Raw genomic sequence first — 72,089 nt, forward strand, 5'->3', positions numbered from 1 at the left:
AAGAAATTGGCAGTTGATGAATTTTAGAGGAGACTAGTAAGGTCTAAGGAATTATGGTCTAGTCACATATAGTTTGCCATGAATTAAATCTTGTATGATTAAAATAAATTAACAAGAAAAGTCAATCCAGAAAATATATAACTCTGAAGTCTTAACTGTTTTCTCCCATATTTTATTTTCAACTTAATTACTTGCGTGCCTGCCTTCTGATATTTTGAAGTCACTTTTTAAACATTTTGAACATCTTAAAATCATTTTCTGCTTGCCTAACTAAGTAAATCATTTAACTATTGTTGCTTAGTCCATTAATCCTCGTGGGATCGACCCTCACTCACTTGAGGTATTACTTGGTACGACCCGGTGCACTTGCCGGTTAGTTTGTGGTTATATAAATTACTGCATCACCTACTTATACGGATGATTAAATCGTGATATCTATATGAAAGTCTCTGAAGGAATAAAAATATCTAAACCATCCAATGAATATTCGCAAGGGTTATACTCATTCAAAAGCAATCTGGACGAATGTGGTATAATCGTCTTATTGAGTATCTGGCCAAAAACAGATTCAAGAATTATGATATTTGTCTATGTGTTTTCATAAAAAAATTTACATCTGGATTCATTATAATTGCTGTGTATGTTGAAGATTTAAATATCATTAGAACTCCTGAAAAAATTCCAACAACTATAAAAGATCTAAAAGAAGAGTTTGAGATGAAAGATCTTGGAAAGACTAAATTTTATCTCGACCTGCAGATTGAGCATACAAAAAAGGGGTCTTTATTCAATCAAACAACATACACAGAAAAGATTTTGAAGAGATTTTAGATACACAAGTCACATCCATTAAGTACCCCAATGATCGTAACGTCTTTGGATGTGAAAAAATATCAATTCTGTCCTAAAGAAGAAAATGAAGATATTCTTGGTCCTGAAGTACCATATCTTAGTGGCATTGGAGCGCTAATGTATCTTGCTAATAATACACGACCCGATATATCATTTGTTGTGAATTTACTAGCAAGGTATAATTCCTCTCCAACCAGAAGACATTGGAATGGAATCAAACAAATCTTTCGATATCTTCATGAAATGGTTGATATGGGATTGTTTTATCCTTATTGATCCAAGTCACAACTAGTTGGGTATGCAGATACAGGATACTTGTTTGATCCACAAAAAGGAAAATTTCAAATAGAATACCTGTTCACATATGGTGGTACAGCTATATCATGAAGGTCCACAAAACAGACGATTGTAGCAACATCCTCTAATCATGTTGAAATACTAGCGATACATGAACCAAGTCGTGAGTTTTTTTGGCTCAAGAGTCTGATCCAATATATTATGTCATCATGTGGACTGATTGATCAGAAGATAGCTCCAACTGTTCTGTTTGAAGATAATTAAGCATGCATTGCTCAACTTAAGGGTGGATACATCAAAGGTGATAGAACAAAGCATATTTCTCCTAAATTCTTCTTCACTCATAATTTTCAAAATCAAGGGTTCTTCTTCACTCATGATCTTCAAAATCAAGGGACAATTGATGTCCAACAGATCCGCTCAAGTGATAATCTGGCAGATTTATTCAAAGTCACTCCCAAAATCCTATTTTAAAAGATTAGTACATCAGATTGGAATGCACCGATTTCAAGATATTAAATAATGTCGACAAGAGGGGGAGACTGTACTCTTTTTTCTTTGGTCAGATTTTTCATTGGATTTTTCTTTACAAGGTTTTTAATGAGGTAGTTCCCATCACAAAAGATTTTGTACTCTTTTTCCTTAACTAAAGTTTTTTTCCATTGGATTTTTCTTTAATAAGATTTTAATGAGACATAATCCTAAGTGGTTATCCAAGAGGGAGTGTTGTGATAAAGATATGGATGACTACTTATAACTTGGGGCTGCTAACTTTCTCAATATTGAAGGAATCACTTTTCAAGATAAATTCAAATAAATGAAATTTGAAAATGAAAGCTTGTTATGTGTATAAGTAGGAGAAGCCACGCTTGAAACAATACACAACAATAAAAACAATTCTCCCTCTTTTTTTATGTTGCAACTATTATGAATATTCCTCTCTCTCACTCTTTATATATAATATTAGTAAATATATTAATCATTTCTATTATATTGAGATAGTAATTATTGTGAATATTATTATCTAATTATACTTTTTATTTTATATTTATTACATTTTTATTTATCTTACAACAGTTAGGAACTTTTTTGGAGTAATTAATTTGCCCAACTTGAATTGACTTGGCCAAAAAAAGATAGTCATCCAACGTTACTAAATCAATTAATAAAATACCCGTCCAAAAAAAATCAATTAATAAAATTAAACTTGATTAATAATAAATAACCATAATATTAATAAAAAGCTCATATGAGAAGCATTCAATTAGATTGAGACCCATAAAACTTTTCTTCAAATGGCTCTAAAATATATCCTCCAGTGACTATATAGTATATACATTGTCTAGTTTTGTCCCACTAGGTTATCAACTACTAGGGTTTAGTGGAATTCTGTTTGCTTATTGAAATCTGAAAATTGGGTGGTGTTCTTCCAAGAAGTCAACTCCAAAGGAATTAGTCCTTCATCAGAGGAAAGCACAGCATGTGCCATCAAATTACCTAGCCACCCATGGTACAACAACCCCCTTGCACCTAACCCTCCAAAAAGCCAATACTTGCAAGTTTGATTTCCTTCCATGATATCATTGATACAACCCAAAAGTGGAAGCGACCCGAGGGAAGTGAGTGGTGGCATTGCCCTAAGACCAGCTCTTGCTCCGGTGAAATCCCAATTCATTATTCTGGGATAAATGACAGAGGCCTTTGGCAGAAGCTCCGAAAGAGCACTTGATGCTTCATCCGGTGAAACACTGGGTGAGGAGTTGCTTGATTTCCACTCCCACGTTGAACCGACATGCAGTTCACGAGGACTCTTAACGGCAATCCATGCATCTGATAGTATCGAGGGTCCACGCTCAGGATAACCTTCGCTGAAATAGAGGGCAAAGACAATTCTTGAATAAATGGAACATGACATTGAAGCAAATTACATAGCTACTTGGGTGTGCTTCGCAAAAGGAAATTTTTCCAACACAGAATACTTCACCTTATATCATCGGGCAATTCCAGGTGCGCAATAACACCTCTACATGTCCTCAAAGGAAGCCTACCAGAGAACTCAGGAAGCATGTTCACTTTGGCCCCTAAGCATATGATGACTGCATCATATTCTCCTGAGACGAAAAAAGGTGTTTTGAATAATGAAAAAGTCTGCTCATTATTACAAGTTATTACCAAATAAACAAGCCAAGAAACAGCTTATAGTTCACAGCCTCTTAGTGTGATGAGCGTGATAACACTACAAAGTAAGAAGTAGACATCGACCGTAAAGACAAACAGATACTTCATCTCACTAGTGTGTTTGGTTGCCTAACTATTACTATAATGATGGGAAAACTGAGCATAAAACATGTATGCTAGGAGAGTTGAGTTAAAGTAAAGTGGCTGAATGACACCGTGTTAGGTAAGGTGAAATAGGGGTTGCTTAGAGAAGCATGTAATTAATAAGAGAAAGGATTGGAGAGATCAAATTCTGATTCTACCGTGGGATATTGGGATGTCTCAGTTAGTGACATGAGAGGATGAGGCATTTGCTAGCTTAGGCTTGGGAGGGTGCTAAACCCCTACGCTACACTTTTTTCTTCATATTTTCTGTTTCCCTAATACTTCTAGATCAGTCCTCATTGGAGTGACTCTATCATAAAGCAATATACAAGCATTTTATTCCTGAACTTTAGTTCTTTGGACTTCTCATATAATGAATAGATAAATATAAACAAGAGAAGTAGCATAGGAATAAGCTATCTTATGATGCCATAATCTCCAGTGTAAGGGAAGATGGGCACTGCACTGAGCTGTTAATTTAAAAGATATCTGCAAGACTACGATATTATCTAAAATCCATTTTGTATAAATTTCTTTAGCTACTTTTCTCATGTTATAGCCATATCCTTGTAATAAACGAAATATGCATAATAACGATTATCTCTATGTAAGTAACAATTTGACACCGTTAGATGCTTCTTTCCTTATTTTTGGTATGTTGATGGGTCAAATTACCAACTCATGCAGTTATCCACTCAGACTGTTAAGAGGTTTAGAAAGAATTTTGAAGATGTTCGAAAGTCAAGGTTGTACAATTATATGATGTTTTATTTAGCTACAATTTTGTTGCATTAGAACTAAATCTGAAGCATAACATTCACTTAATTTTAGGAAAAGCAAGAGGAAAGACACTGAGTTGTACTAAAAAGGGCCAAAGATATAACAATGCATATTACCATCAAACTCGGAAAGTCTATTGACAGGTCGTCTGTGCAACTGGAGCAATTTCTTTCCAGAGTCAAAAGTAGAGGATTCTGTCACCAAATTCTCACATGACCAGAAAAGTGCCTATTAAATTATTGAAATAAGTAAACCTCAAAAATAATAATGGCCATATAAGGGCGTTAAAGGGTATTTTTAAAACAAACAAAAACAAAAGGCATAGCATCACTCATTCAAACCTGAAGATAGTTTTGAGATTGGATATTAAGTGCTTCAGGCATATAGAAAGCTGTGTCAAATGGTACACATATCCCAGGTACGAGCTCCTGAGCTGCTTCTTTACTAAGGGTATCTACTCTGCAGCTTGGAAGCGAAGTTTTGACATTCTGATCACATAAAGGAAGGTTGAGTGAAATAATTACTAGCCAGTCTATCTAGAATCTACTAGTTCAAGGAGATTACAGCATTCAATTTGGTCATATTCTTCAGATTCGTTGCCAGTCTTAAGATCCCCCTGAAGTCATCTGATTTCATCAGCAACATAGAGGAATGCTAAGACTCCAATGGAAAGCATGAAAGGCTAGAACAAAGTGTTAGTTTCAATAAAATTTAGTAGTTTCAAGTATCTTCCAATTCATTTCATAAAGTCTACAAGTTTGAGTATATAAAGAACCTTTGAAGTAAAAGATGTATTGCATTATATCATGTTACCCTTATAACACCAAAAAAACAAAAAAAGAAGAAAGAGAGAAAACAACATCAAGAGCTGATAATATATATTCTCAGCACAATTATAATATCATTTGTGAACACGAGACCAAGTCACATCAGGACATTCAGAAGCAATGTAAAGAGTAAAGGGTTACATGCAGAGTTAAAAATTCTTTAAAAAATAAAATAACAAAATTAAAATTTTAAGAACAAGATATAATTAAACCTTTTCTGATAAGCAAAAGCTTTCAAATTTTCATCAGATTGTCCAATTTTGCAGTCCCTGGAAACACTAGCTTCTTCAGCTACTTTCAAAAGCTTTATGCTATCTTTCCAACACTGAGCACCCTCCCAGAGAAGGTTTACTACATTAGCATTAATCCATCAGCAAGGGATCCACTTGAAAATCAAAACCTAGCACAGAAGTGGGATTTATATCACAAGAAAAACGAGCTACCTTTTGGCGAATAAGGGTGAAGAAGACCCCCAGAAATCCCAGAGGCACCCCCACCGATGCCCACTTCATCATATATGTCAATTCTTAGGTCCAACTCCTTCGGACTGTGCTGCAATATTATTTATGACAAAACACAGAAAACATATAAAAAAAAAGTGATCAAAATAAAAATCAAATCAGACTCTTGACAGACAATTTTGCACTAAAAGAATATGAGGGTATATTACTACTCCGTTCAATTTACAATATCTGTCACTTTGAAGAACTTTTCTTGTTTCAATATACCTGTCATTCTCATGTTCCAATATAACATTCATTGAGCATTTTCTACTTTTACCTTACATATAAAGCACAATTAACATTACATTATAGATTAGCTATTAAATAGAGATATTTTTTTTCCATGGTATTCCCGACTCAGCAGATCAAAGACTAATATGACATGGATCGGAGTTCCATTTAAAGGGTTGCCACTAGCAAATAGGTTGCTACGTTTGAAAACCCCGGGACTTACTTAAGCGGGTGAGTGAACTAACTACTCGACCAATTTAAGTTGGTAAAAATAGATATTTTACTGAACAATTTTATAATCAATTCTTGATTTTCGTCCCAAATGACTAAAGTGACCGAAATTGTAAACGCCAGATAGTAACTGCTTAACGGCAACATTAGCTAAAGGAAACAAATTTGGAAGAGACTAATCAGACTACAACAGTACCTTCAACAAATGCCAAACAACGGAGAGCCCAGCGAATCCAGCACCAAGCACCGCGCACCTAAAACGAAGAACCACCACGTGTCAGTTTTTTGTTAATCAAATATACTGAATACGGATTCCATGAATGTTATAATCAAAGAAGACAAGACCTGAGAGAACGTTGACTTAGAGAACAATGGAACCGAACAACTGGGGAAGGTGGGCGAGAAACACGATTGACAGCGTTAAGTTTGGAAGATGATGAACGGCGTAAAATGCAAGAATTAGGGTTCGGCCATAGATTGAGACCCTTCATTCCCACCTTTACGCCTTCTCAGCCTGCCTGCTTACTCTATCTCTATGTAATGGAGGCAATGAGTGCCTCTTTTAAGACGAAGCAGCAAATAGATGCTATCTGATACCTACCTATAGTCGAATTTGGTTACTCAGTTTTATGATCATATCACTCATCAGCCTATCACCGCTGAATATGTGTTTTCAACTCGGTTTTCAGTTTTCTAAGTCACGTAGTGGCTAATTATTTTTATCTTAAAAAAATTGTTAGGTCAATGTTTTGGTTCCCAACAAAAAAAAATAAGAGAAAAGACGATGGGTTTTGACTTTTTGTATTGCGAATATTTTTGTCCTTAACTATTGAAAAATATTTTTAAATTTTTGACCTTCACATAATTTGGACGGATCAGTTCTTCCGTCCAAAACCTAATGGAAAAATCTGACGTGGTTCCCGTAATGCTTGTCACGCGTAAATTACTAAAACAAACATATCAAGGCATCGAATAGGAGAAAAATAAATTAAATTTAGCAATTTAATAGCCTAAAAAACATGTTTTCAATTATTAAGCACAGTTAGGAGAAATTTACAAAACCATGTTATTTTAGTAAATAAATGTGAAAAAAGTTGATAAAATCCACCAAATTCAATACAATATAAACCATAAAATTATGGTTCATCAACTTTCCCACACTTAAACATTAGCATGTCCTCATGTTAAACTCTTGTGGTTCATCAACTAATATGCAAAATGCGTCTACCTACTTGGTTAAAATGAATCAATCTCCAAAAACATATATGAACAAGTAGGGCTAAGATAGTATGATGATTTATGAATTTCACTATTTCAAATCTCAAAATGAAGTATAAATATACTTGCAAGAAGAAAGCTCGTGAAAGCAAGGAACAAGGGATTGAGTATCGAATCCTCGCCGGAAGTGTTTGCATTCTAATCTCTTTAGTCTTTGAGGGTTGATTCTCTCAATTCTTTACTAATCTTGCTTTCTAAGACATGCTCTTTTTCTACCAATCAACATATATTCAATGCATGGATACACATATCAAGAGGTCTTTTCAAGGGTTGTAATGGGGTTAGGTCTTTTTCTACCATTTGATGCCTTTCAGGGGCGGAGCTAGATAAAATATTAGAGGGGGGTCAAAAATATTTATCCAATAAACTAAGACTAAAATAAAATTTTAAGGGGGAGCTAAACTAAAATTTACATATAATTTACATGTAAAAAATTAAAATTAGGGGGGGCCATCGCCCCCCTTTCCCACCACCTAGCTTCGCCCTGATGCCTTTGATATGTTTGTTTGAGTGATTTAAAGTTTTGAAGGCAAGAATGGCTTGAAAGAAATGGAAAAAAAAAACATGCAAAGTGGAGAATTCATGAAGAAATGAAGATTTGTTGAATTCATGGCGACGCGTACGCGTGACAAGCATTACGAGAGCCACGTCAGACTTTTCCGTTAGGTCTGATGGAGGCATTTGGATGGAAGGACTGGTCCATCCAAGTTTTGTGAAGGTCAGGGATTTAAAAGTATTTTTCAATGATTAGGAACGAAAATGTCTGTGGGACAAAAAGTTAGGGACCTATTTATCCTTTTCTCAAAAAAAATTATATAATTGGTTTCCAAAGTTTTTTGGTATTAGATAAATTGCTTTTTTTTTACATTGTTCTGTTAAACAATAATGGAATAATCTGACGTATCATGTTAAGTTAGTGACTCAACCATTAACTACCACGTGTTAAATTAGGATAAATTAATCTCCTTAAAAACATTATTTTTCTAAAAAATAGGTCCCCAAAAAATTATATATTTGACGGATAAATTCTTAAAGAAATCTTATATCAGGCAAATAAGTTCCTAATCATTTTATTTAACAATCAACTAAATTATTTCATTTTTCCCGAAACTATATTTTATACACCTAATTTTAATACTACTTCATAATCGCTTGCCTTATATAAACATAGTAACAGGTATGTAATTATCCTCACAAGACTACAGTTATAATCACAGCAATACAAATATAATCACAATAATATAAACATAAACAATGTAAATATAATCACAGTAAGTACAAAATATAATCACAATAATACAAATATATTTAGGTCATATTAGAATTCTCTAGTACAAGTATGTTTAGGCTCATAGGTATTAATGTAAAGAGAATTTTTTCTATTAGATCTTGACCTAATGAATTATTTGAGTTAATACTCAAAATGGTTCCTGAAATTTGGGGACAGACTCAATTTGACCCCTAAAATTTTTATTGACTCAATTTCAACCTTTGATTTTTAATAAGTGACCCACGTTAGTCTTTCTATTAATCTCCATTAACGACACGCTTACCTGAAACGTTAAGTGACACGTGGACCCATTACGTGACCTAATAAAACTTTGCTGACATGGAAAAAAAATTTTTAAACTTAATTTAGTCCCTTTTAATGAATATAAAATCCAAACAAATGCCAAATTCCTAAATTGATATCGTTATTTGGGTGTTGAAAAAGATGATGAAAAATATCAACCAAAATTTCAAAAACTGCAATAGATCTCATTCATATGGAAGTTTGTTCCCTTTTTCTAACATAAGTACTTCCTGCATTTAAATTTTTTGTACATAGAACAACAACGCTAATATTATTATTATGTGTTATCGTATTTCTGAGTGATATGTTTGTTCATATTTCCTCAAGTTTAGACATATTTAAATAAATATTAGCTAAAAATTAATAAAATTATTAAATTATATTTAGACTTATTATTTCGGCCCGATCCGTCAACGATCCAGATCCGAGCCTGAGCGGTCGACCCGACGGTCACGCCACCCGAACCAGGAGGGAACACGCCTTTTCCTCCTCACCACGTGGAGCCTGGACAGCTAGCAGAAGCTTCTAGGAAGGTGGGCCTGACCACAAAAGACCCACCCGAGTACGGACTATAAAAGGAGAGGGACCTACCCTTCCCCAGAAGTACATCACCTATCCTAACTCTAAAAGCTGCCTCTTGTACGGACACTGACTTGGAAGTTGGAGTCTTTGCAGGTGGCCCCACCGCTTCCTCAACTCGGCGACCCGGAGAAGCTCCCATACCAGAATCCATCCAGGACCAGTCTCCCACAACCTCTCTATCCCAGTGAACTCTGTATCCGACCCTTTTGGGCTACGAACAATCGAACATTAGCGCTGTCTATAGGGACTGGTAATAATAGATTTCCTGTTGGGCCTGCTGGAAGAGCAGGAGGAGGAGGAGGTACGTGAGGAGGAGGGAACCCGCTTGATGAGTAGATTAGCCTCCGCGGCTTCCTCTCGTGAGTGCACAGGAACCTGTTCCCGTAGAGATGACCCACCCTCAAGCTCTCATGAGAGACGCCCGTTCAGGGGCAAAGGTGATGACAATGCTAAAATCATGCAGGAGTTGCGCCATCGAGTGCAGAACCTCGAAAGAGAGTTGGCAGTGAAGGACCGCTACCATCCTAGCCCAAGTCTCTCTCGCACCCGATCTCCTACTAGAAGGTCGGAAGCTCGGGGCAGAAGCCCTCGAAGAAGTGACGGCATCGAACCGACGCTTGGTCTCACACGACCCAAGACGGGTCAGAAGTACACGGGCAGACCCACCGAGAGAGACCGAGAAGACAACGAGAACCCATCATCATGGGAGCAACCCCTTTTCACTCCTCCATCCTCAAAGTCCGGCTGCCGAAACACTTCAACAAGCCAACAAACATGAGTTATGATGGGACTCAAGATCCCCAGGAACACTGATGAGCGGATAATTTATACGCTTTTTGGCATTGTTTTTAGTATATTTTAGTTAGTTTTTATTATATTTTTATTAGTTTTTAGTTAAAATTCACTTTTCTGGACTTTACTATGAGTTTGTGTGTTTTTCTGTGATTTCAGGTATTTTCTGGTTGAAATTGAGGGTCCTGAGCAAAAATCTGATTCAGAGGCTGAAAAGGACTGCAGATGCTGTTGGATTCTGACCTCCCTGCACTCGAAGTGGATTTTCTGGAGCTACAGAAGCCCAATTGGCCCGCTCTCAACGGCATTGGAAAGTAGACATCCTGAGCTTTCTAGCAATGTATAATAGTTCTTACTTTGCCCGAGATTTGATGGCCCAAACTGGCGTTGCAAATCAGCTTCAGAATTCCCGGCGTTTAACGCCGGAACTGGCATAAAAATTGGAGTTAAACGCCCAAACTGGCATAAAAGCTGGCGTTTAACTCCAGAAAAAGCCTCTACACATGAAAGCTTCAATGCTCAGCCCAAGCACACACTAAGTGGACCCCGGAAGTGGATTTTTACGTCATTTACTCATTTATGTATACCCTAGGTTACTAGTTCACTATTAATAGGATCTTTTGACATTGTATCGAGACCTCATGACACTTTACACGTTTCTCATTGTATCTTCTACAGCATGAGTCTCTAAACCACATGGTTGGGGGTGAGGATCTCTGCTGTGTCTTGATGGATTAATGCAATTACTACTATTTTTCATTCAATCATGCTTGCTTCCGTTCTAAGATATCACTTGTTCTTAAACCTGATGAATGTGATGATCCGTGACACTCATCATCATTCTCAACTATGAACGTGTGCCTGACAACCACCTCCGTTCTATCTTAGATTGAGTAGATATCTCTTGGATTCCTTAATCAGAATCTTCGTGGTATAAGCTAGAATTGATAGCGGCATTCAAGAGAATCCGGAAGGTCTAAACCTTGTCTGTGGTATTCTGAGTAGGATTCAAGGATTGAATGACTGTGACGAGCTTCAAACTCCTGAGGGCTGGGCGTTAGTGACAGACGCAAAAGAATCACTGGATTCTATTCCAACCCGATTGAGAACCGACAGATGATTAGCCGTGCTATGACAGAGCGCGTTGAACATTTTCACTGAGAGGATGGGAGGTAGCCATTGACAACGGTGAAACCCTACATACAGCTTGCCATGGAAGGAGCCTTGCGTGTTTGAAGAAGAAGACAGTAGGAAAGCAGAGGTTCAGAAGACAGAGCATCTCCAAAACCTCAACCTGTTTCCCATTACTGCAAAACAAGTACTTATTTCACGTTCTTTTGCTTTTTACAATCAACCTGATAATTATGATATCCTGACTAAGAGTTACAGGATAACCATAGCTTGCTTCAAGCCGACAATCTCCGTGGGATCGACCCTTACTCACGTAAGGTATTACTTGGACGACCCAGTGCACTTGCTGGTTAGTTGTGCGGGATTGCAAAAGTGTGATTGCAATTCGTGCACCAAGTTTTGGCGCCGTTGCCGGGGATGTTCAGTTGGACAACTGACGGTCTATCTTGTTGCTTAGATTAGGACTGTTTTGTTTTTGTCAGTTTAGAGTCTTTTATTGAGTTTAGTTTAATTTTAAGTTTGGTGTCAATTGCATGCTTTTGTTTTCTTTTAATTTTTCGAATTTGCATGTTCTTAGTCCTTTCTTGTTCTTTAAAATTCTAAGTTTGGTGTCCTCTTTGTGTTTTTTTTTAATTTTTGAAATTTTATTTATTTTCCATTTATTTTATTTTATTTTTTTGGTCACTTTTAGTTAAAAAAATATTTTACTTTACTTGTAAATTCATATCATATTCACTTTCTCTATCATGGACTTAAGTGAAATTGAACAGTCCAGAAGAACTCTGGGGTCATATGCTAACCCCATTACAGCTGCATATGGGAGTAGCGTCTGTATACCTCCCATTAAAGCAAGCAGCTTTGAGCTAAATTATCATGGTGCAGCAAAATTGCCAGTATTCCGGTCTTCCACAGGAAGAACCTACTGAGTTTCTGGCACAATTCCTACAACTTGCTGACACAGTACGTGATAAAGAGATGATCAGGATGTCTACAGATTATTACTGTTTTCATTTGCTGTAAAAGATCAAGCTAAGAGGTGGTTGAATAACCAACCTACAGCAAGCATAAAGACATGGAAACAGTTATCAGACAAATTCCTGAATCAATTTTACCCTCCAAAAAGGATGACACAGCTAAGGCTGGACATCCAAGGCTTTAAACAAGAGGATAATGAATCCTTTTATAATTCTTGGGAGAGGTATAGAGGTATGCTAAGAAAATGCCCCTCTGAAATATTTTCAGAGTGGGTATAGTTAGACATCTTCTACTATGGGCTTACAGAAAAAGCTCAGATGTCTCTAGACCACTCAGCAGGTGGATCTATACACATGAGGAAGACGATTGAGGAGGCTCAAGAGCTTATAGATACTGTTGCTAGAAATCAACATTTGTACTCTAGCAATGAGTTCTCCACAAAAGAAGAAGTTATGGCAGTAGCCACTGATCCTAATCCTCAAGAACAGATGATTGAGCTTAATCAGCAATTACACCTGATGACAAAACAGTTAGCAGAATTTAAAGAGATGCTCCAAGAAACTAAAATTGCTAACAAGAACATAGAATCACAGTTGAATCAGGCAAAACAGCAGCTATCTAAACAGATAACAGAAGAATGCCAAGCAGTTCAACTGAGGAGTGGGAAGACATTGAATAACACTGCTCAAAGTAGCAAAAAGCCAATAAAGGAACAATTGACAGAGGATAGCCAAACCACTATCCAAAATCCCTCTGAGGACAATAAGAGCCCAGAGAGGAATACTCTCTTGGCGTTCAAACGCCAGAAAAGGGGGGAAAGCTGGCGTTAAACGCCCATTCCCTGCCCAGTTTTGGCGTTCAAACGCCAGAAAAGGGGGAAAAGTTGGCGTTAAACGCCCATTTTTCACCCAATCCTGGTGTTCAAACGCCAATGGGGAATCAGACACCTGAGAGTGCTGATAGTAACCCCTCTAAAAAGACTTCTCCAACTACTTCTGTAAGGAATAAACCTGCAGCAACTAAGGTTGAAGAATATAAAGCCAAGATGCCTTATCCTCAGAAACTCCGCCAAGCGGAGCAGGATAAGCAATTTGCCCACTTTGCAGACTATCTAAGGACTCTTGAAATAAAGATCCCGTTTGCAGAGGCACTTGAGTAAATACCTTCTTATGCTAAGTTCATGAAAGAGATCTTAAGTCATAAGAAGGATTGGAGAGAAACTGAAAAAGTATTTCTCACTGAAGAGTGCAGTGCAGTCATTCTGAAAAGCTTACCAGAAAAGTTTCAAGATCCAGGAAGCTTTATGATACCATGCACACTAGAAGGTGCCTGCACCAAGACAACCCTGTGTGACCTTGGAGCAAGCATCAATCTAATACCTGCATCCACTATCAGAAAGCTTGGGTTGACTGAAGAAGTCAAACCAACCCGGATATGCCTCCAACTTGCTGATGGCTCCATTAAATATCCATTAGGCATAATTGAGGACATGATTGTCAAGGTTGGGCCATTCGCCTTTCCAACTGACTTTGTAGTGCTGGAAATGGAGGAGCACAAGAGTGCAACTCTCATTCTAGGAAGACCTTTCTAGCAACTGGAACGAACTCTCATTGATGTACAAAAGGGAAGTAACCCTGAGAGTCAATGAGGATGAGTTCAAGTTGAATGCTGAAAAGCTATGCAGCATCCAATCAGAGCTAGAGGATATCTTTAAAGATGTTCAGCCTGATTTGGAGGAATCAGAGAGAATAATAGAACCTCTGAAAATCCCTCAGGAAGAGGAGAAACCTCCTAAACTCGAGCTCAAACCATTACCACCATCCCTGAAATATGCATTTCTGGGAAGAGGTGATACCTTTCCTGTAATCATAAGCTCTGCTCTAAATCCACAGGAAGAGGAAGCACTGATTCAAGTGCTAAGGACACACAAGACAACTCTTGGGTGGTCCATAAGTGATCTTAAGGGCATTAGCCCAGCAAGATGCATGCACAAGATCCTATTGGAGGATAATGCCAAACCAGTGGTCCAACCACAAAGGCGGCTAAATCCAGCCATGAAGGAGGTGGTGCAGAAAAAGGTCACTAAATTACTAGAGGCTGGGATTATTTATCCTATTTCTGACAGCCCCTGGGTGAGCCCTGTCCAAGTTGTCCCCAAGAAGGGAGGCATGACAGTAGTTCATAATGAAAAAAATGAACTGGTTCCTACAAGAACAGTCACAGGGTGGCGTATGTGTAGTGACTACAGAAGGCTCAATACAGCCACCAGAAAGGATCATTTTCCTTTACTATTCATAGACCAAATGCTAGAAAGACTAGCTGGTCATGATTTATTACTGCTTTTTGGATGGCTATTCAGGTTACAACCAAATTGCAGTAGATCCTCAAGACCAAGAGAAAACAGCATTTACTTGCCCTTCTGGCGTGTTTGCCTACTAGAGGATGCCTTTTGGTCTGTGTAATGCTCCTGCAACCTTTCAGAGATGCATGCTATCCATCTTCTCTGATATGGTGGAGAAATTCCTGGAAGTCTTCATGGATGACTTCTCAGTATATGGAGACTCATTCAACTCCTGTCTTAACCACCTAGCACTTGTCCTGAAAAGGTGCCAAGAGACTAAGCTGGTTTTAAACTGGGAGAAATGTCACTTTATGGTGACTGAAGGAATTGTCCTTGGACACAAAATTTCAAGCAAAGGAATAGAGGTGGATAAGGCAAAAGTAGAGGTAATTGAAAAATTACCACCACCTGCCAATGTTAAGGCAATCAGAAGCTTTCTGGGGCATGCAGGATTCTACAGAAGGTTTATAAAGGATTTTTCGAAAATTGCAAAACCTCTGAGCAACCTGCTAGCTGCTGACACACCATTTGTGTTTGACACACAGTGTCTGCAGGCATTTGAGACCCTGAAAGCTAAGCTGGTCACAGCACCAGTCATCTCTGCACCAGACTAGACATTGCCATTCGAACTAATGTGTGATGCCAGTGACCATGCCATTGGTGCAGTGTTGAGACAGAGGCATAACAAGCTTCTGCATATCATTTATTATGCCAGCCGTGTTCTAAATGATGCACAGAAGAATTACACAACCACAGAAAAAGAGTTACTTGCAGTGGTCTATGCCATTGACAAGTTTAGATCCTATCTAGTAGGATCAAAAGTGATTGTGTACACTGACCATGCTGCTCTTAAGTACTTACTCACAAAGCAGGATTCAAAACCCAGGCTCATAAGATGGGTGTTGCTTCTGCAAGAGTTTGATATAGAAATAAGAGACAGAAAAGGAACAGAGAACCAAGTAGCTGATCATCTGTCCCGAATAGAACCAGTAGCTGGGGCGTCCCTCCCTTCTACTGAGATCTCTGAGACTTTCCCAGATGAGCAACTCTTTGCCATTCAGGAAGCTCCATGGTTTGCAGATATTGCAAATTATAAAGCTGTGAGGTTCATACCACAGGAGCACAGCAGGGTGCAAAGAAAGAAATTAATTTCAGATGCCAAGTACTACCTATGGATGAGCCATATTCTAAGAGATGTGCAGACGGAATGATCCGCAGATGTGTACCCAGAGAAGAAGCACAAAGGATCCTGTGGCATTGCCATGGATCACAGTATGGGGGACATTTCAGAAGTGAGCGAACAGCCACTAAGGTCCTCCAATGTGGCTTCTACTGGCCTACTCTCTATAGAGATGCCCGGGAGTTTGTGCGTAACTGTGACAGTTGCCAAAGAGCTGGTAACCTGCCTCATGGATACGCCATGCCTCAACAAGGGATCCTAGAGATTGAATTGTTTGATGTATGGGAAATTGACTTTATGGGTCCATTCCCACCATCATACTCAACACTTACATTCTGGTGGCAGTGGACTATGTATCTAAATGGGTAGAAGCAATTGCTACACCCACTAATGATACTAAGATCGTGCTGAAATTCCTCCAGAAATACATCTTCAGCAGGTTTGGTGTTCCCAGAGTACTAATCAGTGATGGGGGTACTCATTTCTGCAATAAACAGCTGTACTCTGCTATGGTCCGATATGGAATTAGCCACAAAGTGGCAACCCCGTATCATCCACAGACAAATGGGCAAGCTGAAGTCTCTAACAGAGAGTTAAAAAGAATCCTAGAACGGACTGTAATTGCCCGTAGAAAGGATTGGGCAAAGAGCTTGGATGATACTCTGTGGGCATACAGAACAGCATTCAAGACTCCAATAGGAACCTCCCCATACCAACTTGTGTATGGCAAGGCCTGTCATCTGCCCGTAGAACTGGAACATAAAGCCTACTGGGCAACCAGATTCCTAAACCTGGATGCTAAGTTAGCTGGTGAAAAAAGATTGCTCCAGCTAAATGAGCTAGATGAATTTAGACTCAGTGCCTTTGAAAATACTAAAATTTATAAGGAAAAGGCAAAGAAGTGGCATGACAAGAAGTTGTCATCCAGAGTCTTTGAGCCAGGACAAAAAGTTCTGCTCTTCAACTCTAGGCTCAGATTGTTCCCAGGAAAACTTAAATCCCGCTGGAGGGGTCCGTATGTGATTACAGGAGTATCACCATATGGATATGTTGAGCTTCAGGATACTGATTCTGACAAGAAGTTCATTGTTAATGGACAGAGGATCAAGCATTATCTTGAAAGCAATTTTGAGCAAGAATGCTCAAAACTGAGACTTGAGTGATTCTCAGTGAAGGTCCAGCTAAAGATAATAAAGAAGCGCTTGCTGGGAGGCAACCCAGTCATCAGCAGGTTATCTGTTTTGTTTAATCAAGGTTCAATCCATATTCTCAAAAGGCAAATATCAAAATTGAAGGAATTCACAGAGTTACAGAAGGATTCAGTGCAAAAAGCAGAGAAAAAGAGCTTGCTGGCGAAAAAACGCCAGTAAAGGGTACTTTGGGCATTAAACGCCAGAATGGGCACCATTCTGGGCGTTTAACGCCAGTAAAGGTGCCATTTTGGGCGTTAAACGCCAGAATGGGCACCATTCTGGGCGTTTAACGCCAGGTGTGCAGCACCCTGGGCGTTTAGCAAAACACCCAGTGATGAAGGGAATTCTGGCGTTTAACGCCCAGCCAGGTACCATGGCCAACAATTGGGCGTTAAACGCCAGAATGGATGCCTTTCTGGGCGTTTAACGCCAGAAAGGTGGGGGACAGAGATTTTGCTTTCTGCTTAAAATTTTTTCAAACTTTCCTTTTTTGATCCATAATTTTCTACATAAACACATTTCAAACTTTCATCATTTACCTTTAAATTTTCAAAAATTAAAATCATTCTTCAAATCTCTCTCAAATCCTTCCCAAATCTTCTTCAAAAACTCAAATATTTCTCAAATCTCCTTCAAAATTTTTGAAATCTCTCCCCCTCCCTTATAAATACATGTTCGGCCACCCCTTTCTCCCCACCATTCGAATTTGCTCTCCTCCTCTCTCCCCTCTTTCCTTTCTTTTGCTCGAGGGCAAGCAAACCTCTAAGCTTGGTGTGCTTTTCCGTGATTACTAAGCCAAGATTCATCAAGATCATGGCTCCTAAGGAAAAACAAACCAATTTAAGAGGCAAGAAAGAGAATAATCCAAAGAGTCTTTGGAATCAAGAGAAGTTCTTAACCAAAGAACATGAAGACCATTATCACAAAATAATGGGTCTGAGGTCAGTGATCCCGGAAGTCAAATTTGATCTAAAAGAAGATGAATATCCGGGGATCCAAGAGCAAATTCGAAACAGAGGATGGGAAGTTCTAACCAATCCTGAGATAAAGGTTGGAAGAAATATGGTTCAGGAATTCTACTCAAATCTGTGGCTGACAGATAAGCAGAGAATGATTGGAACTGCTTTCCATACTTACAGAACCATGGTCAGAGGGAAAGTTATTTACTTCCATCTGGACAAAATAAGAGAGGTCTTCAAATTGCCTCAACTGCAAGATGATCCTGAATCCTTTAATAGGAGAATGGTGAGAGCAGATAAGGGGTTGGATCAAGTTCTAGAGGACATTTGCCTCCCTGGAACTAAGTGGATAACCAATTCAAAAGGTGTCCCAAACCAACTCAAGAGGGGAGACCTCAAACCAATTTCAAGAGGCTGGCTAGACTTTATTGGGCGTTCCATATTGCCCACTAGCAACTGTTCTGAGGTCACTATCAAGAGAGCAGTGATGATTCATTGCATTGTGCTTGGAAAAGAAGTGGAGGTTCATCATCTGATTGCTTGTGAGATCTACACAATTGCAAATAAGAATTTCACTGAAGCCAAACTGGCTTACCCAAGCTTGATCTCCTTGCTCTGTAAAGACGCTAGGGTGAAGATGGGAGTAGATGAATTCATACCCATTGAACATCCAATCACCAAGAAGTTAATGGAAGGAAAAATGCAAGACAACTCTATCAAAAAGAGGGCGCAGGAGTTCCTCCCTGAATTTCCTGAAATTGACTACTGGGCCAGCCTAGAAGCATCTATCACCAAGTTGCAAGAAACTATGGAGCAACTTAAGGAAGAACAGCAGAATCAGAACTGCATGCTCTACAAATTGCTGAAGGAACAAGAGAAGCAGGGGCATGAACTTCAAGAGTTGAAACGCCAAAAGCTCTCCCTTCAAGTTGAGGGAGCATCCACTTCTCAAAATCAAGGTTGTTGAGTCCTAACTCTGTGATAACCTCTATCATTAGGAGCCTATTTATATTTTTGTTTTCTATTACTATTAGTCTTATCTTATATCTATTTTTGAGTCTTGTTCTTAATTCATGATTAATAAAATTTAAGATTCATGTCTTAAAGCTATGAATGTCCTATGAATCCATCACCTCTCTTAAATGAAAAATGCTTTAATCACAAAAGAACAAGAAGTACAGGATTTCGAATTCATCTTTGAAACTAGTTGAATTAGTTTGATGTGGTGACAATACTTTTTGTTTTCTGAATGAATGCTTGAACAGTGCATATGTCTTTTGAATTTGTTATTTTAAGAATGTTAAAATTGTTGGCTCTTGAAAGAATGATGGAAGAGAAATGTTATTGAGGATCTGAAAAATCATCAAATTGATTCTTGAAGCAAGAAAAAGCAGTGAATACAAAAAAATAATAAAGTTGTGATCCAAGGCAAAAAGAATGTGCTTAAGAACCCTGGACACCTCTCTAATTGGGGACTTTAGCAAAGTTGAGTCACAATCTGAAAAGGTTCACCCAAGTATGTGTCTGTGGCATGAATGTATCCGGTGGTAATACTGGAAAACAGAGTGCTTTGGGCCACAGCCAAGACTCATAAAGTAGCTATGTTCAAGAATCATCATACTTCACTAGGAGAATCAATAACACTATCTGAGTTCTGAGTTCCTATAGATGCCAATCATTCTAAACTTCAAAGGATAAAGTGAGATGCCAAAACTGTTCAGAAGCAAAAAGCTACTAGTCCCGCTCATCTAATTGGAGCTAAGTTTCTTTGATATTTTGGAGTCTATAGTATATTCTCTTCTTTTTATTCTATTTTAATTTTCAGTTGCTTGGGGACAAGCAACAATTTAAGTTTGGTGTTGTGATGAGCGGATAATTTATACGCTTTTTGGCATTATTTTTAGTATATTTTTAGTATATTTTAGTTAGTTTTTATTATATTTTTATTAGTTTTTAGTTAAAATTCACTTTTCTGGACTTTACTATGAGTTTGTGTGTTTTTCTGTGATTTCAGGTATTTTCTGGCTGAAATTGAGGGTCCTGAGCAAAAATCTGATTCAGAGGCTGAAAAGGACTGCAGATGCTGTTGGATTCTGATCTCCCTGCACTCGAAGTGGATTTTCTGGAGATACAGAAGCCCAATTGGCGCGCTCTCAACGGCGTTGGAAAGTAGACATCCTGGGCTTTCCAGAAATGTATAATAGTCCATACTTTGTCCGAGATTTGATGGCCCAAACCGGCGTTGCAAATCAGCTTCAGAATTCCCGGCGTTTAACGCCGGAACTGGCATAAAAATTGGAGTTAAACGCCCAAACTGGCATAAAAGCTGGCGTTTAACTCCAAAAAAAGTCTCTACACATGAAAGCTTCAATGCTCAGCCCAAGCACACACTAAGTGGACCCCAGAAGTGGATTTTTACGTCATTTACTCATTTATGTATACCCTAGGTTACTAGTTCACTATTAATAGGATCTTTTGACATTGTATCGAGACCTCATGACACTTTACACGTTTCTCATTGTATCTTCTACAGCATGAGTCTCTAAACCACATGGTTGGGGGTGAGGAGCTCTGCTGTGTCTTGATGGATTAATGCAATTACTACTATTTTTCATTCAATCATGCTTGCTTCCGTTCTAAGATATCACTTGTTCTTAAACCTGATGAATGTGATGATCCGTGACACTCATCATCATTCTCAACTATGAACGTGTGCCTGACAACCACCTCCGTTCTACCTTAGATTGAGTAGATATCTCTTGGATTCCTTAATCAGAATCTTCGTGGTATAAGCTAGAATTGATGGCGGCATTCAAGAGAATCCGAAAGGTCTAAACCTTGTCTGTGGTATTTTGAGTAGGATTCAAGGATTGAATGACTGTGACGAGCTTCAAACTCCTGAGGGCTGGGCGTTAGTGACAGACGCAAAAGAATCACTGGATTCTATTCCAACTCGATTGAGAACCGACAGATGATTAGCCGTGCTGTGACAGAGCGCGTTGAACATTTTCACTGAGAGAATGGGAGGTAGCCATTGACAACGATGAAACCCTACATACAGCTTGCCATGGAAGGAGCCTTGCGTGTTTGAAGAAGAAGACAGTAGGAAAGCAGAGGTTCAGAAGACAGAGCATCTCCAAAACCTCAACCTGTTTCCCATTACTGCAAAACAAGTACTTATTTCATGTTCTTTTGCTTTTTACAATCAACCCTGATAATTATTGATATCCTGACTAAGAGTTATAAGATAACCATAGCTTGCTTCAAGCCGACAATCTCTGTGGGATCGACCCTTACTCACGTAAGGTATTACTTGGACGACCCAGTGCACTTGCTGGTTAGTTGTGCGGGATTGCAAAAGTGTGATTGTAATTTCCTGCACCAAACACCTGACGGCCTTTGAAGCCAAGATGAACCTGGAAGGCGTGGGCGACGCAGTGAGGTGTCGAACCTTCCCGGTAACGTTAACAGGCCTCGCGATCCGGTGGTTCAATGCACTTCCGCAGGAGTCCATCATGGCCTTCTCGGATATAACTCATAGCTTTTTAGCGCAGTTCACCACGTGCATCGCTAAGGCTAAGCATCCAATTAACCTCCTGGGAGTCACCCAGAAAGCCAGGGAGCCAACCACAAAATTCCAAGACAGATTCAACGACAAATATCTATAAATTCATGGCCTGACAGACTCAGTGACCAGCCTATGTTTGACCAATGACTTATTAAACGAAGATTTTAAGAAGCATCTTACTACCAAGCCCGTATGGACCATGCAGAAAATCCAGAACATGGCAAGAGAATACATCAATGATGAGGAAGTTAGCCAGGTGATGACAGATAACAAACGGCAGCCAACCAACCCTCCTCCACGCCTGCATGGGTATCTTGAGAAAACTAGAGAGCCCCCCAAGGATGGGGCTTTGGGAAAATAGTTCAACCGGTTCTACCGGGTGGGGAAATTCACGAACTATACCCCCTCACGGCCCCTATTGTAGAAGTTTACTAACAGATTGCGGATAAGGGCATCCTACTGAAGCCTCGACAGTTGAAGGACAGGACAAGCGGAAACAAGAGCTTGTACTGTTGGGTTTGTTGACAACAAATACAAGTCTTTGGATGAGATCCTGTAGGAGGAGACATTGATGGAATTCTTAACAATATGTTGATCCCAATGAACTGGAATCAAGACTCAATGGCCTTGATATTTAGGAAGATTTTTAGGACATAGTCATCCATCTTTTATATTAAATTGATTTGTAGTCATGATCTATTGTAATTTAGATTTCTGAATTCCATATTTCTATGTCTCATAAATTTTATAGCTTACCAGTTATATGCATATGTTTGGCAAGACAAGAAATGGTATTAGCTTTATAATCTTTTGGACTCAATTAATTTTTTTTGTGGCTGTTCATTATCTTTGGTTGGTTAATCTATTCTCTTCATTTTATATTAATATAATATTAATAGATATTAATGGATAGGAAATACCTAAAATACATAACCATGGTTTGAGCTTTTAAGGCCATGTAATAAAAATAATTTTTCAAAGTATGCTAGGCATTTCCTTTATGATGACTAATATGTCTGAGGTTGTTTTGGTGTTATTCATTTTCATAGCAAAGAAATTGATTTTGTTAGGGGTGTAGATCAAATAGTCATAGTTTTTTTCACATATTTTTGGGGTGGAGAAGCACTATTAATGTTAAATATTAAATAATTTGAGTAATTTTTTAAGAGTATTTTTTTAAATTAACTTACTTTTCACAAATATTTATAAAAAAAATTTAAGAGTATTTTTCTTTCCTATTTTCTTTAGGATGTTGTATTATGTTATTTTAAGGGTACTTTAAGATAAATATAAATTACATATAAATAAAAATAAAAATATAAAATACTATTTTTTGGATTCTTTTTCTCTAAAATGAAAATTTACTTATTTCAGAAATTTAAAAAGACGATTCTAAAAAGAGTACGTACTCTTTTTCCTTAAATTTTATATAATTGGTACATGTATATAATTTATTATATGGATATAATTTATTATATTTTATATTTTACTTATTAACGTGAAATCTTGGTGACTTTCTTTGCAGTCTATTTATTGTGGGTCTTTTGTCTACCTTATAATTTGTTACTATATATGAAACTACTTCTTCCCTTAGATCCAATCGATTCTATATTCAAACACAAATTAAATTTCTTTTCTTTTACAAATATCTTCCATTACTTGTTCTTATATTCCGTTTCTATGTATTCTTCTCTTTCTTTGTAATGAAGCCATGTCCAACAAATTTTCCGCATATCTCTAGTCGTAACACAGTCAATAATTTGGTGGTCTATACAAGTCATTCTAGCAACTTCGATGATAATTTATCTGTTCTGCCGGATGAATTGATTTTGAAAATATTTCTGATGGGAAATGGAAAACTATTGGCAAGGGTCGGTGTTTGTCCCGAGACTGGTATAACATACTGGCTCAGACCAGAACATGCGCGCATGTTGTATTGAAGGGTGGTCCGGGTGTGCTCATGCACCTTGATAACCCTCTGAAAGATGGTGACCGTGGTCAACCTGCAATGTTTGATCTCGAAACTAAGAGTGAAATTCGTCTCGTGGAGCCTATTTCTTGGAAGTGGTTTATGTTTGTAGGGTCAAGATCTGGCCTGTTATGCACAAGGTATAGTGTAGATGGTTTAACTAGCTCAGTTATCATGTGGAATCCATTTACAATGTATATGTTGTGTTTGTTTGATCCAGGCTTAGTGAAATATCACTTTAACCACCTTTCGGGTTAGTTGGCATATTCCTTTGTGGATATGCTCGTTATTTTGGAGTTTCTTATAATATCTCTGTGTAAACCAATAGTGAACAGTATTGGTTATAACATGTCTGTCTTCAATTCTTCCACCGATTGTTAGACAAATGCTGTTCACACACCAAACATTGTTGATACACTATCGGATACTCACACAATAAAGGATGGGGCAGTATTCTGGGACAATAGGTTGGTCAGTATGAAAAGAAACCATTCTCAATTCTAAGGTATGTGATGAGCGGATAATTTGTACGCTTTTTGGCATTGTTTTTAGTATGTTTTTGATATCTTTTAGTTAGTTTTTAGTATATTTTTATTAGTTTTTAGTTATAATTCACTTTTCTGGACTTTACTATGAGTTTGTGTGTTTTTCTGTGATTTCAGGTATTTTCTGGCTGAAATTGAGGGACCTGAGCAAAAATCTGATTCAGAGACTGAAAAGGACTGCAGATGCTGTTGGATTCTGACCTCCCTGCACTCGAAGTGGATTTTCTGGAGCTACAGAAGCCCAATTGGCGCGCTCTCAACGGCGTTGGAAAGTAGACATCCTGGGCTTTCCAGCAATATATGATAGTCCATACTTTGCCCAAGATTTGATGGCCCAAACCGGCGTTCAAAGTCACCTCAAGAAATTCCAGCGTTAAACGCCGGAACTGGCACCTAATTGGGAGTTAAACGCCCAAACTGGCACTAAAGCTGGCGTTTAACTCCAAGAAGAGTCTCTACACGAAATTGCTTCATTGCTCAGCCCAAGCACACACCAAGTGGGCCCGGAAGTAGATTTTTATGTCATTTACTCATCTTTGTACACCTTAGGCTACTAGTTATCTATAAGTAGGACCTTTTACTATTGTATTAGGATTTTGGTAGCTATCTTCGTTTTATGCTATCTTAGATCATTGGGAGGCTGGCCATTCGGCCATGCCTAGACCTTATGCTTATGTATTTTCAACGGTGGAGTTTCTACACACCATAGATTAAGGTGTGGAGCTCTGCTGTACCTCGAGTATTAATGCAATTACTATTGTTCTTCTATTCAATTCCGCTTGTTCTTTGTCCAAGATATCACTTGTTCTTCAACTTGATGAAGGTGATGATCCGTGACACTCATCACCTTTCTCACCTATGAACAAGGTGACTGACAACCATTCTTGTTCTACAAGCATCTGAGGCTTAGTGAATATCTCTTGGATTCCTTAACCGGAATCTTCGTGGTATAGGCGAGAACTGATGGCGGCATTCAAGAGAATCCGGAAGGTCTAACCTTGTCTGTGGTATTCTGAGTAGGATTCAATGACTGAATGACTGTGACGTGCTTCAAACTCCTAGCAGGCGGGGCGTTAGTGACAGACGCAAAAGTATCGATGGATATTATTCCGGCCTGACCGAGAACCGACAGCTGAATTCCGCTATGCTGTGACAGAGCATATGCAATCGCTTTCACTGAGAGGATGGGAGGTAGCCATTGACAACGGTGAAACCCTACACGAGCTTGCCATGGAAAGGAGTAAGAAGGATTGGATGAAGACAGTAGGAAAGCAGAGAGACGGAAGGGAAGGCATCTTCATGCACTTATCTGAAGTTCCTACCAATGAATTACATAAGTATCACTATCTTTATCTTTTATGTTATTTTCGTTCATCACCATATACATTTGAGTTTGCCTGACTAAGATTTGCAAGATGACCATAGCTTGCTTCAATACTAACAATCTCCGTGGGATCGACCCTTACTCACGTAAGGTATTACTTGGACGACCCAGTGCACTTGCTGGTTAGTTGTGCGAAGTTGTGTAATGCCATGGAATTGAACTACCAAGTTTTTGGAGTTCATGACCGGGGATTATGAGAGTTGTGAAAAGAATTGTTCACAATTTCGCGCACCAAGTTTTTGGTAACAATGCCGGGGATTGTTCTAGTTTGGACAACTGACGGTTCATCTTGTTGCTTAGATTAGGTATTTATTTTTTTTCGAAATTCTTGAAGATGAATTCTAGAGTTTCATGATGATTTGTTGAAATCTGGCTGGCTGAGAAGCCATGTCTAATCTGATTGGACCGAGGTTTCAACTTATCACCACAAGAGCTTGTTGATTTTCATCAAATTTTGCTTTTGGAGCAGTGATCTGCTAAGGCTTGGCTGACCTTTGGTCATGTCTAGTGTTTTGGACCGAAGCTTTCTTTGAAAGCTTGGCTGGCTGTGAAGCCATGTCTAATTCCTGGACCGGAGTCTTAGACTAGCATTGCACTGATTCCTGGAATTCTCATTAAGAATTTTGATACTTTTTTTTTTTACTCAATTTTCGAAAAACACAAAAAAAAAATTACAAAATCATAAAATTCAAAAATATTTCTTGTTCGAGTCTAGTGTCTCATCTTAAGTTTGGTGTCAATTGCATGCATTCATTCATGTGTCTTAAAGATCTTCAAGTAATTCTTGATGATTTACTTGTTCTGATCTTTGAATTCTATTGACTTGAGTGTCTTGTGTGTCTCATGAGCATTTTCATTTTGTTAGTGTCAGTAGTATACAAACTGCTAAGTTTGGTGTCTTGCATGCATTGTTATTTGATTCTTGTTACATTTTGATTATTAAAAATCCAAAAATATTTTAATTTGTGTCTTTTCAAGTCAATGATACAAAGAATTGAAGATTCAGAACATACTGCAGAGGAATTATACAGAAAAAGCTGAACATTCAAAAATGCCCAGTGAAGAAGACAGACTGGCGTTTAAACGCCAGCCAGGGTACCTGGTTGGGCGTTTAACGCCCAAAGAGGTAGCATTTTGGGCGTTAAACGCCAGAATGTATACCATTCTGGGCGTTTAACGCCAGGATGGTGCTAGGAGGAAGATTTTGTTTTCAAAATCAATTTTTTTTCAAGTTTTCAAAGTTTTTCAAAATCAAATCTTTTTCAAATCATATCTTTTCAATCAAATGTTTTCAAAATCAATTTCTTTCCTTTTTCAAAGATACTTCCTAACAATTAATGATTTGATTGAACATCTCAAATTTGTTACCTTTTCTGTTGAGAAAGGTTTAATGTTTGAATCATATCTTTTCTTGTTAGGCAAGTCACTAATTTTCAAAATCAAATCTTTTAAAATAATTTTCAAAACATATCTTTTAAAATTGTTTCCAAATCATATCTTCTCAATCACATCTTTTTAAAACTAATCATATCTTCTTAACCTCATCTTTTCCAAAATAGTTTTCAATCAAATCTTTTTGATTACTAACTTCAAATCCTTTTTCAAAAATCACTTGATTTCTTTCTTACTTTTATTTTCGAAAATCAATTAAGTGTTTTTCAAAATGTTTTCAAAATCTTTTTCATTGAATTTTCGAAAATCCTCTTCCCTCCTTTCCACATCCTTCTATTTATGGAGTACTACTCCTTCTCAATGCACAATTCGAACCTTATCTAATTAAAGTTCGAATTCTTCTACCTTCTCTTCTTCTATTTTTCTTTTCCTCTGACACTTCAAGGAGTCTCTATACTGTGACATAGAGGATTCCATATTTCCTTGTTCTCTTCTCTTTCATATGAGCAGGAGCAGAGACAAAGGCATTCTTGTTGAAGCTGATCCTGAACCTGAAAGGACCTTGAAGAGAAAGCTAAGAGAAGCCAAAGCACAACTCTCTTTAGAGGACCTGACCGAATTCTTCAAAGAAGAAGACATGGCAGCCGAAAACAACAACAATGCCAACAATGCAAGGAAGGTGCTAGGTGACTTCACTGCACCTACTCCTGATTTCTATGGGAGAAGCATCTCTATCCCTGCCATTGGAGCAAACAACTTTGAGCTTAAGCCTCAACTAGTTTCTCTAATGCAACAGAATTGCAAGTTCCATGGACTTCCAATGGAAGATCCTCATCAGTTTTTAGCTGAGTTCTTGCAAATCTGTGACACAGTCAAGACTAATGGGGTTGACCCTGAGGTCTATAGACTGATGCTATTCCCTTTTGCAGTAAGAGACAGAGCTAGAATATGGTTGGACTCACAACCTAAGGATAGCCTGGACTCTTGGGAAAAGCTAGTCAATGCCTTCTTGGCAAAGTTCTTTCCACCTCAAAGATGGAGTAAGCTTAGAGTGGAAGTCCAAACCTTCAGACAGAAGGATGGAGAATCCCTCTATGAAGCTTGGGAAAGATACAAACAATTAATCAGAAGATGTCCCTCAGACATGCTTTCTGAATGGAGCATCATAGGTATTTTCTATGATGGTCTCTCTGAACTATCCAAGATGTCTTTGGATAGCTCTGCTGGAGGATCTCTTCATTTGAAGAAGCCGCCTACAGAGGCTCAAGAGCTAATTGAAATGGTTGCAAATAACCAATTCATGTACACTTCTGAAAGGAATCCTATGAACAATGGGACTAGTCAGAAGAAAGGAGTTCTTGAGATTGACACTCTGAATGCCATACTGGCTCAGAACAAGATATTGACTCAACAAGTCAATTTGATTTCTCAAAGTCTGTCTGGAATGCAAAATGCACCTGGCAGTACTAAGGAAGCTTCATCTGAGGAAGAAGCTTATGATCCTGAGAACCCTTCAATGGAAGAGGTGAATTACCTAGGAGAACCCTATGGAAACACCTATAATTCTTCATGGAGAAATCACCCAAATTTCTCATGGAAGAATCAAGAGAGACCTCAACAAGGTTTCAATAATAATAATGGTGGAAGAAACAGAAGTGGCAATAACAAGCCTTTTCCATCATCTTCTCAGCAACAGACAGAGAGTTCTAAGCAGAATACTTCTGACTTAGCAACAATGGTCTCTGATCTAATCAAAACCACTCAAAGTTTCATGAATGAAACAAGGTCTTCCATCAGAAATTTGGAAGGACAAGTGGGTCAGCTGAGCAAGAAAATTACTGAACTCCCTCCTAGTACTCTCCCAAGCAACACAGAAGAAAATCCAAAAGGAGAGTGCAAAGCCATAACCATGGCCGAATATAGAGGGGAAAGAAAGGAGGTGGACGTCACTGAGGAAGACCTCAATGGGCGTGCACCAACCTCCTCTAAGTTCCCCAATGAGGAACCATGGAAATCTGAGGCTCAAAGTGAGACCATAGAGATTCCATTGGACTTACTTCTGCCTTTCATGAGCTCTGATGAGTATTCCTCCTCTGAAGAGGATGAGTATGTCACTGAAGAGCAAGTTTCTAAATACCTTGGAGCAATCATGAAGTTAAATGACAAGTTATTTGGAAATGAGACTTGGGAGAATGAACCTCCTTTGCTCACCAAAGAACTGGATGACTTGTCTAGGCAGAAATTACCTCAAAAGAGACAAGATCCTGGGAAGTTTTCAATACCTTGTACCATAGGCACCATAACCTTCAAGAAGGCTCTGTGTGACTTAGGGTCAAGTGTAAACCTCATGCCTCTCTCTGTAATGGAGAAGCTAGGGATCTTTGAGGTGCAAGCTGCAAGAATCTCACTGGAGATGGCAGACAACTCAAGAAAACAAGCTCATGGACTTGTAGAGAATGTTTTGGTAAAAGTTGAAGACCATTACATTCCTACTGATTTCATAGTCCTAGAGACTGGGAAGTGCATGGATGAATCCATCATCCTTGGCAGACCCTTCCTAGCCACAGCAAAGGCTGTGATTGATGTTGATAGAGGAGAGTTGATCATTCAAGTGAATAAAAAATCCTTTGTGTTTAAGGCTCAAGGATATCCCTCTGTCATCATGGAGAGGAAGCATGAAGAGCTTCTCTCAAAACAGAGCCAAGCAGAGCCCCCACAGTCAAACTCTAAGTTTGGTGTTGGGAGGCCACAACCAAACTCTAAGTTTGGTGTTGAACCCCCACATTCAAACTCTAAGTTTGGTGTTGGGAGGTTCCAACACGGTTCTGAGTATTTCTGAGGCTCCATGAGAGTCCTCTGTCAAGCTAATGACATTAAAGAAGCGCTTGTTGGGAGGCAACCCAATGTTTTATAGTTAACTATTTTCTTTTGTTATTTTATGTTTTTTGTAGATTGATGATCATAAGAAGTTACAAAATCAATGAAAAAAGCAAAAACAAAATGAAAAACAGGAAGAAAAACAGCACACCCTGGAGGAAGATGTTGCTGGCGTTCAAACGCCAGTAAGCCTAGCAGTTGGGCGTTTAACGCCCAGTCTGGCACCATTATGGGCGTTTAACGCCAGAAAGGGGCACCAGACTGGCGTTAAATGCCAGAAAAGGGCAAGAACCTGGCGTTAAATGCCAGGAATGGGCACCAGCCCGGCGTTTAACGCCAGAAATGGCTCAAAACGTGAATTTTGATGCCATTTGGTGCAGGGATGACTTTTCCTTGACACCACAGGATCTGTGGACCCCACAGGACCCCGCCACCACTCTCTCTCTTCTTCCCCCATTCACCAATCACCTCAACACCTCTTCCCCAAAAACCCTTCACCTATCAAATCCCATCTTTCTCTTCACCACTCACATCCATCCTTCATAAAACCCCACCAACCTCACCCTTCAAATTCAAACCACTTTCCCTCCCAAACCCACCCACACTTGGCCGAACTCCTTCTCCCCTCTCTCCTATAAATACCCTTCTTCACTTCTTCATTTTCACACCACCTAAACACCACTTCTCCCCCTTCTTTGGCCGAACACACCACCATCTCCCTCTCCCTCATTTCCTCTTCTTCTACTATCTTCTTTCTTCTTTTGCTCGAGGACGAGCAAACATTTTAAGTTTGGTGTGGTAAAAGCGTTGCTTTTTCGTTTTTCCATAACCATTATGGCATCCAAGGCCGGAGAAACCTCTAAAAAGAGGAAAGGGAAGGCAAAAGCTTCCACCTCCGAGTCATGGGAGATGGATAGATTCATCTCAAGGGTGCATCAAGACCACTTCTATGAAGTTGTGGCCTTGAAGAAGGTGATCCCCGAGGTCCCCTTTTCACTCAAAAAGTGTGAATATCCGGAGATCCGCCATGAGATCCGAAGAAGAGGTTGGGAAGTGCTTACCAACCCCATTCAACAAGTCGGAATCTTGATGGTTCAAGAGTTCTATGCCAATGCATGGATCACCAAGAACCATGATCAAAGTATGAACCCGGATCCAAAGAATTATCTTACTATGGTTCGGGGGAAATACTTGGATTTTAGTCCGGAAAGTGTGAGGGTGGCGTTCAAACTTGCCTATGATGCAAGGAGATGAACATCCTTACACAAGAAGGGTCAACTTTGATCAAAGGTTGGACCAAGTCCTCACAGTTATATGTGAAGAGGGCGCACAATGGAAGAGAGATTCAAGAGGCAAGCCGGTTCAATTGAGCAGGCATGACCTCAAGCCCATGGCTAGAGGATGGTTAGAGTTCATTCAACGCTCAATCATTCCCACTAGCAACCGGTCCGAAGTTACTCTAGACCGAGCCATCATGATTCATAGCATCATGATTGGAGAAGAAGTGGAAGTTCATGAGGTTATAGCCCAAGAACTCTATAAAGTGGCGGACAAGTCTTCCACCTTGGCAAGGCTAGCCTTTCCTCATCTCATTTGTCACCTCTGTTATTCAGTTGGAGTTGACATAGAAGGAGATACCCCTATTGATGAGGACAAGCCCATCACCAAGAAAAGGATGGAGCACACAAGAGACCCCTCTCATCAAGAGATCCTTGAGATACCTCAAGGGATGCACTTTCCTCCACAAGACTATTGGGAGCAAGTAAACACCTCCCTAGGAGAACTAAGTTCCAACATGGGACAACTAAGGGTGGAGCACCAAGAACACTCCATTCTCCTCCATGAAATTAGAGAAGACCAAAGAATCATGAGGGAGGAGCAACAAAGACAAGGAAGAGACATTGAGGAGCTCAAGCACTCCATAGGATCTTCAAGAGGAAGAAAGAGCCGCCATCACTAAGGTGGACCCGTTCCTTGATTTCCTTGTTCTTTATTCTTCTGTTTTTCGAATTTTATGCTTATGTTTATCCATGTTTGTGTCTTATGATCATTAGTGTCTTAGTGTCTATGCCTTAAAGTTATGAATGTCCTATGAATCCATCACCTTTCTTGAATAAAAACGTGCTTAATTGAAAAGGAAAGAATTGCATGAATTCTGAATTTTATAATAGTTTAATTATTTTGATGTGGTGGCATTACTTTTGTCTTTTGAACTATGCTTAAACAGTGCATATGTCTTTTGAATTTGTGGTTCATGAATGTTGGCTCTTGAAAGAATGATGAAAAAGGAGACATGTTACTGAGGATCTGAAAAATCATAAAAATGATTCTTGAAGCAAGAAAAAGCAGTGAATACAAAAAAAAAACCGAAAAAAAAACCGAAAAAAGGGAAAAAAGAGAAAAAGAAAGAAAAAAGAAAAGAATAAGAGTTGTGATCCAAGGCAAATAAGAGTGTGCTTAAGAACCCTGGACACCTCTAATTGGGGACTCTAGCAAAGCTGAGTCACAATCTGAAAAGGTTCACCCAATTATGTGTCTGTGGCATGTATGTATCCGGTGGTAATACTGGAAGACAGAGTGCTTTGGGCCACGGCCAAGACTCATAAAGTAGCTGTGTTCAAGAATCATCATACTTAACTAGGAGAATCAATAACACTATCCGGATTCTGAGTTCCTAAAGAAGCCAATCATTCTGAATTCCAAAGGATAAAGTGAGATGCCAAAACTATTCAGAGGCAAAAAGCTAAAAACCCCGCTCATCTAATTAATACTGATCTTCATAGATATTTTTGGAGTTCATTGCATATTCTCTTCTTTTTATCTTATTTGATTTTCAGTTGCTTGGGGACAAGCAACAATTTAAGTTTGGTGTTGTGATGAGCGGATAATTTGTACGCTTTTTGGCATTGTTTTTAGTATGTTTTTGATATCTTTTAGTTAGTTTTTAGTATATTTTTATTAGTTTTTAGTTATAATTCACTTTTCTGGACTTTACTATGAGTTTGTGTGTTTTTCTGTGATTTCAGGTATTTTCTGCCTGAAATTGAGGGACCTGAGCAAAAATCTGATTCAGAGACTGAAAAGGACTGCAGATGCTGTTGGATTCTGACCTCCCTGCACTCGAAGTCGATTTTCTGGAGCTACAGAAGCCTAATTGGCGCGCTCTCAACGGCGTTGGAAAGTAGACATCCTGGGCTTTCCAGCAATATATGATAGTCCATACTTTGCTTAAGATTTGATGGCCCAAACCGGCGTTCAAATTCACCTCAAGAAATTCCAGCGTTAAACGCCGGAACTGGCACCTAATTGGGAGTTAAACGCCCAAACTGGCACTAAAGCTGGCGTTTAACTCCAAGAAGAGTCTCTACACGAAATTGCTTCATTGCTCAGCCCAAGCACACACCAAGTGGGCCCGAAAGTGGATTTTTATGTCATTTACTCATCTTTGTACACCTTAGGCTACTAGTTATCTATAAGTAGGACCTTTTACTATTGTATTAGGATTTTGGTAGCTATCTTCGTTTTATGCTATCTTAGATCATTGGGAGGCTGGCCATTCGGCCATGCCTAGACCTTATGCTTATGTATTTTCAACGGTGGAGTTTCTACACACCATAGATTAAGGTGTGGAGCTCTGCTGTACCTCGAGTATTAATGCAATTACTATTGTTCTTCTATTCAATTCCGATTGTTCTTTGTCCAAGATATCACTTGTTCTTCAACTTGATGAAGGTGATGATCCGTGACACTCATCACCTTTCTCACCTATGAACAAGGTGACTGACAACCATTCTTGTTCTACAAGCATCTGAGGCTTAGTGAATATCTCTTGGATTCCTTAACCGGAATCTTCGTGGTATAGGCGAGAACTGATGGCGGCATTCAAGAGAATCCGGAAGGTCTAACCTTGTCTGTGGTATTCTGAGTAGGATTCAATGACTGAATGACTGTGACATGCTTCAAACTCCTAGCAGGCGGGGCGTTAGTGACAGACGCAAAAGTATCGATGGATATTATTCCGGCCTGACCGAGAACCGACAGCTGAATTCCGCTATGCTGTGACAGAGCATATGCAATCGCTTTCACTGAGAGGATGGGAGGTAGCCATTGACAACGGTGAAACCCTACACGAGCTTGCCATGGAAAGGAGTAAGAAGGATTGGATGAAGACAGTAGGAAAGCAGAGAGACGGAAGGGAAGGCATCTTCATGCACTTATCTGAAGTTCCTACCAATGAATTACATAAGTATCACTATCTTTATCTTTTATGTTATTTTCGTTCATCACCATATACATTTGAGTTTGCCTGACTAAGATTTGCAAGATGACCATAGCTTGCTTCAATACTAACAATCTCCGTGGGATCGACCCTTACTCACGTAAGGTATTACTTGGACGACCCAGTGCACTTGCTGGTTAGTTGTGCGAAGTTGTGTAATGCCATGGAATTGAACTACCAAGTTTTTGGAGTTCATGACCGGGGATTATGAGAGTTGTGAAAAGAATTGTTCACAATTTCGCGCACCAAGTTTTTGGTAACAATGCCGGGGATTGTTCTAGTTTGGACAACTGACGGTTCATCTTGTTGCTTAGATTAGGTATTTATTTTTTTTCGAAATTCTTGAAGATGAATTCTAGAGTTTCATGATGATTTGTTGAAATCTGGCTGGCTGAGAAGCCATGTCTAATCTGATTGGACCGAGGTTTCAACTTATCACCACAAGAGCTTGTTGATTTTCATCAAATTTTGCTTTTGGAGCAGTGATCTGCTAAGGCTTGGCTGACCTTTGGTCATGTCTAGTGTTTTGGACCGAAGCTTTCTTTGAAAGCTTGGCTGGCTGTGAAGCCATGTCTAATTCCTAGACCGGAGTCTTAGACTAGCATTGCACTGATTCCTGGAATTCTCATTAAGAATTTTGATACTTTTTTTTTTACTCAATTTTCGAAAAACACAAAAAAAAAATTACAAAATCATAAAATTCAAAAATATTTCTTGTTCGAGTCTAGTGTCTCATCTTAAGTTTGGTGTCAATTGCATGCATTCATTCATGTGTCTTAAAGATCTTCAAGTAATTCTTGATGATTTACTTGTTCTGATCTTTGAATTCTATTGACTTGAGTGTCTTGTTCAGCTATATCTAGCCTTCATTTTTATAGTATTAATTTGGATAATGATATGGTAAGTTATTCCGAATGTATTCAGTGAGTATCTGTTGTTATTTACCGGCTTATGGCAGCTTACAAATGAATGTTGGATACAATCTAATACATGGTTCTCACAATCTCGAAGTGCATTATTATTAGGAGTTATAATTTGAGTAATTTAAGGTAACTATGTATGCAGCCTCTCGTGCGGGACAAAAGCTTCAATTACTATGTCCATTAGGCTGATAATTATATTCAATACTATTTGTTTTGCTTACTTTAATGTAGTTCTGTTGCAGTTAAGTGTGGTTGTAGTTGGGTTAGGGAGTTTGTACCATTGTTAACACCTTCATGTATCCAGTATCTGATTACATGATTATGTGAAGCAGTGGATCAATTAGTATCGTATTAATGGTATTGGCTTTTATAATTTATGTTACTTAGCGTAGTTGATTTACCAACTTCAATATTAGATTGAAGGGTTCCGTCGGTGCTAACCAGAGTTTGTTTTTGAAGTGAGCCCCTGAAATAACATAGAATTACTTATAATCTGGTGTTGTTTATAGTGTGGCATTACGTTTTATTATATTGAGTGGAAAAAAATTATTAGAATATGTTTGTAATGTTTGATTTAAGATTTGGGCGTCATTGTTATAGTTAAAACGAAGCAGTATTACCATAAAATTGACTCGACCGGAGATATTAATGTTTTGAGATTTATAGCTTCACGGTATTGCAATGAAAGATGAATTGATTCAAATTATGTATGGTCGCAGTCAAAGACTCGAGAGTACTTGCTTGGCTAATGCCGGGTCTTGGCAGTTCTGAAACTTAACTAAGGGAGAGTTGAAATTTTTTTCAAGTCTTTATCTTGCGTATGTTTTCCAAATTTGAAAGTTTTAAGAGTTGTTGGATCTATTTTTTAATACAGTAGGATTGTGTATTTTGCATTGTATAATAATATTATGATTTGATTCCATGTTATGGTGATAAGGTGACAGGTCATACATATTAGTAGATTATAAATCACCAGTATAAAGGAAAAATCTTACTCGAGTTTAAAGGTATGGCTACCAATATTATTTATTGGTAATTAATGTTGTGGTTTTTTTTACACTTCAATAGTTTATAAATTACCTACAACTAGATATGATCATTTCCTTGGATAGGATGGGATCAGTCCTTCAATCTGCCATTCCAGTCCTGCACAATTTTTAGCCAAAAGAAATAGACAATTTTTTTATTTTTTTTCACTGTATTAATATTTAACACGAAAGCCCTTTTTTTTCTAATATTATAGTATTGTGTATATTTATTGGATTAGTCTACCTGATGATGATAATCCAAATCTCCCACCTCCTCTCACATAACTTGATTAAACTGTTATCTACCCCTGAGCTTCTCATTCATCTATAACATTTAATAACTTTAAAAATTTTGTTTTGTTTCTCCCGTCATTTATTACGTTGAATGTTGATCTTAATCTGTTCATCACGAGTTGATGGTTTACTGAATATAACAGGATAACTAAGGTCATACTCATATTCATATTCATCTAAATGTCCAGTTTAAGAATAATTTTTTGCTGAAATAATATACATTTGGACGTAATTTGTTAAGTAAGTGGAGAAAATTTTTCGTTCATCAGGTATTCCCGCTAGTGTAATGCTCTTTTGGTAGTTTGATTTTTCAATCGTGATCCCAAATATTTTGGAAAAGAAATGGTGCTCTGTTATCCTTTTTTGAAAACATTATTAAATTCTAACGAGTATATATTATTTCATATATCATTATTTTTGTTGTTATTTTTGTATTTAATGAATATATGTAAGCAAAAATATAGACACATTTATATTTGATACTATCATAGTTTTTGGGATCAATTATTTTTGCATGTTGTGTATTTAATTTATTTATTAATTAATGTACTCTGTTGTATATATGTTAATATTAATTAATGTACTCTATTATACCTATAAGTGTGAAAAGCAATAAACTTTTACCTCTTTGTATTATACATATCATTGTTATGTATTTATAAGTTTCTAATTCTAAACGGGTTATAGTTCATGAACATTTTAAAGTATATCATGTTAGGGTATAGAAATATGTGAAAGTTTAATATTGTAAAAAAATGGATTAAAATATTATAACTCCTATACATAGAATGTATCTATTTTTTTAGATAGATAGAACTATAGTAGTATATATTTTATAATGTTGCTTTTTATTTTTTATATCTTAGCTGTTTTTATTCATTTTGGTAGTCTTATTCAAAATTTTAAACCTTTTAATACTTTATAAGTAGGACCCTTATTGTCACATATCCATCTAGTTATTGCCCACCCTCTCCCCACATTTCTCCACCTTTTCACACCGTATCAAATATCAACTTTCAGTATAAGTTTCCTATTTTATTTTTTTCGAAAGTCTTTATTTCATTTTGTGGACCATGGGTAGATTGCTAATCTCTTTCATTCATTATCCTTTTTTTAAATTTTAACGTTGATTTCTATTTTTAGATAAATATTTGTTCATTGTACTTCATAGTATATATCTAATATTGTGTTAATATTGTTAGAATGTACCTTTCGGCCATCATTGGGTGGAGATTCTGGGGAAGATTATTAACTAGACTTCTATAGGCTAATGTTCATTTCAATGGATCCAGTATCCGTACGTCAATTTATGTAGTAAATTATGTTATAATTTGTGGTGTTATGTTGTACATACGATATAGGTTTGTTTTGTTTTTACAGGTGAGAGTTTCTGTTCCTGGGCTATTCTATCGAGCTTTTGCTAGTCAACTAGGAGATTTTATTATCTTCAAAGATAATTATGAAAATGAATTTAGGGTGATTTTGAACAAGAATGGAGCCTTTGCTCACTTTGCAAAGGAATTTGAAAGTATGGTTCGACACTATAATATTAGATATAGAGCCTGGATGCGTGCATATTATAAGGGAGATAATGTTCTTTCTATCTTGATCTGGAATTTTGATGGGTCTTGGATTGTGTATCCTAGACCAAATCAACTAATAACGATTTTATCACCCCATGTAAATCGCAACTCTCTAGGTCGTGTCTGGGGTCTAGCAAGGAACAATGCTTTAGTTGAGGAGGGGGACCTTGTACCTATTAGCGTTTTTTATATATACCTCCGTTGTCTCCCTGGATGACACAACCAGTCGCCCTTCCTCCACCAAGCCCTTCCTTCATGATATAGGGGACTAGCCATCATAGTTCAGGGGGATCGATTCACATTGCTACAACGGGCTCTACCGTTCAAAGTCGTCGTCAATACTCTAATGCTCAAGGTGCTATTGGATAGGTCCGGGCTAACAATGAAAGTAAATGAATATGAAAACAAGTCGATCTATATCCACAGTAACTAATCTTTTTAATAATTTTCTTACACGGTTAGGTTGTTAGTCTAATGTTTTTATATGTAGTCATGTTTAGGGTAAATGTGGATAGACATCCTTTGATATTTGTTTGCTTCAGTCCTATGACTCATCAGCTCTATTTTGGATTTTTTCTTATGTAGAAGCTGGGGCTAGAAGCTTTTCAAATTGGTTACATCAAACCTAAAGTAATGCAACATCGTTAGTTGTGTGAGAAAGATACAAGCTGTAGTTTATTATGCTTATTAAAGTTGATTCTATGGTTTATCCATCAAGCTGACTATGTGTGTGTGTGTGTGTGTGTGCGTGCGCGCGCGCGCGCGTGCGTGTGTGTGTTATTTATTTATTAATTATATATTATTCTGATGGTGAATGATTTGATGAAATAGTTACATGTCACTCATGTTGGGAATAATACACCATTCCCCCTTGAGAAAACACCTTTGACAGAGAAATAAAATAGACACAATCACAACACAAGAATTTAACGTGGAAACTCCAATTACCGGAGAAAAAACCACGGCCGTTGTCAAATGACAACCAGAGAATATCACTATGTGAAAATTGTTACAACACATAGACTTCTTTCTCTCACCGGCACCCCAGTACACCCACACTCTCTCAAAGCAAATATCTAACTACACCTCACAACACTCTCTAATCAAAGAGTACAGAGGAAAAAGAAAAATCAGATACAAGCTTAAAGTGTTTCTGACTGGTGCAAAAACAAATGGAGAACTTAGCCTCATATTTATAGCCTAGGCCACCCACTCCATTTGCTATCCTAAGCAATGTGGGACTAATTCAACCAAATCCTAACAATCTCCACCTTGATTGAAATAGTCACACATCTTCAGCTTCCATTGTCAACACCGACAATTCTTTGCTGCCATTGTCTATACCGACAATCATAGTTCAGAGAACTATCATACTCCACCATGAAAGTATACTCACTTGGAATTAGACCACTCCAAGCATTTCGCCTTGGTACAGATCGAAACCTTGCTGAAAATTCATGGTGCAACTTCCAAATTGGCTTTTCCTGGAAGTTCTTCAGCCATCGACCTAACTCTGCCACACACCTTGCATCTTAACGCCAACCAATGCCCGTGTGCAATTGTGGACCCGATTGCCACAACTTATCCTTATCCATGGCAGTGCGGTAATACCATGAGGATACTTCTTGTCTTCTAGAGAACATCATCTTCTCTCATAGAGAGAGAAATATTGCAAGTATCAGATTGAGAGTCTTTTTCTGAAACCGCATTACCTGGACAATTTCTCCTTACATGCCCAGGCTTTCCACATTTCCAGCATGTTACACTCCTTCCACGATTTCCTTTTCCATAATTGTCACTTCTAGCTACAAGCGCCAAATCTGATGAAGTGCTATCCTCATTTTTCATTCTTCTTTCTTCAGCAATGAGCTTACTGGCAACTTCTTCAAAATTCAGAGTTTTCTTCCCATACATTAAAATAGGTTTGATATACTCATAGGAAGAAGGAAGAGACAATATGAGCCTCAGTGCCTTATCTTCATCATTAATTTTCACTCTAATTGCCTCTAATTCAGAGACAATACCATTGATAGCACTAAGATGGTCGGAGATTTTCACATTGTGATCCATGCGTAGATTATGGAACTGCTCCTTCAATAACAACCGATTTGAGATGCCCTTTGCCTGATACAACCCTTCGAGTTTATCCCAAAGTTCCTTGGCTGTTTTCATTCCTTGCACATTTGCAAGAACATTCTTAGCCAAACACAGGCGAATAGCACTTGCAGCTCTCAAATCTAGTTCCTCCCAATCTTCATCCTTCATACCAGAGATCCTCTCCTTCAACGCCTTGTGCAAACCTGATTGTATCAACACATCCTTGACTTGTATTTGCCACAAGCCAAAATTGATTCTTCCATCAAATTTTTCTATTTCAAGCTTCACAGCAGTTGAATATCCTGACATTGTTGCAACCGTATACTGGAATAGTATAACTCAACTGTAGACCGTGCACTAAGAAGGGTCCCCAGGAAAAAGAGGTGGGTCACAATGGACACACTTAAATACCAAGTCTTTCCTTAGCCAGAACCTATCCAAACTGCACTCTCACAGTGTCACACTGCCTTCCAGCAACAACAACAGCAACCAAAGGTCAACCTCAAGCCACATGACAAAATTCTTTTCTGATGTGGAAGGTCAGACTAGGCTGCAACCACAGAGCATACTAAGAATAAATCACACCGAACCGAAGCTCTGATACCACTTATTGGGAATAATACACCATTCCCCCTTGAGAAAACATCTTTGACAGAGAAATAAAATAGACACAATCACAACACAAGAATTTAATGTGGAAACTCCAATTACCGGAGAAAAAACCACGGCCGTTGTCAAATGACAACCAGAGAATATCACTATGTGAAAATTGTTACAACACATAGACTTCTTTCTCTCACCGGCACCCCAGTACACCCACACTCTCTCAAAGTAAATATCTAACTACACCTCACAACACTCTCTAATCAAAGAGTACAGAGGAAAAAGAAAAATCAGATACAAGCTTAAAGTGTTTCTGACTGGTGCAAAAACAAATGGAGAACTTAGCCTCATATTTATAGCCTAGGCCACCCACTCCATTTGCTATCCTAAGCAATGTGGGACTAATTCAACCAAATCCTAACAACTCAATAGGGATTCTTCATCGTGCATGGCCCTTGATGTCTATTATCCTTCAAAGGAAGAAACTCTCTTGGTTATGCTCTGTATAATAAATAAATAGAATCAACAAATAGTATAATGAATAACTGCACATCCAATCTAGAACAAAATAAATTGGTGTCGTTTATAGTAACAGACTTAATTACCGATCTTACTATATCGCGTGTGTTCATAGTTTCAATTTTTTGGTTGGATATTAAAGGAGTGAAATATTTATTCTATTTTTCTATGTATCGTATTTTCTTTAAAATAGATATTAATAAATTCGAAAACGAAAACACTAACTGAATGGAGTGTTAAGATTAATATATTATCGGCGTCGGTGGAGAAAGACTAGGCAGTAACTTTTACATTTTGTGATGGACGTAATTGTCCTTTTGAATTCCCATGGTTATCATCTTCTTCTCTTCTTTGACTTTTGACCTACCCAACTACCACACGGCACAGACAACTATCTTCTGAATCAATTTTTTATGAAACACTATTGAGTACTCTATATTGGCGGTGCACAGGAACTACTCCTGAGGAAAAAGTTTTCATCGTTTCGTGTAGCTTGCTTGCGTATATGTATCGCCTATTCTTGTAGTATCGATTGCCTAATATTTTCGCTTACTTTTAAAATTTTGTGAAACTTTCAAGATTGATTAAAAAATTTACATATACAAATGAACCCAGACGTGGAGATGCACTTTGTGTCAAATATTTGCTCCTGAAGTATGGTCTTTGTCCTCGACCCATATCTGGTTAGAATCAATTATTTCCTCAAAAGTCCTTTTTCGCTTTTCGACGGTGCCTCTCCTTTTTAACTTTGGCGTACTCCCCTTCGTCTTTGCCTTTACCTCTCTCTACTGCTCCCATGCTCCACCGACATGATCTCTTTGTTTTTTCCTTCTTCTCCGCATCGTTACCTCTCTTCTGCAATTTATGAAGTCCATCCCATGTATCCTTATTATCGAAAAACTCCTTTTCCGGATACTACAAAAACAACACAAGCATTATCCCAGCTTTTGTCATTCATCCATTGCGTTTAAAATGGTAACTTTAATTTCTCTTTGATTCTTGAAAACAAAAAATTTATCGTTTTGTTTACTTTTAAAATTAAATATTATTTTTAACCATATTTAATTAAGTTAGACTAACACTTTTAAAATTAAATAATAATTTTGAAAATATTATATTAACTTGCTATTTCATGTTTGACATTTTATTCACATATATCTAATACAAAAGTAATTTATAAGAGTAAATTTGTTTTCACTATTTCCTTTAGGATAATGTATTATATCATTCTAAGATTTTTGAGATAAATATAAATTACACATAAATAAAACAAAATTTTTACGTTGTTTGATGATTTCAAAAGGTAAACTTAAACATTTTAAAAAATTATAAAATTAGCCAATAAATCAAAGTTGAATACAATAAATTTTATTTTGTCCATTGATTTATTTTTCTTAGTACTATTGTCATAACCATCTTTGTTATTAATAAATTTTTAATTAATTTTTATTTTTATTTTTATGCCTTAAGTTTTATCAGTTAAAATGATTTAGCCATTATATCAAGCAACAATGATATAGTTCACTTAGATATAATAGAAGAAATAATTAAAAATAAATGAAATGTAAGGGTATTATATGCTTTTTTATTAAAGAAAAGAAAAAACTATTAATAATAATAAATAAAAAAACTATTAATAATATTATGATGTTATTTTTTACTCTGATTGTATATTATTAATAACTAAATAATCTTAAAATTAAATGTCATCAGCGGTGATGATATTTTGATTTCGAGGTACCTAACCGACTTAGAAACCTTAGATAATTTGAAAAAAGGATTTCTGATCTTATTATGCAGATGATTTGTGAGATAGTGCTTTCTTCCCTTAAAATACATTACTTTTTTGTGTTGGATTTTCTATTGTTAAAGCCTTGTGTGAGTTGGTTTTTGTTAGAGTATATAATAGAATGAATGAATATAATTTAGGAATAAGACGTGGTTTTATGGTTGAAATTATTATGTAGCCATCAGTTTCGACCATTCTCCAATATGACTTTGTTATTCCTATTACACCTAACAAGCTTTTTGTTGACTATTTTCTTTATAGATCAAGCAAGTCATATAGTTTTCAATGTGAAGCTGCCAATATTTCTAGACGGTACGTACTGTCTTTGTTCCACTCTAATTCATTCAATTGATTTTTTCAATTGACGTTGTGCTAGTTTTTTTTTTAGAATCTTAATATTAAATTCTGTATTTTGTGAGATATGATCTTGGATACTACACAAGATGATAAACAGGGATTTAAGCAGTTTGATATATGTACACATTTTGCTGTAGTGGTATATTTATATGGACTATTCTGGCAAGTTAGCTAGAAATAAAAGATTGGGCATCTTAAGAAGTCGAAAGAGGGGGAGATACACATAAGACAGCATAATTCCTTATGAAAATGGTTAGTAGGACCCGAAATATATTTCATTTATTTAAACTGTATCCTGCTAACATTCGTTCAACTACTTTACTGCTTCATATATTCAATGGTGTATTAGATTATTATTAGGTAAAGCTTAAATTGCAGATAAATACTTTTAGCATTAGAATTATTAAGATGTGATTTTTTTTTTATTTCCTAATCATTTATTTATTAAATTTATTTAATGCAGTTAATCCAAAAACGTCTCAATGCATGTGTGTAGATTTGCACACTTCCTCGGGTTTATTATGCTCTGTACAAATAGGTTTAATAAATACGTCTATCCATGCAAAGTTAATTAACATCAAAACATTTATTGTTATTATGCTTTACAACCATTCAAATACTTAATTGTGCGTATGTATATGTGATTAATATAGTTTGTATATGGCAGTTTGAACTTCGACTGTGCAATTATAATTGTATGCATCATTCTTACTTTTCATTTCAGCCTCAGGCTCAAATTTATCTCGCCATAAAGATTCTCATCCCGAGCCAATTGCCAAAGATCATATGTTAGCATTTGCTTAATGATTTTTTAAACAGATCGAAAATTTAGCCCACACGATGATTTGTGTATTTCTTTCCTTCTTATAAGTCAAAAGCATTTTTAAATTAACATAGCCTAACTGATCTGTTACTATGGTGTGTCATTTGTTAATATGAATTTTAGGGAAGCTCGTGGTGTGTTGCATATCAGTTATGGATTCAATAAGTGCGATACTATCTCAGAAACAAAAACTGGTATTATTATAGTTTTTATTTATATGTTCCTATTTTTGGTAATTGGTCATGCAATAAACAATTAAGCAAATTATGTTTTCATAGTACATGGTGAATTGTGCAGTACTCATATAGCTAAAAGTTTTTTAATTTAAAATCTACTATTTTTTCTCCAATTTACATATTCTATTATCATAATATGCATTCATGTGCATGATTGTGTGTACGAAACTATAAATAAGTTCAACAATTCATATAGTTAATTTATTCCCTTTTTTGTGGTAGATATATTTGGTTATGTGGTCATCCAAATTACAAATATTTTTATTGTGGAGCTAAAATGTGGATATCAAAAGCTACTTCAAAGTCTAGAAGTAGTGCCATACTATTATTTAGTTTGTGTTGTATGAGCGATAATGTCTCATTACCGTTATTGAAAGAACCACCGGAATTGCTTTCTAATTTAGTATATGATAATAATACCAAAGCCAAATTATATCAGAAGAATATAAGGTCATTTAATGAAATGTTTGCATTTACCTTAATGGGAGAAAAGATACAATACAAATTAAATAAGGGTTCTGCTCCACCAATGTTTATGATAAATGGTCAAAATTATTACTCAATTGGTAGTTTGATGCCTGAGCATTCAAGTAAACCGAAATTTGCCCAGCTATATATATACGATACAAAAAATGAAATCCATAATAGGATGTCTTCTATTAGGTAAGTTCTTTATATTTTAGAGGCTTTTTTCTTTTAGTGATTGACTCATTTATTTTAATTGTTCTACTAATTTATCTTTTGTTTCGGTCTATGCGTAGTATTAAATCCAGTGAGTCCGCCATTGAATGTTATATAGTTGCTGCTTTGAGGGACATGTTCGATGCATACAATCCGCTGGCTAAATCTTTTCGTTATGCAAGAGATAGATGGACGAAAGATAAAAAAATGGATATAAGACTTCGGTTAATAAAGAATAGCGATACCGATGGCATAAGATATAATATGCCTACTGTATTTGAAGTTACAGCACTGATTGTTGGTGATATAGATTCGGATGAATCTAATAGGGATGTTATAATCGAGACACACTCAAAAATATTGAACCGAATTGATGTTAAGCACCCTTAATATCTTGCACTGCAATATCCATTACTTTTTCCTTATGCAAAAGATGGATTTAGGGCTGATCTTTTAGTCTCTCAGAATAGAATGCGTAAAAACAAATATAAGAAGGATATAATCAGTATAAGAGAATTTTTTTTCGTTTAGGATTCAAATAAGAGATCATGAGTCATCAGTTTTAACTAGATCCAGACGGTTGTTCCAACAGTTTTTGGTCGATAGTTATACAATAGTCGAGTCTGAGCGATTGCAATTTCATAGGTATAATCAAAAGAAGTTTCGAATGCACAAGCTGAACGGTCTACATGAATGTCTGGTGCAGGGAGAGACAATTGCAACAAAAACTGGTAGGCGGATAATACTCCCTGGTACATTTGCTGGCTGTTCGAGGTACATGTATAACAATTGTAAGGATGCATTTGCTATTTGTTGCTATGCTGGATATGCAAGCTATTTTATCACTATCACATGTAATCCTGAATGGAAAGAGATTAAAGAATGTGTATCTCCTTACTCTTTGAAACCTGAAGATAGGCCAAACATTATATGTTGCATCTTTAAGATAAAGCTTGAGGAGTTGATCAGTGATTTAAAAAAGAGTGATGTGTTTGGAAAGCCAAGAGCAAGTTAGTCAATTATAGTCGTTTACCTTTTTCCTTTGTATTTTATGGAACTATTTATTGAATTCTCACTTTTTTCGTCTTTTTGTTTTGTTTAAGTAGTTTCTACCGTCGAATTCTAGAAGAAGGGACTTCCATACTGCCACATATTGCTCTTTTTACATCCAAATGTAAAGCCACATAATTCACAATACATCGATTTTTATATCTCTGCAGATATACCTGATCAGTCTCAAAACCCAATGCTATATTCTTTGGTTGAGAGATTCATGGTTCATGGTTCATGTGGTGTGCTTAATCCAAAGAGTCCATGTATGGTGGATGAAAAATGCTCCAAATTCTTCCCTATGAGTCCACGAGCCAAAACCACGATAGATGAAGCAGGATTTCCCAAATATATGAGACCTGACAATAATCGAACAATCTTTAAGAAAGATGTTGATCTTGACAATTGATTTATAGTGCCCTATAATCCACAGTTACTAGCAAAATATGGTTGTTATATTAATGTTGAGTACACCTGTCAGTCGGTTGCCATTAAATATCTATTTAAGTATGTTCATAAGGGCAATGACTGAGTTACAACATTATTTTTCTTGATGATGGATTTGGTTCAGCTGTATAGGTAGATGAGATACAAAATTATTATGATTGTAGGTACATTTCTACTTGTGAAGCTGCTAGGAAGTTATTTGGTTTTGAAATTCAGTATAAAGAATTGAACGTCATTAGATTTCCATTTCATCTTCTAGGTCAACAGTCACTAATATATGAAGATAATGATGCAATTGATAATGTTGTGCATACTGCTAAACAAAAGGTAAGCATGTTTATGGGCTGGATGGCTGCAAATAAAGAATTTGAGTTTGCACAGACTCTTAATTATACTGAATTTCCTTCCTACTTTGTTTGGAACAAACAGAGTTATGATTAGAGATTGCGGAAGCAGAGCCAAGTCATTGGTCGACTGTCACATATGCCTCAGGGACATGGAGAAGAATATTATTTAAGGTTGCTACTAAATCTGAAGAAAGGGTGCACTTCATTTGAGGATATAAGAACCATTGATGGTATTGTACACGATACGTAGAAAGAGGCTTGCTATGTGCTTGGACTTTTGCAGGATGACAAAGAATATATTGATGCATTAAAAGAGGCAAGTCTATGGGCTTCTTCCGATTATATTAGGAGACTATTTGTGGTCTTGCTAACATCAAATAATATGGGAAGACTAAAGTATGTGTGGCAGCAATGTTGGGCTTATTGCTCGGATGATATTATATACGAACTAAAGAAGATGTCTATGGAAAAATGTTGGTATCGGGGTATTCTTACATTGATATACACAATTCTAATACATGTATGTTGTCTTATTAATTTTGTACTATTCTTTTAAAGGATCTTTTGCTAACACTTTTCATTTACCCTTTTTTTTGTAGAAGTTCATCTACATGATAACGAGATACAAAACATTTGCCTTATGAAAATTGAGAGAATTATGCAAAGCAACGGCCGTTCTTTAAGGGAATATCCAGAAATGCCATTTCCGGAGAATGTTTCTACCTTTGACATAGAAGATTTTGTGTTATATGATGAGTTAAATTTCGACAGAGAATAACTACTCACAGAATCAGTTCGGTTAATCACTATGACGAATCAAGACCAAAAAGTGGCTTATGATGAGATTATGGGTGCAGTACATGATTGCGTCGGTGGATTCTTTTTTGTTTATGGTTACGGTAGTACTGGAAAGACATGTTTATGGAATATACTTTCAACAAACATCTAATCCAAAGGTCAGGTTCTGTTGAACGTTGCCTCAAGTGGAATGTCCTCATTATTGTTGCCTAATGGAAGAACTGCGCACTCGCGCTTTAAGGTTCCATTAAGCATTGGTGAAGACTCGATTTGCGACATAAATCCTGGTTCATCGCTTGCAAGACTCATCTCATTTTCGAAGTTAATAATTTGGGACGAGGCTCCAATATTAAGTAAGTTTTGCTATGAAGCGCTAGACAAGTATTTTAAGGATATACTCCGATTTGACGAAGGTTTCTGAGCAAATTTTCCTTTTGCTGGTAAAGTCGTTGTCCTTAGCGAGGATTTTCGACATATTCTTCCAGTGGTTCCGTTTGGATCAAGCGAAGATATTGTTCGTGCTTGCAAGGTGTTAGAGTTACGTCAAAATATGAGGCTCTCTAGAGATTATTTGAATTGCCATGATAAAGAGACCATGGATTTTGCTACATGGTTGCTACAGGTTGGTGATGGATTGTTTGGGGACAATATAGCTGGGGAATCCAAAATACAAACACCTCATGAGTTTCTTTTAACATCTGAGAAATCTTTAATAGGCGATTTAGTTGATTTTGCCTTTCCTAATATGCTAAATTCACTGTCAAATTATGATTTTTTCAAGAAAAGATGTATTTTGGTTCCTACTCTCGATGTCGTGTCAGAAGTTAACACCTATGTCATGTCACTGATTCCTAGTGAGCGCAAAGAATATTTGAGTTCTGATTATGTGTGTACAGAGGAAGGTAACATGGAAGCTGAACTATACACGATGAGTCCAGAGATGTTGAATTTGATTAATTTTTTAGGAATTCCACAACACAAGTTAGAACTCAAGTTTGGTGTTCCCATAATGCTGTTACGAAACATTGATCAATCAAATGGGTTATGTAATGGAATAGAGCTCCAAGTTTGGCGACTTGGAGATCATGTTGTGGAATGTTTGATTCTTATAGGTCGCAACGTTGGCGATGTTGTCTTGATTCCTCGCATGAATTTGGTCCCTAACAACAAAAAACTAGCAGTGAAATTTACACGTAGACAGTTTCCATTGATGCTGTCTTTTGCAATGACAATAAATAAGTCTCAAGAATAGACTTTATCCGTGGTTAGAGTTTATCTTCTGAGATCAGTGTTCACACATGGACAACTATATGTGGTTCTTTCGAGAATCAAGAACAAATCTAATCTCAAGATGTTGATCTTAGATACCGATGGAGTTTTCTCTAGACATACCATAAACGTCGTTTACCGAGAAGTATTTAGCAAATTAGGAATATCTACTTATTAGGTTATATATATTTAAATTTTTGTATTATGTTAGATTTATTTGTCCCAGTATTTTTTGGGTTTGATAAATGATCCAACTTCTAAGGCTTTTCGTTAAATTATGTAAGCTTAATTTAACTCATCACATCACATGTAATATATGGCTTCATTTTAATAAAATATAACAACATAGGTAAAGGAAGCAAGTATTTAAAAGAACATGCATTCATCGTATCCGTGCTTGGCATGGGTGATAAAACTAGTAACTTCTCAAATAAGTAGGACTTATCAAGCCAAAGATCCCAATATAAATAAATATTTGGAGGAAACACTAGAACAATTAGCCTTATTCTAGGGAGCAGAGGTTAGGCATATTACTCGAGAATTGAACAACTGAGCTGATGCCTTCTCTAAATTGGCCAGCACCAAGTCAGGGGCAACAATAGAAGTCTAATCCAAGAAACTTTCCACACCCCATCAAAAATCAAAGAAGTCGACAATTCAGATGCACTGATGGAAACAAACCCAAATCTAGGGTGGATGACTCCATCATCGAATACCTTAAATTTGATATCCTCCCTAAAAAGGAAAAGAGGTGAAGAGGCTCATAAGGGACGCACAGAACTATACTTTGGTCTACAACGTACTCTATAAAAAAGGATTTTTATACCCTTAATAAAGTGTGTTCCAACCTCATCGACCGAAGAAGTCTTACAAAAAGTCTATAGTGGCATCTATTGAAATCACTTGGGAGCTAGGCCTTGGAGGGCTTACTTAGTGCTTGTGCTAAGGAGTTAAGGGCTAAGGGCTGGAGCGTAGGATGCATTGACTATCAGAACCCCCGGAGAATTCTAATTCAAGTTAGATCCATTAGGTTCTTTGATTTTATTCTTCAGAAACGAGAGACAAGAAAACATATTTTTTATCGAAAAAAAAGAACAATATCAAATAGACCAAGATCCAATTTCCCACCATTTAGTTGGAATGGATCCTAAACCCATACCCATAACGTTGGAGGGGGATAGCTACTACTATATTTTATTTTATATGAAACTTCAATCTGTTTTCAAGGTAGACCTTTTGCCAGATCCCTATCCAAGAAAGACTTGCGAACAGGCTTCTATTGGCCAACCTTACAAAAGGAGGCAGCCGACTTTGTTAAAAGATGATAGCGTTGCCAAAAATATGCCAATTTTCATGTAACACCATCAGAAGAGCTCGTTAGCATCACCTTACCTTGGCCATTCGCAAAATAGGACTTGGACCTCCTCGGACCATTTTCTCAAGCACCCGAACAGGTAAAATACCTCATAGTTGGGTTGATTACTTTACTAAGTAGATCGAGGCAGAACCCCTGGCAACTATCATGGCCGAAAGAAGTCAGAAATTCCTCTACAAGAATATTGTTACCCGGTTTGGAGTCTTATACTCTATCACCACAGACAATGAAACGATTACTGACTCAATATTTAGAAATCTGGTGGCAAGCCTGAAGATTAAGCATTAGTTTACGTCGATAGAGTACCCTCAAGCCAATGGACAAACAGAAGTTGAGAACAAAGTCATACTGGCCGGGCTCAAGCGAAGATTATAAGATGCAAATGGTGCATGGGCCAAAGAGCTCCCCCAAGTCTTGTAGGCATATCGGGCAACTCCCTACTCAACAACTGGAGAATCCCCATTTCGACATGCTTATGGCATAGAAGCCATGATTCCAATAGAGGTCAATGAAGAAAGTTCAAAAGTGAAATTCTACAATGAAGTGAAAAACGTTCGATCTCAAATGAAAGAACTCGATCTCCTTCCAAAAGTTCGAGAACAAGCTCGGATAAGGGAGGAAGCATGGAAGCAAAGGATGACCATAAGGAAAAACAAGAAAGTCATTAGAAGAAACTTCGCCACAAACAACCTCATACTAATCCGAAATGACATCGGCATACAGAAGTCGAGCGAAGGAAAGTTGGTCGCAAATTGGAAATGACCTTACAAGATCATTGAAGTCTTAGGAAAGGGTTACTTTAAAGTGTCTTACCTCAAGGGAATTGATGTCCCAAGGTCGTGTCATGCATGCAACATAAAGAGAGATTACAGCTAAGAAGCGAACCTTGTTCTCTAGTGTACTCTTTTTTCCGACTTCATGATTTTTTTCAGACAACATTTTTTTTCCTGAAGGGGGTTTGAATGAGGCATCACAACAAGGGCTATGAGTTACAATAGAAAACTCTTAGTAACTAAATAGCATTTATAAATCATTCTTTCAATAATGATAATTCATTATTTATTCCATTGATTACTCTACTAACACGCACTAATTTAAGATTGGTAAAGTGCAAAAATTATTGCTCGACCTAAGATGGTCAGCAAGATAAAGCGACAAGATCCAAATTAGTATAAGAAGTTACATACGCAGATCATGGCTAAAACCCGAGAAGCCACTCGTACAAAACAAGTCGGTAAAAGAAGTGGCTCCAAAATGAACCACAAAAGTAACTTAACAACAAATACAATCGACTTCAAAAAGTTGGCACTAAGTATTCAAAAATGGAAAAGAGAATTATCATAACCTACTTAACAGGGGACTCTAAGTTATCTGACCTTATAAAAACTCACTTAACATGAGTTAAGGAAAGAGTCAATAACTTAGAAAACCATTCACAAATTTAAAGATGAATGTTATTTTGAAAAACATTTTGTCAACATGCAAGTCAAAGTTATGAAAACACTTATAAATAACAATAAGTGTAGCAAAAGCTACAACGTTTCAAAAAGCTCTCAAAAGGATCGAATCCATCAATAAATAGTGTCTCAAAAATTTAACCAAACTAAACTATTACAAAATAAAAGTATTCACAAAACCCACGGATCAGACCATCAAATATCAAGAAATGAAATTACGAGGGAGGATACAATTCAGCAGAAGTCATGTTGGAAGCTTCTTCAGGTTAAGCAGAGGAGATAGGGAAAGTCTTTTTAAGTTGGGTTGGAGAAAAGGAGGGTTCTTTGTCTATCTAAGTTGGAAAGCTTTGGGAAGCTTCCTCAACCCGAGCTCCTGATGTCTTGGGATTTTCTGAAGGGATGTCATCATCAACGAGAGGAACAATTTTTCCATCAATCACAATCATCTCGGGATTAAGAGAGAGATCCACATCGGGAGCAACAATCCGGAACTGAGCTTTTAAGTTCTTGGTCATTTCATCCATACCTTGGGAAATTGACTCCTCCATATTAACATATCCTTCTTTCAATCTCGCGACTTTATCCACCAAATCCAGTTTCTCCTCAAAAACTCGAGTGTAACTCTCCTCAACCTTCTTTTTTTAACCTTTTGCCATGACACAGGGAGCTTCAACATGCTTTGCCCTCTCTCAAAGCTTTAAAAGGTCAGAAATAAAAGTTTCCTTCTCCTCCTCCAACTCCTACTTAAAATCCCGCAAAGATGTCACCTCAGCTTGCAAGTCCGTCAAAGTTCGCTGAGTGGCACCAAAGGGAGTCTCTTCAAGATGTCTTAGTAAAAGCAGAATAAATCTTGGCCATCCCAATTCCACCTTGGGTTGAAACTTGAAGGTGATTTTTTTTATAGAGACATCGTCCATACTAATAAAAATGTGGGGAAGGACGTATTTTTCACAAAAAATTACAGCATCAAATCCCTGTTCATACACACTTCTAGACTCGGAAGTCTTATGTTTTTTTCGATTTCGGCTAAGGAAAAGGAGGAACGGGGAAAATAGTTTGAATACCAAATTCAGCAGGAGGAGTAAGATGAGAAGGAGGAGTAGGATCAGAAAGAGTCTTAATTAAGAAAGAAGGACCTGAGTGTGACTTGGAAGGAGAGGAGAGGTCACCCGACTTACCGGCCTCTTTCAATTGAATAACTCAGGCAACATCATTCCTTTTGGCTTGGCATAGGGTTGTTAGAGAATTCAATCCACTAGTCATCCTTTTTGCAAAATCAAGTATCAATGTCGGATTACATAAGCATAATAAATATCAATAAAAATGTATCTACAAATGCAAAGAAAGTACTACCTAGCTTAGTACGCATGTAGCTCGATTTTTCTACCAGAAACTTCTTGGTATCAAGGTTAGGAGCTCGACCCAAATACTCTTGGAACAGGGTGATTATACACTCCTCTACATCATCTAAATCCTCTAAGTTGTATTTTATAATTGTGAAAAACTCCTCCTAATAAAGGTTAAAAAGGGTTTTGTCTCTCTCATTCAGAAATAAAGATTGGACACCCTCAACCGATCGAATCTTGAAAAATAATTTTTGAAATGATAGAAAGAAATCGTTAAAAATAGAAAAAAAATCTTCCTTCATTGAACAACTCATAAGAAAATCCAGCCCTATTTTTCGAAACTAAAGGGTTTGGTGAGTTGAAAAAGATAAAAGAAAACTTTGGAGGATAAGGGTAAGTCGAGTTCTGGACTTATTAGCTGATAAATTTTTATAAAACACAAGAATTAGGATGGAGTTAAGAAGGGGTAACTTTACAAAGATAGAGAATTTTAGATTCAAAATCAGAAAAATGGAGATTCACCACAGCTTAGTAAAAAAGTACTCATACATGTAAATAGAATGACATTCTGACTTGTCAAGTCGGGAAAAGATAATTCTCTCCTCGGGATCAGCAACCACAATCTCATATCTATCCTCATCCTCCTGACATAGTCTATATTGTCTACGAAAAGTTTAAGCATATTTGTTATCAATTACAGGAATAGCAAAAAACACTATAATATTTACCCAGTCTATGTCAAATAGAATTTTAAAATACATGTTGAGTATTACTAAATGAGACATACAGCTATACCTACAATACAGCAAAAAAAAAAAAAATCATCACAACAAATAAAAAAATCGAGTATAACAACACAAACATTCAAGCAAACTCCAAAAAAATCGGATCATATTCAACAACATAAAAGAATCCCATAATTCTTAAAGCATGTTGCAAATCAAGCAATCAAACCACATTATTAATTCGTTGTTCAAAATATCTATTGCAATATTGTTTGGTTTAGTTGTGGTTATACACGCCATTAGTTCGTTGTTCAAAATTGCCGCAAAACAATATCACCTCGACAGGAGGCCGTTCTGGTAGTGCCACTAATAATAATAATTAAAAATAGATTAGTGAAAAAGTAATTTTAATAATTGTAATAAAAGCATGCAATATAATTTACGATTACCAATATTATTTCTTTAAATATCAATATGAATTACAATTGTTTGATTAATATAATTATCCGTTACAAGATACTCGTATTATACCTTGTTAAACAAATTACTAAAATGAAAAGTCACTTGAGCATCTCCGCCAGTCAAACCCTAATTATTGTTATAAATAAGTAAAGCCGACTGCTCTGCTTTGGTGGCTATAGCCAATCATAATGACATGATGATATGATGATTCCATGACCAGTTTAACTTGAATGGATGTTACCATGCGATCTGATTATATATTGGACATCATTTATTCAATGAATGGTTGAACTGTTACAACTTTGAACCTTCCCACAATTCAAGACAAGGACGAATCATAACACAAACAATGAAATCAAGTTTTAAACCTTCATTCTTATCATTCATGTAATTATCCAGGCTTTCGAAGCTGCAAGTTACCAAAAAGTATGTATTACGTTCGTTAGCTTTCGCAGTACAGATAAGTAAATGCATTAACGTCTTAAGGGGATAACAAAGCACCATAAATGTTATTCATATAAAAATTTGGCTTAAACAAATTTTGCTATTTTTAAAATATATATTTTGGTCTTATTTTCTATTTTTTTTCTAAGTTATGCTACGTGACCAAATTATTTTGATAATTAAATTTAATCAAGCTGATCCAATAATTTATTGGCATAATAAAAATCAATTGAAAAAAGAAGAAACACATAAAAATAAGAAAAAAAAAAACTTGGTTAAATTTGGCTATAAAAATTAATTTATTTACCTAACATTTTTTAGTTCTTTAGGTTTAGTAGTTACTAAATTTAAATTTTGCTATTTACTGCTAATTCGTGCTATCATATACTTTAAATATTTGAGTAGTCATTTGTCACTTATTAATAAAAGTGAGAGATATTTTTTGTGAACGTGTTCAGAAATTAGAAATCATTTTGGTAGTTTATCTTTTATTTTTATGTTTTATATTTTCTGTTATTAAAATTTTATTAAATAAAAATTAAAAACAAAAGTTTATTATTATTTTGGAAGTTCTCTTTCTTATTCATAAAATTTAAAAGAGAAAATTCCACTCCCCTCCACTGCGAGATACTAAAATGACACTCCCATCTCCTCTATTTTATAAATGTACATTCTCCTCTCTTCTAACTTTTAAAAAACCTCATCTTTAATCCATTTTAAACTTTTTGTATTAACTAATATTAATTTTATCCATTTTTAAGAAAAAAGTTATTTTTTAAAAAAATACCCATTAGAAAAAATTTTATTTTTTATCATTTATCCTTTAATAAATTATTCTTTTATTATTGATTAAATTGTATTTTTTAAAAAAATTAATAATTATATTATTTTTTCTAAAATAACCTTCAATAATTTTTTAATTATTAAATTATAATTTTACCAAAATTTTGTTAACAATTTTTTATATTTTACTATTAATTTTTCAATATATATGTATATTATTTTAAATTAAATAAAAAATTTTAGTAAAATTATTTTTCAATATCAATATATATTAATTGTTATACATATTAATCGTGGTAAGATTTTTTTATTTAATATTAAAATAATATATATTGATAACAAAAAATTAATAAAAAATATAAAAATAATTGTTAACAAAAATTTTAGTAAAATAACACTTTAATTATTAAAAAGTTATTGAAGGGTAGGTATCTTAGAAAAAAATAATTTAATTATTAATTTTTTTGAAAATATTTTGGTAAAAATACAATTTAATTAATAAAAGAATAATTTATTAAAGTATATTTTAGTAAGCAAAATTTAATGATAAAAAATAAAATTTTTATTAATGGGTATTTTTTCAAAAAATAATTTATTTTTTCTTAAAAAATGGATAAAGTTAACCTTAGTTAACACAAAAAATTTAAAATGGATTAAAGAGGAAGTTTTTAAAAGTTAGAAGGGAAGAGAATTTACATTTATAAAATAAAAGAGAGGGAAATGTTATTTTAGTATCTAACAAGAAGAGAGAAGTGAAATTTTCTCAATTTAAAAAGTAGAACACATTAAAAATATTTATAAATCGAAACCCAAGGGGAATATTTTCAATACTTTTCCATTAATCAGAGAAATTGGTTTAAAAGATATAAAATATTGTATACTATACAATAACAGCTTTCATATTCACACTATTGTGTACCTGTTATGCACCCTTATTTTGTTGTATGATTTGAGGTAAGGATAACAAGAAATAAAATCACTTCCCAACAGGAAAAGAAAGATCAACCTTTTTTTATTGCTTTTGATGGTTTTAATTTAAACTTAACATACATGAATCAAATGCAAAGAAAAAGAGTTTAGTTTTGGGATTTTTTTTTTAAATGTGACTTTCAAAGTTAATGTAATAATACCTTAAACCAACTTTAAAATTTTTAAAAATTTTAATCAAATACTTTAATCTTTTAAAAAATTAATTACCAAATCAATCTTTAAAATTTATTTTGATTAAACAATAACTAAAAGTAGTCAATGAGTTATAGATCAAATAATATAGTTTTTTTTAATAAACGATTTATCAAATATAAAAATTATTTATAAAAAATAATGTTTTTTTAGTTATTTTGGTTGTATTTTATAATATTTTGAGAATATTTTTTTACGTTATAAAAAATGAGTATAATTTTGTCAGTGTATTAAAAAATTAGAGGCAATTTTAATAATTTATCATATAAATAAATATATGTAGTTTTTTTGTGGTGCAGCAAAGGACTAATTTGTCACGTGACACTCAATAATCATGTGGCGACTTCACGGTTTACATAACAAAATTGAAAATTGTCCTTTGACCAAAAAAAAAAAACAAAAAACAAAATTGTCCTTATTAATTGACAACAAAATTAACGTCGGATGTGCATTGTATAACAAAGATAATTGTTAGGGACTGATTTTTGAAATTAAATTTTTTGAGACTAAATTATCATATTAAAAAAATTCTTAACGACTAATTTGACGTATTACTCAACTTTAATTTATCAACACAATATTTCTTTCATTTCAAAATAATTTACTAATAAAACTATTAGTTAAATAATGTTATTTATTTATTATTGGTATTGGTATTTCTTTTGTCGATGTTATTGTTTTAAAATTAAAAAATATTAAAAAATTTTTAAAATTTATTATTTTTTTGTTATTTTTAATTATAATTTAATTATTATATTTTATTTTATACTTTTAAATATTAATGACTAAACAAAAATAATAAATTCTAATAATATTAAGCATCCTTCTAAAATTAATTTGCCGTTGTGTTGGTTTTCAAGTTTGTGTCTTTTTTTTTTTCACTTTAATTTGCAACACAGTATATACCTTGCTCAGTAATCTTCCAATCACGATCAAAGCCAGCAGCCCAGAAGAAATATCCACGAAGTCCCAGAGCCTGAGCAAACCCAATCTTCACGGTCACTGTCATTGGGTCATCGTACCCGACCCATGACGTTCCCGCGTACGAATACGCCGACACCGTATCTGGATCGTACACGACGGTGGCATCACTTTCCTTATTAAACACCTCAATCTGAAAATAAGGCACATCCCCACCGGATTCGGGTTTTATCCCAATAGCTGCTGCTCCGATTTCAGTCACATTCGGGTCAAGTAGGGTCCACTTCTTCCCATAAAGGGGCAAACCCATAACCACCTTCTTCGGGCAGATCCCAGCCCGAATCCATGACCGAAGCCCGTAAACAGCATTTACGTTCCCTTTCGGGTCGAATAACGCTGCTGGAGCTCCGGTATCGTTGTTCCACGCTCCGTGGAGGTCGTAGCTCATGACGTTGATAAAGTCAAGGGTCTTATTCATAGCGATCACCGGGTACGACGGCGCCGGACCGGCGGCGAGGATGAAGTCACTGGCGAAGTAGACGGCGGCTGTTAGGAGAAGCGGCGGACGGCCGGTAAGCTCTGACTCGGCGAGGATCGCAATACGCCACTGTCGGAGGAGGACGGCGAGGTCGCTCATCTCCACCGCAGTGCGCGGGAACTCCCAGTCGAGGTCGAGGCCGTCAAAGCCGAAACGGCGCGCGACGACTATGGAGGAGCCGATAAAGGCGGCTCGCGCATCTGCGTTTCCGGCGATGCGAGCGAAGAGAGCAGCGTCGCTGGCGGCGCCGCCGATGGAGACTAAGGTTTTGACGGGAGGGTACTTGGAGCGGAGGGTGGTGGTGAATTTCAAGAGGCTGGTGGCGTTGGAAGCGGTGATTTCGAGGGTGTAGGTCGTGTTGCTGGGTAAGAGGAACGCGTAGAAGATGTGTGTGAGATAGGTTGTGTTTATGGCGAAAACTGGAAATGTTTCTTGATCAAACCAGTATGAACCTTTGATGGGTGAAGAAGAAGCAGTGACGGTGGCGCGGACGGTGGTTATGGCTGTGGCTATTGCCATGAGCAGTGTTGTGAAAGTGACGGAATGTAGTAGACAGTGCATTGACATGATATGTGGCTGACTGGCTGTTGATTTTTTATTTGGTTCTAAGGACAAGAACTTTGTGGGATCTTAAGAGGTATTTATAAGTTACTAGAGAGCTGGAGCACGATATGACATGCATTGTTATGTTTTTATTGTTAAATATTACTTACGCTATTTTTTTAAAATTCTTTTTTTAAGAATCAATAAAAAGTAACTTATATTTTGATGTAGGGACGAAAAGAGCAAAGCAAAAAATGTTAGGCCAAAATGTTGTACAGGTTTTCACTTTTTCTTGCATGAATAGGCGAAATTGTCTGTCAACATACACAAGTCAAAATATCATTTTCTGGTTGTTGCCAAAGGGTGAGAGATTCTGTAAGTTGCCGTCCTAGGTTTAAGTATTTTATGTCCTTTGGAGCGGCAGAATGCATGGTTTCTGATATGGATTATGCGGTTTGGAATTGTATTTGTGTCTCGTTTCGGCAATCGGCACGGAATAATATATAAAAAAAAAAATCAAATTTTGATTTCCAAGATTTTTCCAAGTCTGTTGTTAAGCTGGCTGGAAATAATGATAAATGTAAGTTGTGGTTGAGAACTAGAGAGTGTTGAGACGTACCAAGTTAATAATAATTTATGTCGAACTATATATATATATGCGAACTGTTATGTGAATGGGTCAATGATGAGGTGTGTGTATCTCCCTTCTATTGTGGTGTAAATATGCTTGTTGGAACTTGGATTTTCTTTCTGACTTTTATGATTGAGGAATCCTTTATTATCTATTCATTTAATTTAGAGTAGTTGGTCCCAAAAAATTTAGATTGAAAATTATAGTACCTAGAAATTTTTATTTTCTAAGAGTCTTTTAAAATTATTTTAGTTGAATAAATTGATTTTTTAATTATTTTTAATTAAATTTTTAATAGCGTATTAGATAAATAAGCCATAACAAATTTATTATAAGATAATTACGTAAATCTTCAGATTTTTAAAAATTAAATAATAAATCATTTGAAATTTATTATATTTATTTATGATTTTATTTTTGAAAAATTATTTACAAAAATAATTAAATCAAAGTTACGAGAGTTTGAGTTTAAAATAAATTAGGATTTATATAATTTTTATGATAATAAAGTATTTTTTATTTAAAATTTAAAGTTTTAGTAATTGAAAAATAATGAGGATTTGTTAGTTTAATTTGAATAATTGAGATTTGGAATTGAATACTTTAATTTTATGAACTAAAAGAAAATTTATTAGATTATCTCTAATTTTTAAAGTAAAGTAGCTACTTGAAACTAATTAATGAATTTATAGTATTCTAAAAAATAATTATATTTGTTTTTAAATTATTACTCTACTCTCTAGTTTTATTAAAATTTCTACACTACTCAAACCCTAAAATCCCTAATTTTACCATACTTTAACCTAACTTTAATTTTACCCTAATCCTAACACACTCACACACTCTTCCTCACTATCATTCAACTGCCACCCTTAATTCACACTCACACACCCCATGAGAGGCTGCCTTCGTCGTTGTTGGAGCTATCGCCGCCATCGTCGTGCTCCGCCACTAGGTCGTCGTCATTGTCATTGTGGTCAGAATCGCCGCTAGATGTAAGCCGTTCGCATCACCGTTGCTGAGCTGTATGCCACTGTCATTCTGAATGGACTCGGAATGGCAAAAAGGATTAATTGTGAATATTGGGTCAAGTGACACATTTTTTCATGTTAATGCCACACTTTTCCTATGCCCTGCCACGCTTTGCATGAAGGAGTAACACGCTTTCCTGGGTTCATCTATGTTTGCGTGAAAGGCCACTCTTGGGCGCGTGACATGCCCAACTTTTTTCATTGGCGTGTTACATGCCATGTGTGGTGTTAAACGCCCATTCTCTTGGTCCTTGGAACTTAAAATATGGGTCTTTAAAACAACATTTTGGAAACTTGGCCCAGCGTGCAACGCCGGATCTTGGCTTGCGGCACGCCACTCACTTTAAACAAGGTTCTTGGAGGTGAACAATGGCGTGCGACACACCCAACATATGGCGTTACACGCCCATTCAAATTGCTAAAGATGGGTCTTCATTGAACCAACGAAGGCATGTTGAACTCACACGTTTGTTCTTTTGTGGCATGCTGCAAGCCCACTGTTAATTGTGTCATGCATACGCATGAAGCCCGCGTAAGCATGGCCCTAACGAAAATCCTCAATCACATGTACGTATGTAGCATGCGTACGCATGAGTCCTCATTCTTCCAGCTTTTGCGTGAACGCATACAGCATGCGTACGCATAAATCTTCAATTTTTTATATCTTGCGTGTACGCATGTGGCATGCATACGCATGAACCCTTTTTTCCAGGTGTTGTGCATATGCTTGAGGCATGCGTACGTGCGAGTCCCGTGTCGAAGGCATTTTAAAATAGCGCACGCCGTGCATGCAACGTCCCTGGAGGTGTCTTTCTTATGGCGTGTGACACGCCACTTCCTTGGTGTGTTGCACGCTCATTTCTAGCTCGAATGGTCTTGAATCAAATCCTCTGAAAAGTTGGCCCAGCGTGCAACGCCGTGTCTTAGCGTGTTGCACGCCAAGTTTTTCACTGGGCGTTTGAAACGCCGATTTCTTGGCGTGTCATACGCCCCCCAAACAAGGCATCTTAGGCATGGTTTTAAGGGCGTGTAGAACACCTAAGGTGTGGTGTGCAACACCAAGCATGCTATGCACTCTTTTCTTCTCTGGTTCCCTGGCCTGGCGTGCAACGTCCCTCTATGGCGTGTGACATGCCAGTCCATTGCCTCATGGTGGATGCTTTTCTGGTTGTTTTTTTGTTTGTACTTTATTCCATTTTTACCTTCATTTTCTTCTTATCAAATCACAAAACAAAAGACTCAAAGTATTAATAAAATTTTATATAAAAGCATATGATAAACAAGCAACAATAAGTGAATTCTATTAAAAAATATCCAAGAAAAGTACTTAAGATTCTCATGCATCAAATACCCATGGACACAACCAGAACACACCTGCCCCAAACCCGAGCTACCACAAGCAGATCCAACCCAGGTTCAAACATTGGAAAAATATAGAACTTTATCAAATCAAACCAAAATCAACACAACTCATCACTAGAAAAATTGGGTGGAAAGTGCCATTTTCAACGCTGATCAGGACAGTGGAGTGGAGATCACCCATCACCCATGCAAAGAGAAGAGGTTCCGCCAGAGCCAAAACCGCAACCAAGTGAAGAAAGACCCCCTGAATTTGGGTCGGGAAACTCGTCACAACTCGTAGTAGCAATGTTTTCTTCGAAGCAAATGTGGAGAATGAAGGAGCAGCTCAAATGCAGACCACTATTCCTCAGGAAGATGACATGCACTGTGCTTAAGGCATACTGGTTAAAAAATTTCCCTTCTCAATTTTATTACCTCTGCTATGATTATATTTGCTTGGAATGTGAGAGGTGTTGCGAATAAAGCTACAATTTGCACACTTAGAGAATTTAATAATATGAATAAGATAGATATAGCTTTACTCTTTGAGACTAGGTGTAGTAGAAGTAGAGCTCAGGAAACGATCAGCGCTTTGGGGTACAAATATTCTTACATTGAAGAAGCTGTTAGTTTTTCAGGAGGAATTTGGGTCATGTGAGATTGTGATGACCTTGGTATTACTGTGTTGGAATCAAACAAGCAATATGTTTTGTTAAATATCAAAATTGTAGAGGAGCAGGATTAGTGGTTAACTATTGTATATGGTAGTCTGCAAGAACAAGGAAGAAGAGAACTGTGGAGAAATCTACGCAACATAGCGAATAAGGGACAGATGCTAATAGGGGACTTCAATGACATAATGGAAGAATATGAAAAGAAGGGTGGTGCAAGGACAGATGCTAGAGCTTGCAAAAGATTCTGCGATAATATAGAAAGTTGTAAGTTGATTGATTTAGACTTCCTGTGGTCCAGATTCACTTAGAGAGGAGGTGTGACGGATAAGAGGGACGGAGCCTTTAAACAACTTGATAGGGCTTTGGCCAATGTCGACTGGAAGATGAGGTTTTCAGAGGCTAAAATAGAGGTTCTCACATGAATTCATTCTGATAATCATCCGTTGCTTGCTACTTTGAACCCAAGAAGAGTTGATGGAGGAGAAAAACCTTTCCGTTTTGAAGCAATGTGGGAAACACATCCAAGTTTCAAGGAATTTCTAAATGAGTTATGAAAAAACCAAGAAGAATTACTAGAGTCGTTGGAGGATATGGCACATTGTCTATGAAAATGAAACAAAGATATCTTTGGAGATGTTATAAAGAAAAAAAGGAAACTCATGATGAACCAGCTAAAAGGAATCCAGGTAGCTCCATCTTATGGCTGGAACAAATTTTTTGAAAGATTGGAAAAGGAGTTTAGTCAAGAATTGGAAATGGTGTAAGACCAAAAAGAACTATGGCTCCAGAAATTCTGACAGCAGTGGCTAGTTAAAGGGGACGAAACACTAGATTTTACCACACAAAAACTTTCATACGTAGAAGAAAAAATAAAATTCTGAAGCTGAGGAAAGGAGATGGATCTCGGTGCGGAGAACAAGAGAAACTAAAGATGATGGTACAAAATTTTTTCAAAGAATTGTATACACAAAATGATTATAATAGGCCACTTTTAAATTATCCAAGTAATGTACCGATGCTGGAAGAACATATCAGGGAGGACTTGGAAAAGCTGCTCACCGAAGAAGAGGTAAGATATTTTATTTTCACTATAGGATCTTTGAAGGTTCCTGGGAAAGATGGATTCCCAGCTTTCTTTTTTTAACGAAAATTAGGGACTAGTAAAATATTCAGCTTTTTCTTTTATAAAGGAAATCTGGAAGAATGCGAAGATGATCAGAGGAATAAACCAAACTTTGATTGCTTTGATACCTAAGATACAAAACCCGAAATTCATCAACCAGTTCTATCCCATTGCCTTGTGCAATATGATCTACAAATATTTAACAAAGATCATGGTTGCAACACTTAAGCCATTGCTCTCGGAAAGAAATTTTCCTTTTCAATCTAGTTTCATAACGGGAAGAATCATCCACAATAACATAATAATCGCGAAGGAGATTGTGCGTGATATGAGAAAGATTAAATGGAAGAAAGGATTCCTTGCGTTAAGATAGACTTTAAAAAGGCAAATGATAGAGAAGTTGGGAGTTTGTTAAACAGAGCCTGCAGGAGTTTGAACTTCCAAATCAGTTATGTTACTACCGTGTCATATAAAATTCTGTGGAATGGCTGCAAAACTGAAAAATTTGATCCTTCAAGGGATATAAGATAAGGGGACACACTCTCTCTCTTTATCTTTTTGTCATAGCTATGAACAAACTTTCAAATCTAATTGAAGAGCAAGTTGAAGGAGGGTAATGGTATCCGATGAGGATAGGAAGATAGAGACCTTTGATCTCCCATTTGCTTTTTGTCGATGATCTTCTTCTCTTTGCGGAAGCCACAGTAGACCAAATCAAGAAGATAAAAATGATCATGGAAGAATTTGAAAAAGCTTCAGGCTTTACTATAAATGCGGAAAAGACCTCAATTTATTTCTCAAAAAATGTCCATAGAAATTTACAGGATGAGATAACCAACGAGTGTGGATTTAAAGAAGTCCCTTGCATAGGGAGATATCTGAGAGCCTACTTTTTCAATAGCTGAAAAGAAAAAGAAATATACAAAGGTGCAATTGACAGAGTTAGAAACAAACTAAAGGGGTGGAAAGCAAAGTGCTTATCATTGGCCGGAAGGATTACACTAGCAAAAATAGTTGTAAGTCTTACACTTAACTTTGACAAGATGTATTTCAAAATTCAAAAAAAAAAAAAACGTAATGAAATAGAAAGGATGCAAATGAGCTTTATTTGGGGTGAGAAAGGAGGAAGCAAAAAAATTCATGCTATCAAATGGGAGGTCATATGTAGCCCAAAGAAGGTAGGAGGTTTGGGATTTAGAAGATTGCGCACTATGAATGATGCTTTCATCCTCAAGCTTCTATGGAGGTTAGTCAATGAAAAAGGAACATTACGGACATAAATCATAAAGCATAAATATGCAAGACAACAAAATCTCTTGCAGGCTATGAATTCAACATCAATTGATACACCCTTTTAGAAAAACTTAAGGAAGATGTGGGACACATTCAAACAAAACATTGCTCTTTCACCTGAAAATGGTGCTTGGATACTTCTCTGAAAAGAGTCGTGGTTAAGGGATGAACTACCACTTACAGCAGCTATTATTAGAATAGGCTGAATTGAACCTGGAAATGAAACTGAAAAATGCGGTTATGGAGAGTGAAGGATGGAACTTTTCTCTCTTCAATGACAACCTCCAAGACAACATAGTCCAAAAAATCAGGGCCTTGCATCTACCATGTGAAGATCTAGGAGAAGATAGATTAATGTAAAAAAGAACACGTGACTTGCTTATCAAGCTTTATGTCATCCAGAAGAGGCAAACGATCAGGTTTGGAATATAATATGGAAGTGGCAAGGACCCCAAAAGATCAGAGTTTTCATGTGGCTGCTAGTGCACAAGAAACTTGTAACTTCCCAAAGGTACAGTAAGATATTTGGTGCTTTTCCTCACTGTCATATATGCACTAATGTAGAGGAATCCTTGATGCATGCTGTCTGAGACTGTCTGAAGGTGAGCAGGACTTGGTCAAAAATAATTGCACCATGTCATCTATCTAATTTTTATAGATCTCCCTTTGATGTATGGATCTGTTGGAATCTTAAAACGGAACTTGGAATCACCAAACAAGTACGATGGATCACACAATTCATGGTCATATGTTGGTGGACTTGGAATTGGAGGAACAGAGAAATATTCCCCCTCTTTCAAGAGATCAAGAGAGACTAAAGTGGTTATATACTCCTATGTAAATTCCATCATCTCAGTTTTTCGAAAAGCGAAACTGCTGGAATCAGGCCCAAAAAGAAGGGAGGCAAATATTAAATGGAAGTGCCCACCAAAAGAATGGATCAAACTAAATACAGATGGATCAGTGACAGAAGATATGGAAGCAGCAGGGTACGGCGGCCTTTTTAGAACTAAAGATGGAAGATGGATAGCATGATATATGGTTAATATGGGAAGGTGTAACGCCTTCCAAGAACATTGGGGTGTTTTGCATGGTTTAAAGATAGTTTGAGACTTGAGCTTTAAAAGAGTTATTGTTGAAGCTGATTTCGAAACTGTTGGATAAGTGATAAATCAGGAAAATAAGCTAAAGGTACATCCGGATAATATAGCTAGAGCAATAGCAACATTTAAAGAAAGAAAATGAAAATTAAAGTTTGTTCACAATTATCGAGAAAAAAATTGGTGCGCGGGGACTGGTTAGCGAAAAAGAACTTGAAAATCTATCATGGAGTTCATTTTACAGATTAACCTACAACAGAACTTAGACAGATTTTGCTTGATGATGGTAAAAGGACAATTTTACCCTGAAACATAGTAGATGCGTAATCTTAGGCATTAGCTCCGTTTTCTTACCAATAAAAAAAATAACGAAATGTTTTAAAAGTATTTGGACTAGAAAAAAAATAATAAGATCAAAACTCAAAATATTTATTAAAATATAAATTCAAAGCTTATTTAAGATTTTTTTAATTAATGAAAATGAAGGTAAATGGTCCTATCTATTCCCACCACAACAATAGCTCCAACAATGAAGCCGCTTAAATCGGGTATACTTACTTTTTTGGTTTTCTTCGATTACCTTCCTCCTTTGCTTTCACATTTTACACTTGCATTCCATTTAGAATCTCAATACAGATAACTCATTTCCATCATTGTAACCCACCACAAACGAATCATTAAACATACGTTGAAAGAAACAAGAAAGCGGCACACCATTTTTTCTCATTTTTGTCATTAGCACATGATGATAGAATCAAATAGAGTGAGACTAAGATAATATATTCTTGAAAATATAATCAACATTATTGAACATGCATATTGGAGTTACGATAATATAACCCTATAAATGGGAAATGTAGCTTCAAGATTTGCATTTTACCCTCCAACCCCACCAACGTATAAAGTGTTAGAGGAGAAGGATGGGATGAAGCTCATATTCTCGCCGCTTCCCAAAGAGAAGAATGTGGAAGTGCATCGTCTAGATACGAAGAGTGGGAACAAGATCATTGCTATATTTTGGAAACACCCTTTTGCCAGGTTTACATTCCTATACTCGCATGGCAATGCCGCTGACTTGGGTCAGATGATCGACCTTTTCATGTACCTTAGAGCTCAACTTCGCGTTAATATTATGAGGTTCCTTTTTTCTTCTTCTTCTTGATCTCAATATTGTTGCTCTTTGTACTTGCAATTGGTTTTATTTTCTAGAGGGATGAATATATTATACCTATATATAAAGTAATTATTGAAGTGGGGATTTTCATTATATTATTGAATTAGGGGAAATAAATTGGACAACAAAACTTTAATAGATTCATATGTAAAAGAATGCTAAAACCCTTAATTGTTAAAATCAAGTTTCAGACTTATTAACCATGGTTTTATTTTATCGTTATAAATATTATGAATTTTAATTTGGTAAATAAGATAATTGTGTTTCTAGCATTATATATATATATATATATATATATATATATATATATATATATATATATATATATATATATATATATATATACTACTTTAATACCTTACTATTAGGCCAATTATAGTGGCTTAACAGCAATGTCTTAATCTATACAATAATTTAATTTCATTATGATATAACATAATATTTGGTTTTAGTTCTTGGAATCTTGACGAATTGTTAGTTGTTGAGAGTTAAAAGTACCTTGAATAATTAAACCAAACTATCATATTTTTTATATTGATTTAAAAGCAACATATTAATTTTTTATAGTATCCAAATCTAACGAAAAGGTAGTATTTTTCAAAATATTTTAAAAAATAATGATAACGTTTAGTTTGATTGAACTTCATCCCAATAATAAAATTAATTTTAGTTGTCTTTACCATTAATTTTATATCATCAATAAGTGTTTTTTTTTTCAATTTTCCTCACTGATATATCATCATCATCTTCACTACCATTCCATCCTTTTCTCTTCTCCTCCTCCTCCTCCTCATCATCATCATCATCACCCTTCCTCTTCCGGCCCCAGGACTCCACCTTCACTGTACCCTTATCTCCACCCCACTCCTTTTATTAATTTTTGACTTCGCATTTCGATAGCCCATTCGTCTCGTGGCACTAGTGAATATGGTGTTGCTCATTCGCCCATTATAAGAATGTTAAGTATTATCGATAGTCTTACGATTAATAGTCAAGGCGTGTAATAAATTTTATAGATGATCAAGACAATGATAAAAGTGTGACAAGTCATAACCCTATTGATAAAATTTGAGATTTTTACTGATACCTCGTGGCTGTTAGTAAAATTGTCGCTAAAATGTAAAAAAAAAAATCACTATTAAAATAGCTATACTGATGTCAGGGGCATCTATAAATAATAAAAATGACTATTTTTATCTTTTGCTTAGAAATAGCCTAACGATCAATAAAGGTTTTCTTTTTTCTTTACCTGTTGTATTTATCATAATAGAATTTATTGTAAAGCTGAAAAATTATTATATTTATTAATTATTAATAACTAAAAATTTGTAAGATTTATTATAATATAAACAAATAAATTCAATAAAACTATCAATTGTCAGTAATGTCATAATTAAAATAATGTTCACAGATAGTCCTCATTGAGGAATTTGTTGTCATCGTGTGGGTGATCTTCATTTCAGATCTTGCGTGTGTTACCATCACCGGTCATAAAGGAAGTTGGATGGGTTAGTTGTACACTCTTAGTATGTAAGAAGAGCTGCTCTACATTGTGCGACTACATTAACGTTTATTAGGAATGGCAAAATTCTCCGAGATATGAAGATTTTTGCGAGGATTACCTCGAACAGAGATCTAAATGTGGGAAATTTTTTTTGCGGGAATAGAAGCGGGGGACAAAATTTCCCCGAGGCAGGCACGGGTCCGAATGGGGATCCCCATCCCGTCTCTGCTAATCCCCGAAATTCATAAATTTACATAATTATTCTTAATAGTTTATTTTTCATACATGTCTTTTTGTCATTTCACATGCCATATATATATAGAGAGAGAGGGAGAGGGAGAGGGAGAGGGAGAGAGAGAGAGTCTTCAATTCATAGATCCCTAGCGTTGTCCATACTCTATTCAAGCTCTCTGTAGCCACTCCCTCGTCACTCTTCCGTCTTGCCGTATTGTCACCCCTCACCGTTCCATCACCCTCATTGCGTCGTTCTCTATATTCGTGGTGTTCCTTTCCACAACTCTATCATCGTGTTCGTTCTTCTCTCTGTTGTCGCATCTCCCACCTCATCCACTGCTCTGTGCTTTGTCTCGCCGTGGCGTCTCCATTGTGTCATTTTGAAAGAAGTCACCATCTTGTTGTTTAGACTTTTTGTATAAAATCTTACTATTTTTGTATAGGACGTATATTTTAGCTCTATTACTATGAAAATTAATAATTGGTCATAACGATTAGAGAGATAGGGAATGGGGTCTTTGCGGGAAATGGAGTCCTGTGACGAATGAGAATGGGGAGTAATATTTTCTTACGGTAGAAAACGAAAATGGGAACGGAGAACAAATCTAAAGGCGGGGATAGGAAGCAGGGAGGATTCCCCCGCCTCGCCTTACCCCGTTGACATCCCTAACGTTTATAATTGGCTGACCATGCTTTTCATGTAAGTCACTTTTGTATTCTAAGAGTTGAAGCTCTGTTGGAGGCGGATAATTTCCGCTTACGACCTCTAGTGAGTCTACATCGACTTATTGTTATAGCTAGCATGCCTTTAACTCCATGCACCACATCCTCTATTGGTCTTGCTAACCGGTAGTAATATGGTCCCCTAACATCTCAGCATCATTAAATCGAGGCGCATTGCTAGTGTTGATGCACCCAATGCCATACCCCTCCCACATTTGCGACCACCAACTGTTATGTGTCCACCTTATCCTCCAAAGTCAAAAGAGGTTTGGGATTCTTGCAGCGATTTGGGCAGCACGTTCTTCTCTGACTTTTCTCCTATTTTTCTCGAATTGGTTCTATCATAGATAGAAAAACATAAAATAAATAGATAGAAAATTATATATAAATAATGTCTAATAGAAAAAGAGAAAGTATTAGGAATAACGTTTTTTTTAACAACTTAAACAATAGGTTAAAAAAGAAAAGTTAATTTTAATTTTAAAAATTAAATTTTGAATTAATTAAATTTAATCATAATTTTGAATTTTTTTTTAAATTATTTTTTTTCAAACGACGTCCCCTTCCGTCTTTTCGCACTGTCCTTCCATTTCTGCTAATCGCATGCCGTTCAGATCTCCGCCGATACGCATTCACTGTGCGTTGCCGCCGATCCGCCTACACAGATCTTCGCCGCTGTCGGAAGGAGAGCCGTTGCAAGGTGCCCGTCCGTCCGTGAGTTGCGTTCCCGGCCGCGAGTGCCGTTGTATTGTATTACACGTGCAGCTGCCGCAACCACTCTCTCGCAACCCTCTGCCACCGTCGTAGCTATTGTATCGTGCTCCGGTGTCTTCTGCAGCTGCTGTCTCGTTACTTGTTTCTTATCAACTAAGTCGGATGTTCATTTTACTATGCATGCGAATAGTTCTTTTCATTCTGAAGTGGATTTTTATTTGGGTATACGATTGATATTTTACTTGATTTGCTTGATTTTGCATGCACATATTTCACAAGTTTTTTTTTGTTATGTGCTTTGGATTAGATTTAGTTTAGTTTTGCTTGAATTCAAGTTGGGTTTGAGTTACGCCATTTAAACATGGTGCACGGGTGGTATTTTGGTCAACTTGTTAATTGTTTCTTATCAACTAAGGCGGATGTTTATTTTACTATGTATGTGGATGATTCTTTCACTAAGATGTGGATATTTATTTGGGCCATACCAAGCAGCACGCGATGGAATTGATTAAGACGCGACGCATTAGCGTGGAAGGAAGGGCAGAAGTGAAGGGTTGGAGCAGCGGTAGAATAAGGCCTCTGGCTCGGTGACTGTGTGATATCACTTCGTAGGCTTCGAAATGGGTAGAGCAGCAGTGCGTGAAAGGATGGAGAGAAGACGCAACTATGCGGTGGTGACACAACGGTAGTGGTACGACATCCGAGCAACGGGAGAACTGCGATTTTCCTTAGATGGTTAGCGACGGTGGGCGAGGGCAGCGTTGGAAAGCTTCGTTTCCGGCGATAGAAAAGACGGTGGTGAGGTGATACGGTGAAAAAACAGAGTTGACGTTAAGGGTAGGTAAAAACAGGATTTAATTTAAAAAAAAAGGTAAAATGGAAAAATAAAATTGAAAATACAGTGAGATAATTATATTAGATATTATTTTTATGTTTAGTAGATATAGGATGTAATCCATTATTCACAATTTCTGTTGTCTACCTAGAAAAATTGATAGAATTAATGGTTCAAGGTTGTGATGATTATTTAGATCAACCATATTTGTACCGTATCAATGGAAGTTGAGATATTAGTAAATCAATAATGTTATTATAATTCCAAATAAGAAAACCAAACAGAAAAAAATCCAAACTTAATGCAGAAAGAAAATCCTAATTTCATTTTCTATTATAATTTAGACTCGAACAATCTTTTCTCACTTCAAATACTCTGAATAATATAAATTGTTAAATTCGTGTAAATAATAAATATGACATGAAATTTAATTTTCAATTGTTAAATTGAATGAGATTAAATTTCATGAAAAATTTGTAGAGGTGGCATGAAAGTGTCTATTCTTATAATATCCTATAGTGGATGGTTGCTCCTTTTGTTTGTTGTTTTTTCCCTACAATATAACACATCTATTGCTAGAAGTAATGATGTTCATATAGATATATCATTTTGAAGTTAAAGAATAATAGGGAAGTCCTTTTTATGTGTTTTTCTAAAATATACTACGTTTTGATTAAATTGCAGTTATGACTACTCAGGATATGGTGCTTCTACAGGTAAGGTAAGTATTATAAGATTGATCTCTCTTAAATTTTTATTTTTGTCTTTTTGTCACTTCATTGGATTATTTTTAAGAGTTTATATTAATTTTTATAACCCTATGAAATGATAAAGAGAGGAAAATAAAAATTTGAAAGAGACAACTTTTTAGTACAAAGCTATTAATTAAATAAATTTTATGAACACCACAAAATAAACCACTATTGGTTGCTCGACATATACATAGGAAATCCACTTACAATATTAAAAAGTACAAATTAGATTTACATTTGTCATAAATTTCATAAATAATAAAATCAAATCAGATATGC

General features: G+C 36.4%; 4 protein-coding genes and 1 non-coding gene across 5 annotated transcripts in view; 2 read left to right on the top strand and 3 right to left on the bottom strand.

The window, feature by feature from the left end:
• Positions 1-2,377: 2,377 nt before the first annotated feature.
• On the bottom strand, positions 2,378-6,725 carry LOC130970385 (uncharacterized). Its single transcript, XM_057896459.1, has 9 exons — positions 6,389-6,725; positions 6,240-6,297; positions 5,522-5,630; positions 5,291-5,429; positions 4,816-4,867; positions 4,593-4,739; positions 4,368-4,479; positions 3,134-3,260; positions 2,378-3,017 (listed from the first exon to the last, which is right to left on the bottom strand). Exons 1-9 carry the CDS (start codon positions 6,532-6,534, stop codon positions 2,528-2,530), a joined length of 1,380 nt encoding a protein of 459 aa, XP_057752442.1. The 5' UTR covers positions 6,535-6,725; the 3' UTR covers positions 2,378-2,527.
• Positions 6,726-27,947: 21,222 nt separating this feature from the next.
• LOC130971975 (small nucleolar RNA R71) lies at positions 27,948-28,055 on the bottom strand. Its single transcript, XR_009083182.1, has one exon. It is a non-coding gene; the product is annotated as a small nucleolar RNA R71 (small nucleolar RNA).
• A 19,591-nt stretch (positions 28,056-47,646) lies between these two features.
• LOC130965901 (uncharacterized) lies at positions 47,647-48,888 on the top strand. The gene is made up of 3 exons (XM_057890660.1): positions 47,647-47,737; positions 47,795-47,989; positions 48,083-48,888. Exons 1-3 carry the CDS (start codon positions 47,647-47,649, stop codon positions 48,886-48,888), a joined length of 1,092 nt encoding a protein of 363 aa, XP_057746643.1.
• Positions 48,889-54,243: 5,355 nt separating this feature from the next.
• Positions 54,244-58,705, bottom strand: LOC130967780 (class V chitinase CHIT5b-like). The gene is made up of 2 exons (XM_057892785.1): positions 57,586-58,705; positions 54,244-54,679 (listed from the first exon to the last, which is right to left on the bottom strand). Exons 1-2 carry the CDS (start codon positions 58,703-58,705, stop codon positions 54,654-54,656), a joined length of 1,146 nt encoding a protein of 381 aa, XP_057748768.1. The 3' UTR covers positions 54,244-54,653.
• An 8,016-nt stretch (positions 58,706-66,721) lies between these two features.
• LOC130965902 (uncharacterized) overlaps positions 66,722-72,089 on the top strand; it is a 10,411-nt gene continuing 5,043 nt past the window's right edge. Inside the window, exons 1-2 of the mRNA XM_057890661.1 lie at positions 66,722-67,011; positions 71,743-71,779. Coding sequence (XP_057746644.1) covers positions 66,722-67,011; positions 71,743-71,779 — 327 coding nt within the window. The remainder of the gene's footprint in view (positions 67,012-71,742; positions 71,780-72,089) is intronic.

Source organism: Arachis stenosperma, chromosome 3 (genome assembly GCF_014773155.1).
Source record: "Arachis stenosperma cultivar V10309 chromosome 3, arast.V10309.gnm1.PFL2, whole genome shotgun sequence".
Lineage (NCBI taxonomy): Eukaryota > Viridiplantae > Streptophyta > Magnoliopsida > Fabales > Fabaceae > Arachis > Arachis stenosperma.

Bases quoted from the DNA above. Each gene is read 5' to 3' on its own strand.
- LOC130970385 (XM_057896459.1), bottom strand. From the start codon at position 6,534: ATGAAGGGTCTCAATCTATGGCCGAACCCTAATTCTTGCATTTTACGC. The intron at 4,480-4,592 runs GTTTGAATGAGT...ATAATTTAATAG, and splicing joins AATCTCAAAACTATCTTCAG to GCACTTTTCTGGTCATGTGA. The intron at 3,018-3,133 runs GTGAAGTATTCT...CCTCTATTTCAG, and splicing joins GAATTGCCCGATGATATAAG to CGAAGGTTATCCTGAGCGTG.
- LOC130965901 (XM_057890660.1), top strand. From the start codon at position 47,647: ATGACGAATCAAGACCAAAAAGTGGCTTATGATGAGATTATGGGTGCA. The intron at 47,738-47,794 runs GTAGTACTGGAA...TCTAATCCAAAG, and splicing joins CTTTTTTGTTTATGGTTACG to GTCAGGTTCTGTTGAACGTT. The intron at 47,990-48,082 runs GTAAGTTTTGCT...TTGCTGGTAAAG, and splicing joins GGACGAGGCTCCAATATTAA to TCGTTGTCCTTAGCGAGGAT.
- LOC130967780 (XM_057892785.1), bottom strand. From the start codon at position 58,705: ATGTCAATGCACTGTCTACTACATTCCGTCACTTTCACAACACTGCTC. The intron at 54,680-57,585 runs GTATATACTGTG...GGTAACTTGCAG, and splicing joins TTGGAAGATTACTGAGCAAG to CTTCGAAAGCCTGGATAATT.